The sequence below is a fragment of the Ranitomeya imitator genome, chromosome 2 (assembly GCF_032444005.1).
Source record: "Ranitomeya imitator isolate aRanImi1 chromosome 2, aRanImi1.pri, whole genome shotgun sequence".
NCBI classification, from domain to species: Eukaryota; Metazoa; Chordata; class Amphibia; order Anura; family Dendrobatidae; genus Ranitomeya; species Ranitomeya imitator.
Genome location: NC_091283.1, coordinates 422970084 through 423042172, shown reverse-complemented (window position 1 = coordinate 423042172; position 72089 = coordinate 422970084). Strand labels below are relative to the sequence as shown.

Genomic DNA, 72089 nt, shown 5'->3' with positions numbered 1-72089 from the left:
CCTACCCCTTCATCTCCAGTCGGGGCAGCAGAGATGCTGCCAGAGAGTAGGGGCAAGACACTACCCTCACTACATACTAACCCGGTGTGTCAGAGACCTCTTAGGAGGAGGGGTCAGAGGAGGGTCATGGTTCCCTCTGAGCATAATGGGGGTGTGAGTTTGGTGTCACAGGGAGACGCCTCTGTTGTCAAGTCCTCTAAGAATTCACCATCTTGTGGCAGATGCATGAATGAAAATAAATGTTCAGATCCGGACCTGTGTGTAAATGAGTATGTTTGGGTTTCCACCAAAAACATCAGGTGGCAGTGTGCAACTGGGTCCTGGAGTTCCAGGGTGATTGGGCCATATCGGGTGTCGGCTATTCTCAGCTCGGGGATTTATCAGTTGGAGTTACCCCCAGTTATGCATGTACACAACTCATTCCCCAGGTCGGCCCTCTGGAGGTTTGTGGCGCCTCCGGAGCCTTCGTTGGTGGCATTTTCATCAGGCCACGTTTGCCATAAACCAGAGTCAGGTGACTGCCGAGGTGAACTTTGGTAGATCAAGGCGTCCTCACCATAGGTTATGTGGTGAGGTCCGGTGTTGAGTGTCCAGAGGCCCCTCATTGAAAGGGGGGTACTGTCACGATCAATGTTTGGATCTGTGGCAGATCTGGTTTCCTTCAGATTAAAACCTTTTTTCCTTTCAGGTCATCGGGGGTTAATGCAGTTTTTCCCCGGTGGCCGCTGGTGTAATTGCATTGCAGCTTGTTCTGCTGATGTGAGTGGTGACCACTCCCACTTTCCTTAGGTCACCTGGTGCATCAGCTGACTGTTGGTTATACAGGTCCTTTGGATACCAACCTTGCTGGAATAGAAGCTTGATGAGTGCTGTTGTTCTACAGTTGAATACTTATTCCTGGTGCCTTACTCTGCTTTCTCTGTTGTGAATTCTGTTGTCGGGCTCCCTCCTGTGGTCATGAATGGTACTTCGGCTGGTTCTGTCCATGGACTTCCTCTGGTGGGTGTTTCTGAGTTTCCTTCCACAGGTGACGAGGTTAATTCGTTAGCTGCTGCTCTATTTAACTCCACTTAGATCTTTGCTCCATGCCACCTGTCAATGTTCCAGTATTGGTCTAGTTCACTCCTGGATCGTTCTTGTGACCTGTCTTCCCAGCAGAAGCTAAGTTCCAGCTTGTATTTCTTTGGTTTGCTATTTTTCTGTCCAGCTTGCTATTTTTATTGTGGTCTTGCTTGCTGGAAGCTCTGGGACGCAGAGGGAGCGCCTCCGCACCGTGAGTCGGTGCGGAGGGTCTTTTTTGCACCCTCTGCGTGGTCTTTTTGTAGGTTTTTGTGCTGACCGCAAAGTTCCCTTTCCTATCCTCGGTCTGTTCAGTAAGTCGGGCCTCACTTTGCTAAATCTATTTCATCTCTGTGTTTGTATTTTCATCTTTACTCACAGTCATTATATGTGGGGGGCTGCCTTTTCCTTTGGGGAATTTCTCTGAGGCAAGGTAGGCTTTGTTTTTCTATCTTCAGGGCTAGCTAGTTCCTTAGGCTGTGCCGAGTTGCATAGGGAGCGTTAGGCGCAATCCACGGCTATTTCTAGTGTGTTTGATAGGATTAGGGATTGTGGTCAGCAGAGTTCCCACGTCCCAGAGCTCGTCCTTTATTATCAGTAACTATCAGGTCATTCCGTGTGCTCTTAACCACCAGGTCCATTATTGTCCTGATCACCAGGTCATAACATTTCTCTGCTGCAATGCACCGCTGTTATGATTCGGTGACCTTGGAGCAGCATGAAAATTTTCACTGGAGTAGGTGGTCACTATACTGACCGCAATCCTGATCTTAACACCACAAGGAGAAATAGCCGTGGAGTGTATCTAACAATCCTAGACACCTCGTCACAGCCGGAGGACTAAATACCCCTAAAGATGGAAATAGGAATACTATCTTGCCTCAGAGCAGAACCCCAAAGGATAGACAGCTCCCCACAAATATTGGTGGTGAGCCGGAGAGGAAAAACATACACAGGCAGAAAAACAGGATTTAGCACAAGAGGCCACTCTAGCTAAAATAGGACAGGATAGGACAGAGTTCTGTGCGGTCAGTATTAAAACCCTTCAAAAATATCCACAGCAGAATATACAAAAACTTCCTCCATCTAACTAAAGACGTAGGAGCGTATATCTGCAACTCCAGCGAATCCTACATTCAGAGCAGGAATACAATCAAAAACAAGCACACAGCCTGTGTGCCACAGAAAAAGAAACAGACACTTATCTTTGCTGAAATGGCAGCCAAGCAGGAGAAGCCAGGCAGAGATCAATCATATCCCAAAAGACATTGACAACTGGCAAGGACCAATGAGTCCTGCAAGCCTAAATACCCCAGTCAGAACTGCAATTAGCAGATACACCTGTCCAAGACTGCAGCCCAGGAACAACTGCATTACCATCTGCTACCACCAGAGGGAGCTCAAAAGCAGAATTCACAACACACCGCACAGCAAAGTGTGGTGTTATTGTTTCTTTGTAGTTTGTGCATTCACCTTTTGGTATCGTGTTGCCCTCATTCTCATATTGTTTATTCCTGTTTATTTGCTTTGTTGCCACCTCCATCAGGGGGTTCCTGTTGGGGTACTTCCCTTGATGCACCCTCTGCCCTTCTCTGGAGTTTCCGCCTTTTTGCATCCGAATTATCGCACCCTTGAGCCGCCCCGAAAGATTGCAGAGACGATGGTTGGCTTTTGGCAAATGCAGCTGAACCCTCTGCGGGGGTCTCCCTTCTGCTGCCTGCTCTCCTTCTGCCGCTCCCTCCTGCGTCTCGCTTTCTCGTTCCTTACTTCTGTAAAGTCATCCTCACCTGTATCCGGTACCTCATTTGACTCATCCATCGACTCCTCATCCTCCATTGGCTCGGGGACAGCAGAACCAGCCGAGGCTTGGCTGGGGGCCGGAGGCTGCTTCTGCTCGGGTTGTGCTCCTTTTGAGCTGTTCCTGTTAGGACAATAGGAGAATGAATGTCCATTTTCAAAACAATTTGTACATAAACTTTCTTTCTGACATTGCTCAGTTTTATGATCCTGGCTCCCACATTTAGCACAGGTAGTGTCACAATTCGAATGCCCATATATCTTATATTTCCTGCAGAAAGGGGGCATGCCATTAAAATAGAGGTCGCCATTCGTTCTTCCATATTTAAAACGAGCTGGTGGTAGCTCCACTCCTCCAGGTTTTGAGGCATTTTTAACACAGGTTACCACGTACCTCCATTTGGAGGTCCAAATGCCACACTCATTCAAAACTTTTCCCAAAGAATGTACTTTTTTGAAGAAACCAAGTAGGTATCTTCCAATTTCAGTCTCTTGCATGTGGGGGGAATAGATTTTTACAATTAAGAGCCTGGTCTCTTCCAAAACATGGATGGCAAATCTAACTCCCTTAAGGTCAGGGTTTGTCAGGAAAACAGCACCAGGGGACATGATTTGGTTACAGACCTGTTGATGAATACCTTCTCCATGAAAGTCATATCGTAAATACCACACCTTGGATAGTTTTGGATGGCCAGGATTTCGTGTTTTTGAACCGAAAAAGCCTTCTCAAGAACATAGAAAACAATAAATTTAAGTTCACGACCATCTTTTTCAAAATAGATCCGAACCATATGCTTAAGAAGGGCATAGGCTGGAACGTCACCAGGATCACAATCCATGGCTAAAAGGAAACAAACGGGGGTGTTCCGCAACAAGGAAAACCACAGAGAAGTCCGAGGACAACTTGGCTAAGGCAATCGCGACCCGTTGCCTTGGGACTAAGCCCACCTCCCAATAGCAACAAGGGATTGGATCCCACTACAAGAATGGGACCCGCACACAAGGCCGAGAGGCGGGGTACCCCAGGCACCTAAAGAACTTCGACCAGATGCAAGAAAACCTACACCTGATCTTAGCCATTTGGCCGAGAAGCGATGCTAGAAATGCTTTGCCACTTCGGCTGCACCAAAGCCTACAACCGACACCCATTGTGGAGACACATTCTCCGTCCCCCTTTTGTTCTAAAGTGTGCAAGTGACTGCTAGAAAGAGAGGGAAATTCAAAAAACAGACAGGCGAGCAGTTGTCTTCCTGGCTCTCCTGAAGCTGGGCACAGACCCCCCCCTACCATGTGGTCTGCTGCTGCTCCAGTAGCAGACTGAAGACGGCGCCATTTTACACTGCCTCATACAGGCCAAGAGCCCATTGTGACACGTGAGAGTTCCAGAGTCAATCGATAAAGGCCCCATTGTGACTGCACATGAAGGTTCCGTGCACAGATTCTATCTACTGCAGGCAGCGCACCTGATTGGTCAATAGCATTAGAATACTCACACAGGTGTAGATGGACAAGACAAGCATATTCAACATCCGCACAGGCACCATTTTTCCTTTTTTTAAAAAAAAAAAAACATATAATGCAACGCATTTAAAAGACAGTGGTCCACAAGAGGGAGACAATGTTTTACAAAAAAATTCATGTGGTCACAAATGTGGTATGTATGATAGAACAGAACATCTCATTGGATACTTTCATTTAAACACCAAGTGCTGACAGCACGGGGCCTAATTTTGTAGATGGCACAGTATATTTGCAACACTGTAACAAAGGCCTAATTCGGGCCTACATCTTAACACACCTGTTGCAACCAGTAAAGACAAATTGATTGACTGATTGCATATTGAATGTAATACTATGCTTGACATGCATAGGTGAAAGCAAGGCCAGGCAAGGCACACAAAATGTTGGAAATGGTCAAGTGAAATCAAGCAAAATGCTACATTTGGCATCTGAAATGTGCTTCGCTGACTCTGAAAAGTATTCACATAAAGGGTTAAAAGACAACTTGTGCTGATTTCAATTCAATCTGTTTTTGGAAACCGGATCAGAGAAGGGGTGCACTGTTCCCGGAGATACTGCAATAATGGGTCAATGCGTGGAGTGGATAAAGCAAGCTCGAATTCCATCTCCCTGTTCTAAAAATCCATTTAATATATGGTCCCCAAATAGGGGACATATCCGATATTAAACTGATATGAAACTGAGTGCAAAAAAAAAAATCTGTTCTTAATAATTAATATTTTGGATCAAAGTTCTTGATCTTAAGTCCTAGAAACTCAATATTAGACCCTAGAATCCATCATCGTGCATCAACGTAATTTTTATCCTGCAATATGCATACCACCCATAACACTATATGCACCCAACCAATTCAGCAGCTTCTCTTCCAAGAAACTACCAGTCCATTTTTTCTTTACTATTTCTGCCAATCATGGCAAAACTTTATATGTCTCCATAAACCTCCTCCCATCACGTGCCAAATGATTCCACACCTTTATACGCAACACTTTTAGATCATCTGTTTTCTTCAGCTCTTCAACCACTTTAATCAATCTCTGCGTACCAATAGCCTCCTCATTTTCTGTTTCTTTCACATAATCCATATAGATAATTTTTCTCAACTCCTCTCTAGTTATTAGATCTCTTGGCAAAGGTTCGGCTTTCCCATATCTAAGCCTATTTTCATACTCCTCCAAGTTCTTCTTCTGCTCTTCTCTTTTTTTTCAAGTTTTTCTTTTTTTGCCATTTCTTCTTTTTCCTTTTCCTGGAACGATACTTCGTCCTCCATTTTCTCAACAGAAACCACAACACTTTCAGTATTGTCCTCCACAACTTTTTTCTGTTTAACCGCAGTCTCTTTTTTTTTTTTAAACCATCTTTTTATTAGGTTTAATGTAAGAAACCATGTGTTAGGTCTCGAGTTCCCGCTTCTGCACAGGGGGAATCTCGAGCCATCTCCGCTGCGGTCTCCCATTCTTATCCAGCCGCAGTGGAGTCTGCTCAGCAGGGACGTCAGTCCCAGCATCTTGCTCAGTCTCACTCTATACAGAGAGTTACTGCTGCTTCTTCAGCTTCTGCCATTAAAGCCAGTGCTGGTCAGCAGCGAGCGGACTTCTCTGGGACTAAGTCCTTGTCTGCACACACTGAGCATGCCCAGGGCAAGATCTCCCGTTGGAGATCGAGGGTCATGTGCTCAGGCCCTGCAGCACATTCCATTGGTCCTCTTGGCAGGTCTTGGAAGGGCAAAGTTTCTGTGGCCACTTCCTGTGCTGCAACTATATAAACTGCGCATGACCGCACGGCCATGCGCTAGTGTACATTTGCTTACGTGTGTTTGTTGTGAGTGCAAGTCGTCCTTGGATACCCCTTCCCTATTGAATGTCTGTTCGCGGAAGGTGTATGGTTGCTATCTAGCTCCCGACTTATCCTACAGCACAAATCACACATTACAGCGTCCAGTTGCTGTGACCGCCAGTACGGCGCCGTGCACTTCCTCTGTGCTTTCCTTACCCAAACCTGGGTGGTTAGTGGCGTTCATCAGTGCGGCACCGCATGCACTCTTGTGCCCTAAATATTGTTATTTTCCTTACACACCCAGTTGCGGTGTTGTTCCAGCAAGGGTCTAATCGGACTTCAATCCTAGTTGGGGTTGAGTTCGCTGACTACTTGCTCGCGCTCTATGTGCGGTACCGCGATCCTGTGACGCAACAGGATCGCTTCCTTCACGCTGGGTGAAGTCTAACCCACGTGTGTATACTTATGAGTACCGCCATATAGTCCGTCATTACTCGGCAGCAGGTTCCATCTCTGCATGGTGGACCCCGGGCTGCGAACGCACCATACTCTATCTGTATCATTATTTGGTGCGTTCCGCTAGCCCTAACACCATGTCATAAATACAGTTTTCAGAAACGGGTGAATTCTTGATGTAATCGGTGACTCATTGTGAGACAAAACCAGTAGAAACTAACATTTAACATGAATATTCCTAAGATATTTGGAATACAGCTCATCCGAAACAGATTAGGATAAATAAATGATTACATTTGGCGCGATAACAGAGCATCAAGGTTGTAACGCCTGTTGCGATTCTGAAAGGTAAAGTAAGGAAGAAGAGAAGGATGGGGAATAGCGTGGTAGGGAATTTTCACCTCAAGTGGGGGTGATGTCCGCCGAATTGTGAAGAAAATACGGAAAATACGAGGAGTCCGATCAGAATATTTGTGGTTAGGTCTTTAAATATTTGAAATCTTAAAAATTTCATTGGTAATTTGTGATTGGCAGGTATTCATCACTCACTCTAAAAGCTTTCCACGGGGCCCAGGTTTTGAAGAATTTATCTTGTGAGAAATAAGTATATGCAATGATTTCCTTTATATAGTAGAGTTGGTCTACCTTATGTACCCAATCTGATAGGCTTGGACAGTCCTTGCATAGCCAGTGGGAGGGGATAAGCAGTTTGGCTGCTGCAAGCAAAAATGTAAGTAAAGATTTATTTCTATATTTGGCATTATCCCCTGACCAGTTCAGGAAGATAAGTGACATAGACGGAGGGCCTAGTAATTTGCAAATCTTAAGGCACCTTCACACTGAACAACATTATAATGGTAACGATAGCGATCCGTGACGTTGCAGCGTCCTGGATAGCGATATCGTTGTTTGACACGCAGCAGCGATCTGGATCCTGCTGTGACATCGCTGGTCGGAGCTAGAAGGCCAGAACTTTATTTAGTCGCTGGATCACCTGCTGACATCGCTGGATCGGCGTGTGTGACGCCGATCCAGCAATGTGTTCACTGGTAACCAGGGTAAATATCGGGTTACTAAGCGCAGGGCCGCACTTAGTAACCCAATGTTTACCCTGGTTACCATTGTAAATGTAAAAAAAAAACAAAAAAAAACACATACTCCCATTCCGGTGCCTGTCACATCCCCCGGCATCCGCTTCCCCGCACTCCTCCTGCATCCTGTGTCAGCGCCGGCCGGCCGTAAAGCAGAGCACAGGGGTGACGTCACTGCTCTGCTTTACGGCCGACGCTTACACAGGATGCAGGAGGGGTGCAGAGAAGCGGACGCCGGGGGATGTGACAGGCACCGGAATGTAAGTATGTAGTGGTTTTTTTTTTTTTTGTTTTTTTTTTTACATTTACAATGGTAACCAGGGTAAACATCGGGTTACTAAGCGCGGCCCTGCGCTTAGTAACCCGATGTTTACCCTGGTTACCCGGGGACTTCGGCATCATTGGTCGCTGGAGAGCTGTCTGTGTGGCAGCTCTCCAGCGACCACACAAGGACTTTCCAACGATCACGGCCAGGTCGTATCGCTGGTCGTGATCATTGGAAAGTTGCTGAGTGTGACGGTACCTTTAGTTATGTATGTCAAAATTATCTTCCAGAAGACTTGTATGTTATCGCATGACCACCACATGTGTAAAAAAAAAAGTCCCTATTTCTTTAGAACATCTCCAGCAGGTGGCCGTGGAGTTAGGATACCAAAGGTGGGATAGGATTGGGGTGGTGTACCATCTGGTGACAATTTTGTATGAATTTTCCTGTACTCTGATGCAGCTTGATGGGCCATGTGAGTTTTTATAGATTTGATCTACTTCCCAGTCTTGTAGATCGATACCCAGATCTTTTTCCTAACTAGAAATGAAGGCCCGTTTGACTGGGGTTGAGTTGATTGATTATTTGGTAGATTTTGGTTAGTACACCTTTTGAAGGTTTCTGTTGGGCTAGGAGTTTCTCAAGTTTTTATTTCCCTATTGATAATACCTGCGCTGAGGTAGGATTTTATAGCGATTTTGAGTCTGTTGTGAAGAAAATTTAAATGATATTGAGGGAATTTTGTCTGTAACTCCCTCAGTGGAAGTAGAGTGCCATCTGTCATTATGCATTCTAGGTTATCTCTAATCCTGTATATTGGGTCATAATTCGTGGTTGGAGAGCTGTTCGGATAAAGCCCAGGAAGATCTATTACTCTAATCAATGGGGATGGTAAGGGTATTAACAGTGGAGAGTATTTGGACCAAGTCCGAATCAAATTTTTAGTTATGGCATTTGGGATTTTTAAGTTGTGTATGAATTCTTTAGAGGCATGAAGTATAGTGTGCAGAGGGACTGGGACCGTTGAGTCTGCAATTTGTGTCCAGAGTTTATTGGGGTTATCCCTCCACCAATCTATTAATAAGGATAGTGTTGCCGTAGTGTGGTATTTTTGGGGATCGGGAGCTCCCATTCCTCTCCTAGATCTGGGGAGTGAGAGCGTCATGTAATTGAGTCTGGGTCTAGAGTCTCTCTAAATATATTTCCCAAAGATTGTGCGGACTTTTTGAAAGAACGCGTTGGGGACAGATATTGGTAGCATTCTAGATATGTAACTAAACTTAGGGAGCACAAACCTCTTCAATAGATTCTTCCTCCCTATCCAAGAGACATAAGAGACCCCCCACATCCTTGTTAGTTCTGCTGTGGTTTTGAGCAATGGGGTATAGTTAAGTGAAAAAAGTAAGTGCCAGTATGGGCTTAATTTAATCCCTAAATATTTGATGAATCTCGAGTTCCATTTTATGGGGAATTTGGTTTTAATGTCGCTAATAATCTTGTAATCGATATTTATTGCCTCAGATTTATCTAGATTTATTTTGAAGTTCGAGAGATTTCCAAACCTCTCGAACAATTCTAGTACTACTGTAATTTCTTTATTAGGGTTAGAGTAAGTAGCAGGTCATCAGCAAATGATGCTACTGTGTGTGAAGTCCCGTTAATTTGTACTCCTTCAATGTCTGGATGTTGTGTGATACTCTGAATTAGGATCTCGATTGAAAGAATGAATAATGTGGGTGAAAGGGGACAGCCCTGACATGTACCGTTCCTAATTTCAAAGGGAGAGGTAAGGTCTCCATTCACTCTCACCCTAGCAGTGGGGGAATCATACATTTGAAAGATAGCCTTTATTAGGGCAGAGGGGAATCCAAAGTGACCGAGGCTCTCCCGCATGAAAGTCCAGTCCACCCTGTTGAACGCCTTCTCGGCATCTGTACTCAATAAGACCAACGGTTTGTTGTGGGTGAGAGCATGTTGCATTAAGTATAACACTTTTAGAGAATTGTCTCTGCCCTCTCTAGCTCTCACGAAACCCGTCTGTTCTGGCGAAATCAGAGAGTCTAATACTGCGTTGACCCGGTTGGCAACCATTTTTACAAACAATTTTAGGTCCTTATTTAACCCCTTCATGACCCAGCCTATTTTGACCTTAAAGACCTTGCCGTTTTTTGCAATTCTGACCAGTGTCCCTTTATGAGGTAATAACTCAGGAATGCTTCAACGGATCCTAGCGGTTCTGAGAGTTTTTTCGTGACATATTGGGCTTCATGTTAGTGGTAAATTTAGGTCAATAAATTCTGCGTTTATTTGTGATAAAAACGGAAATTTGGCGAAAATGTTGAAAATTTCGCAATTTTCACATTTTGAATTTTTATTCTGTTAAACCAGAGAGTTATGTGACACAAAATAGTTAATAAATAACATTTCCCACATGTTTACTTTACATCAGCACAATTTTGGAAACAAAATTTTTTTTTGCTAGGAAGTTATAAGGGTTAAAATTTGACCAGCGATTTCTCATTTTTACAACGAAATTTACAAAACCATTTTTTTTAGGGACCACCTCACATTTGAAGTCAGTTTGAGTGGTCTATATGGCTGAAAATACCCAAAAGTGACACCATTCTAAAAACTGCACCCCTCAAGGTACTCAAAACCACATTCAAGAAGTTTATTAACCCTTCAGGTGCTTCACAGCAGCAGAAGCAACATGGAAGGAAAAAATGAACATTTAACTTTAGTCACAAAAATTATCTTTTAGCAACAATTTTTTTATTTTCCCAATGGTAAAAGGAGAAACTGAACCACGAAAGTTGTTGTCCAATTTGTCCTGAGTACGCTGATACCTCATATGTGGGGGTAAACCACTGTTTGGGCGCACGGCAGGGCTTGGAAGGGAAGGAGCGCCATTTGACTTTTTGAATCAAAAATTGGCTCCACTCTTTAGCGGACACCATGTCACGTTTGGAAAGCCCCCGTGTGCCTAAAAATTGGAGCTCCCCCACAAGTGACCCCATTTTGGAAACTAGACATCCCAAGGAACTTATCTAGATGCATAGTGAGCACTTTGAACCCCCAGGTGCTTCACAAATTGATCCGTAAAAATGAAAAAGTACTTTTTTTTCACAAAAAAATTCTTTTAGCCTCAATTTTTTCATTTTCACATGGGCAACAGGATAAAATGGATCCTAAAATGTGTTGGGCAATTTCTAATGAGTACACCAATACCTCACATGTGGGGGTAAACCACTGTTTGGGCACATGGTAAGGCTCGGAAGGGAAGGAGCGCCATTTGACTTTTTGAATGAAAAATTATTTCCATCGTTAGCGGACACCATGTCGCGTTTGGATAGCTCCTGTGTGCCTAAACATTGGCGCTCCCCCACAAGTGACCCCATTTTGGAAACTAGACCCCCCAAGGAACTTATTTAGATGCCTAGTGAGCACTTTAAACCCTCAGGTGCTTCACAAATTGATCTGTAAAAATGAAAAAGTACTTTTTTTTCACAAAAAAATTATTTTCGCCTCAATTTTTTCATTTTCACATGGGCAGTAGGATAAAATGGATCATAAAATTTGTTGGGCAATTTCTCCCGAGTACGCCGATACCTCATATGTGGGGGTAAACCACTGTTTGGGCACTCGGCAGGGCTCGGAAGGGAAGGCGCGCCATTTGACTTTTTGAATGGAAAATTAGCTCCAATTGTTAGCGGACACCATGTCGCGTTTGGAGAGCCCCTGTGTGCCTAAACATTGGAGCTCCCCCACAAGTGACCCCATTTTGGAAACTAGACCCCCCAAGGAACTTATTTAGATGCATATTGAGCACTTTAAACCCCCAGGTGCTTCACAGAAGTTTATAACGCAGAGCCATGAAAATAAAAAATAATTTTTCTTTCCTCAAAAATGATTTTTTAGCCTGGAATTTCCTATTTTGCCAAGGATAATAGGAGAAATTGGACCCCAAATATTGTTGTCCATTTTGTCCTGAGTATGCTGATACCCCATATGTGGGGGTAAATCACTGTTTGGGCACATGCCGGGGCTCGGAAGTGAAGTAGTGACGTTTTGAAATGCAGACTTTGATGGAATGCTCTGTGGGCGTCACGTTGCGTTTGCAGAGCCCCTGATGTGGCTTAACAGTAGAAACCCCCCACAAGTGACCCCATTTTGGAAACTAGACCCCCAAAGGAACTTATCTAGATGTGTGGTGAGCACTTTGAACCCCCAAGTGCTTCATAGAAGTTTATAATGCAGAGCCGTGAAAATAATAAATACGTTTTCTTTCCTCAAAAATAATTATTTAGCCCAGAATTTTTTATTTTCCCAAGGGTTACAGAAGAAATTGGACCCCAAAAGTTGTTGTCCAGTTTCTCCGGAGTACGCTGATACCCCATATGTGGGGGTAAACCACTGTTTGGGCACATGCCGAGGCTCGGAAGTGAAGTAGTGACGTTTTGAAATGCAGACTTTGATGGAATGTTCTGTGGGCGTCACGTTGCGTTTGCAGAGCCCCTGATGTGGCTTAACAGTAGAAACCCCCCACAAGTGACCCCATTTTGGAAACTAGACCCCGAAAGGAACTTATCTAGATGTGTGGTGAGCACTTTGAACCCCCAAGCGCTTCATAGAAGTTTATAATGCAGAGCCGTGAAAATAATAAATACGTTTTCTTTCCTCAAAAATAATTATTTAGCCCAGAATTTTTTATTTTCCCAAGGGTTACAGGAGAAATTGGACCCCAAAAGTTGTTGTCCAGTTTCTCCTGAATACGCCGATACCCCATGAGTGGGGGTAAACCACTGTTTGGGCACACGTCGGGGCTCAGAAGGGAAGTAGTGACTTTTGAAATGCAGACTTTGATGGAATGGTCTACGGGTGTCACGTTGCGTTTGCAGAGCCCCTGGTGTGCCTAAACAGTAGAAACCCCCACAAGTGACCCCATTTTAGAAACTAGACCCCCCAGGGAACTTATCTAGATATGTGGTGAGCACTTTGAACCCCCAAGTGCTTCACAGACGTTTACAACGCAGAGCCGTGAAAATAAAAAATCATTTTTCTTTCCTCAAAAATTATGTTTTAGCAAGCATTTTTTTAGATTCACAAGGGTAACAGGAGAAATTGGACCCCAGTAATTGTTGCGCAGTTTGTCCTGAGTATGCTGGTACCCCATATGTGGGGGTAAACCACTGTTTGGGCACACTTCAGGGCTCGGAAGTTAGGGAGCACCATTTGACTTTTTGAATACGAGATTGGCTGGAATCAATGGTGGCGCCATGTTGCGTTTGGAGACCCCTGATGTGCCTAAACAGTGGTAACCCCTCAATTCTACCTCCAACACTAACCCCAACACACCCCTAACTCTAATCCCAACTGTAGCCATAACCCTAATCACAACCCTAACCGCAACACACCCCTAACCACAACCCTAACCCCAACACACCCCTAACCCTAACCACAACCCTAATTCCAACCCTAACCCGAAGGCTATGTGCCCACGTTGCGGATTCGTGTGAGATATTTCCGCACCATTTTTGAAAAATCCGCGGGTAAAAGGCACTGCGTTTTACCTGCGGATTTACCGTGGATTTCCAGTGTTTTTTGTGCGGATTTCACCTGCGGATTCCTATTGAGGAACAGGTGTAAAACGCTGCGGAATCCGCACAAAGAATTGACATGCTGCGGAAAATACAACGCTGCATTTCCGCGCGGTATTTTCCGCACCATGGGCACAGCGGATTTGGTTTTTCATATGTTTACATGGTACTGTAAACCTGATGGAACACTGCTGCGAATCCGCAGCCAAATCCGCACCGTGTGCACATAGCCTAATTCTAAAGGTATGTGCACACGCTGCGGAAAACGCTGCGGATCCGCAGCAGTTTCCCATGAGTTTACAGTTCAATGTAAACCTACGGGAAACAAAAATCGCTGTACACATGCTGCGGAAAAACTGCACGGAAACGCAGCGGTTTACATTCCGCAGCATGTCACTTCTTTTGTGCGGATTCCGCAGCGGTTTTACAACTGCTCCAATAGAAAATCGCAGTTGTAAAACCGCAGTGAAATGTGCAGAAAAAAACGCGGTAAATCTGCCATAAATCCGCAGCGGTTTAGCACTGCGGATTTATCAAATCCGCAGCGGAAAAATCCGCAGAGGACCAGAATACGTGTGCACATACCGAAACCCTAACCCTAGCCCTAACCCTACCCCTAGCCCTACCCCTAGCCCTACCCCTAACCCTAACCCTACCCCTAACCCTACCCCTAACCCTATTCTAACATTAGTGGAAAAAAAAAATTTCTTTATTTTTTTATTGTCCCTACCTATGGGGGTGACAAAGGGGGGGGGGTCATTTATTATTTTTTTTTATTTTGATCACTGAGATAGATTATATCTCAGTGATCAAAATGCACTTTGGAACGAATCTGCCGGCCGGCAGATTCGGCGGGCGCACTGCACATGCGCCCGCCATTTTGGAAGATGGCGGCGCCCCGGGAGAAGACGGACGGGACCCCGGCTGGATCGGTAAGTATGATGGGGTGGGGGGGGGACCACGGGGGGGGATCGGAGCACGGGGGGGATCGGAGCACGGGGGGGGGAATCGGAGCGCGGGAGGGGTGGAATGGAGCACGGGGGGGCTGGAAGGGAGCACGGGGGGCTGGAATGGAGCACGGGGGGGCTGGAATGGAGCACGGGGGGGCTGGAATGGAGCACGGGGGGGTTGGAACGGAGCACCGGGGGGTGTGGATCGGAGTGCAGGGGGGGTGATTGGAGCACGGGGGGGTGATTGGAGCACGGGGGGAGCGGACAAGAGCACGGGGGGGAGCGGAGCACTGGACGGAGGGGAGCCGGAGCAGTGTACCGGCCAGATCGGGGGGCTGCGGGGGCGATGGGTGGGGTGGGGGCACATTAGTATTTCCAGCCATGGCCGATGATATTTCAGCATCGGCCATGGCTGGATTGTAATATTTCACCCGTTATAATAGGTGAAATATTACAAATCGCTCTGATTGGCAGTTTCACTTTCAACAGCCAATCAGAGCGATCGTAGCCACGAGGGGGTGAAGCCACCCCCCCTGGGCTAAACTACCACTCCCCCTGTCCCTGCAGATCGGGTGAAATGGGAGTTAACCCTTTCACCCGGCCTGAAGGGACGCGATCTTTCCATGACGCCGCATAGGCGTCATGGGTCGGATTGGCACCGACTTTCATGACGCCTACGTGGCGTCATGGGTCGGGAAGGGGTTAATAGAGAAATCGTCCTATAGTTACTGCATAGTTCAGGATCCTTACCCTCTTTGTGGATAAGAGAGATATGGGCTTCTAATGTTTGTTTTGCCAAGGGTGAACCCCCCAGTGTCTCACTAAAGTTTCAAGAGCAAGGGAGTCAGGGTTTCCTGGAAGGTCTTGTAGTAAGAGGTTGGAAAGCCATCTGGTCCTGGACTTTTACCCATTGGGCTGCCCGACAGGGTGGACCGGAGTTCATTTATTGTAAAGGGGGCCACCAATGTAGACTGTTGGGCCTCGTCGAGGGATGGGAGCTTTAATGAGTTAAGGAAAGCTTTGATTCCAATCTTTCGATCGTTTAATTGGTCGTTCCTCTCGCCAGGACGTATATTGTATAGTGAAGCGTAGTAGTCTCTGAATGCGGAAGCAATCGCCTCCGGATTTTTAGACACGGCTCCATTTGGGGTTTTTAAGGAGTATATTAAAGACTTTGCCTTCCATTTTTTGATCATTGTTACCATGAATTTAGACATTTTGTCACCGTGTGCAAACATTTTATTTTTCCATTTGGAATAGATTTTCAGTGAGTCTTGGTTTAGAAGATCTCTTACAGCCTGTCTTTTTTTTGTGACAGCAAAGTCAGAACTTGAGGGTTTAGCGTTGTTTTGTGACTAAGTTTGAGTCTGAATTTCCTTATAAAGGGAGTTAACTTCTGTTCATCTCATTCTGTTTTTATATGAGGCCATGGAAATCATTTCCCCCCTTATGACTACCTTATGTGCTTCCCACACCGTTGAGAAAGGAATGTCTTCTTGTACGTTAATCTCAAAGAATTCTCTAAGTTTTATTATTTTTTCCTTAGACAACTTGTCAGTCAGTAGGGTCTCGTTAAGCCTCCATACCATGTTTTAAAGCCTGTGGCCTATCAGTATCTCACTGATTAAAATCGAGTGGTCTGAATGAACATTTGGGATGATTCGGATGTCCCTCACAAGTGGGAACATTTGGAATGGGATAAAGAGGTAATCTATACGGCCGTAAGACAATTGTGCCTGAGAAAAATGAGTGACGTTTTTGGTAGTGGGGTGGAAGTACCTCCATGTGTCAATTAGTTGATTCAAATTTAGGATTGTGCGGATCCATTTAAGCGCTTTCTTGGGGATGATGAATCGATATCGAGGTCTAAGGGCACATTTAAGTCTCCTCCTATTATTAGTGTACCTTCGACAAAACCATCTACTTATTTCATTACTCTAGAAAAAAAATGTCTTGTTTGATATTGGGTGCGTAGATATTACCTATTGTTACTAGTGTGTGTGCAATTTTACCCTTAATAAAAATAAACCTGCCCTCCTTGTCACTGAAGGTGTCTAACATCTGGAAGGGAGTGTTTTTGGATATAGCTATCGCTACTCCTCTGGCCTTCCTAGAAGTCGAAAAGGAGTGAAACCACGTGTTGTAGTAATGTTTGTCAAAATTATGAAGCTTGTCCTGGATGAAGTGGGTTTCTTGTAGTAATATAATATCTACCCTTAATTTTTTGATGTGTGCGAGTACCTGAGCTCTCTTGATTGGCGCGTTTAGACCTCTTACGTTGTACGACGCAATGGATGTCGCTTGAGAGGGATCAGCCATTTCAGATCTGAGTAGTGTCGGGACTCCGAGGATGGCGTGGAATCATTTGTCGGCAGGGATAGGTCAGGTGGGGGGAGAGTAAAGAATAGAAAAGAAGGATGAGAAAACATTAACTTTAAAACAAAAACAGGGGCATGTTGCCCAATCACATGTATTAGAGCCATTTAGTTCAACAGGTAGTACCCAACTGGTAGTAACTAGTAGAGAATAACAAGAACATGGCATCCAAACTATCCATCTAAACACGAGAAATTCTAAGTATAGTTATTAATAGAACCGTCATATGAAGGAAATTAATAAGCAACCAAATAATTATCTGAAATTATCTAGGGTTCCCTTTTTTCTTTTTTTTTTTCTTTTTCATTTTAAAAACCTATAAAACATTAAGTCAGAAAAGGACCCTTCTTCAGAACGTGATAACAAACCATCTCGTTTTTTTCTTTCAATGTCACTGTTCCTATAGGTCAGGCAATCAGAAGATCGTCTGTATGTTACTTAAGTTCCGCACTAGGCTTTCGTTTGGCATTTTCTAGATCTTTGCTCTCTAGGATTTTCTGCAGTTTTCCAGGGTTCGTGATCTGGGAGATCCGGGAACTGAAAATTAGTGTGAACTGTCCCCAGATCTGGAAGTTTTTCTAATTGAATGTTGAGTTCTTCGCAAACTTGACTGATATCTGAAGACGACTTAATTGTGTACCGCCTACCGTTAGCGGTGATGAGTAGGACAAATGGAAAGAGCCAACGAAATAGGAAGCGTCTCTCTTTTAGGATGTCTGTTAGTGGTCTTAACATATATCTTTTGGCAAGGGTTGTAGGGGTGAGGTCTTGAAAAATCTGGATTGTCGAGGTTTTATATTTCAGAGTTTCAAGTGATCTAGCTTTCCTTACAATATGTTCTTTCATCCGGAAGTCCATAATCCTGCAGATGATGTCTCTCGGACGTTCTGAAGGTTTACGTTTGGGTTTTAATGCTCGATGAGCTCTTTCTAGGGTAATGACTTCACCTTCCTTTAGTTCTAGCAACAGGAGAAAGTTTTCTTGTAGTATAGCCGATACATCCTCTTGATCAGGGGCCTGTGGTACACCTCGTATTCTCAAATTGTTCCTTCTGTTTCTATTCTCCATGTCTTCCAATGCGATGTACATGGTATTGAGGTGATCTTCATGATATTGAAGTCCAGAAGAAAGGGAAGCAGCATAGGTCGTGAGTTTCGCTTGGGTCTCTGTTGTGAATTCTGCTCTTGGGCTCCCTCCGGTGGTTGTAAGTGGCACTTTTGTGAGTTCTGCTCTTGGGCTCCCTCTCGTGGTTTCAAGTGGTATGGCTGCTCCTTGGATTTAGCTGTCATCAGCTGCTTCCACTGATCGTCTTTTCTGCTCGGCTATTTATGCCTGGCTTTTCCTTCAGCCAGTGCCACTTGTAAATGGTTTCTGGTTGGATTCACATCTCTTTGGATTTCCCTGTTATCCTGACCAGTTCAGCAAAGCTAAGTTCTTGCTTGCTCTTTTCTGTCCACAGATTGTGGACTTATCCGTTCTGTGTTTTCTATGTTTGTCCAGCTTATCAGTATGAATTAATTCTGTCTTGCTGGAAGCTCTGGGAAGCAGATTTACCCTCCACACCTTTAGTCAGGTGTGGAGTTTTTAGTAAACTCTGCGTGGATTTTTGTAGTGTTTTATACTGACCGCACAGTATTCCATCCTGTCCTATCTATCTAGCTAGACTGGCCTCCTGTGCTCATTCTGGTTTCATTCTGTGTATGTCTTTTCCCTCTCCACTCACAGTCATTATTTGTGGGGGGGCTAATCTATCCTTTGGGGATTTTCTCTGAGGCAAGATAGTTTTCCTGCTTCTATCTTTAGGGGTAGTTAGCTCTTAGGCTGTGACGAGGTGCCTAGGGAGAGTTAGGAGCATCCCACGGCTACTTCTAGTGTTGTGTTGAGCTTAGGTACTGCGGTCAGTACAGATACCACTTCCTTCAGAGCTCGTTCCATGTTGCTCCTAAACCACCGCATCATAACAGGTCCCCTGTAGCTCTTCCACTCTGTTGCCAATATGTTGAATGTCCTTCTTATTTTCAGAAAGGTCTTTCGAAATTGGTGCTAAGGCGGCAGATAGGATACTTTTGATAAACTTTCTTGATATGGGTTTATCCGCATCCTCGGATGTAGAGAAGTCCTCCTCCCAATCCCTGGACTCCAGATCCCCCGGGTTGTCTCTATTACGTGGTAAATGTTGTTTTGAGCCCCCCGGTTTTGTGATAAATTTTTCCATGTTTTTATTTAGTGGTTGACCACTGCGATTCGGGCAATCCGTATTCCGACCAATTTTGACCATAGTCTTTTTTTTTTTTTTTTTTTTACGGATGTATCAGGTATTTTGAGATATATATATATATATATATATATATATCTCTATCTTTATTTATATAGCGCCAACATGTTCCGCAGCGCTTTACAGTTTAACAGTTTCAAACACAAAAGTCATAAGTGACAACGTTAACAATACAATAATTAAAGCAAAATAAGACGACCCTGCTCGTGAGAGCTTACAATCTACAATGAGGTGGGGGAGATGCAAAGTACAGGTGTGTATTTACAATGATGTATTTACAATCATGGTCCAGCCATCTTCAGGGGTTGGGGAATAGATGGGGATAGTGAATGGGCTACACACACACAAACATAAAATGACTTTGATTAGTGAACATGATAGGCCGCTCTGAACAAATGTATTTTGAGCGAGCGCCTAAAACTATGCAAATTATGGATGGTCCTAATATCTTGGGGTAGAGCATTCCAGAGGATTGGCGCAGCACGGGAGAAGTCTTGGAGTGGGAGGTACGGATTAGTGCAGAGGTTAATCGAAAGTCATTTGCAGAGCGCAGTGGTCTGTTAGGCTGATAGACAGAAATGAGGGAGGAGATGTAAGGGGGTGCCGCACTGTGGAAAGCTTTGTGGGTGAGAACAAGTACTTTGAATTGTATCCTGTAATGAATGGGTAGCCAGTGTAACGACTGGCGAAGAGCGGATGCGTCCGAGTAACGATTAGCCAGATGGACGACCCTGGCTGCTGCATTAAGGATGGACTGGAGAGGGGAAAGTCGAGTGAGGGGGAGGCCAATTAATAGAGCATTACAGTAGTCCAGGCGGGAGTGGATCAGGGCGACAGTGAGGGTTTTGGCTGTCTCCATGGTGAGAAAAGGGCGGATTCTAGAGATGTTTTTTAGGTGTAAGCGGCACGAGCGGGCAAGAGATTGTATATGGGAGGAGAAGGAGAGATTGGAGTCAAACATAACACCCAGACAGCGCGCCTGCTGCCGGGGTGTTATTATGGTGCCACCCACGGAGAGGGAAATGTCAGATTTAGGGAGGTTAGTAGATGGTGGGAGCAGAAGAAGTTCAGTTTTGGAGAGGTTGAGTTTCAGATAGAGAGCGGACATGATGTTGGAGACTGCGGACAGACAGTGGCGTTCTGTAGTACAGCGGGGGTAAGGTCAGGGGATGACGTATATAGTTGTGTGTCGTCGGCATAAAGATGGTACTGAAAGCCAAATCTGCTGATGGTCTGTCCAATTGGGGCCGTGTAGAGAGAGAACAGAAGGGGGCCAAGGACTGAGCCCTGAGGTACCCCGACAGCGAGAGGAAGAGGAGATGAAGTTGAACCAGAGAACAGAACACTGAAGGAGCGGTCAGAAAGGTTGGAGGAGAACCAGGAGAGAGCAGTGTCCTTAATGCCTAGTGACTGGAGCCTAGAGAGAAGGAGAGGGTGGTCAACAGTGTCAAAAGCTGCAGAAAGATCGAGAAGAATGAGCAGAGAGTGGTCACCATTACGTTTTACTGTCAGAAGGTCATTGGTCACTTTGAGTTTCTGTCGAATGTAGGGGGCGGAAACCGGACTGTGAAGGGTCTAGGAGGGAGTGAGTGGAGAGTTTAGAGATGAAGGGGAGATTGGACACCGGTCTGTAGTTGTTTGTGCAGGATGGGTCGAGGGTGGGTTTCTTTAGTAATGGAGTAATGATAGTGTTTGAAGGAGGAGGGGAAAATGCCAGAGGAGAGGGAGAGATTAAAGATTGTAGTTAGGTGACTTGTGACAACTGGAGAGAGAGAGAGACTGGAGGAGATGTGAGGGAATGGGGTCGGTAGTGCATGTAGTCGGACGAGAAGAGGAGCTTGGAGACCACTTCTTCTGTGATGGGATCGAATGTGGAGAGTGAGCCAGGGGCAATGAGGGGAGGGATGGGAGTCACTGAACTTAGTTGTTGGGAGCGGATTTCCTGACGGATATTGTCTATTTTCTCTATAAAGTGGGAGGCCAGGTCACCAGCACAAATATCTGTGATAGGGGCTTGTGCTTTAGGCCTGAGGAGGGAGTGAAAGGTGTCAAAAGTTTCTTGGGGTTGTTGGATAGTGAGGAGATCAGAGTGGTAAAGTAGGTCTGTTTAGCAAAGTGAAAGGCAAAGTTATAGGTCCTTAACATAAATTTGAAGTGTATGAAGTCTTCTGGTGTGCGTGTTTTCCTCCATAAGCGTTCAGCACACCTAGAGCATCGCTGGAGAAATCGGGTTTGCGATGTGAGCCAGGGCTGTTTTATTCTGTGTTTGGAGGTTCTGAGGGTGAGGGGAGCTACTTGGTCAAGGGTACTTCTAAGAGTGTCATTGAAGTGATGTACAGCCAGATCAGGACAGGAAAAGGAAGAGATTGGGGACAATGATGAGCGTAGGAAGTCTGAAAGTGTAAGAGGGTTAATGGCTTGTAGATTTCTGACTGAATGGTATGTAGGAGGATGCGTATGTGGTATGTAGGAGGATATGTGTGTGAAGGAGAGAATGTTGTGGTTAGAGAGGGGAAGCAGTGAGTTATCTAGGTAGGAGATTGAGCAGAGCCGGGCAAAAACCAGGTCCAGGGTGTTACCGTCTTTGTGTGTTTCAGAGGTTGAGAGCTGTGAGAGGCCGAGAGAAGTGGTTAGTGACAGAAGCTGGGATGCAGATGTGGAAGTGGGGCTGTTAATGGGGATGTTGAAGTCTCCCAGGATAAGGGTTGGTAGTTCTGAGGACATGAAGTACGGCAGCCAGGCAGAGAAATGGTCCAGGAAGTGGGTGGGTGAGCCTGGGGGCCGGTATATGGCCGCTACTCTGAGGGAGAGTGGACGAAAGAGCCTGATTGTGTGGACCTCAAAAGAAGGGAATGAGAGTGATGGAACTGAGGGGATGACCTGGAAAGTGCATTGTGGGGACAGGAGTATGCCAACTCCACCACCAGGTCTGTTTGTTGGTCTCGGGGAATGGGAGAATTGTAAGCCACCATGGGTAATGGCAGCAGGAGAGACAGTGTCAGAATCCTGAATCCAGGTTTCCGTGAGGGCCAGCAGATTCAGAGAGTTTTTCAGAAAGTAATTGTGTAGGAAAGGAAGCTTGTTACATACAGACCGTGGATTCCAAAGGGCAAAATTCAAAGAAGGAGGAGATGAAGGAGTGCAATTAATATTAGTAAGATTATTAAGGTTTCGATGTGAGGTAGGGTAGGGGTTGAGGTTGGTGGATGGTGGACCAGGGTTTGGGGAGATGTCCCCTGATATCAGCAGGAGTAGGAAGATAAAAAGCAAGTAGCTTTTGGGATTGTATGAAGTTTTTTTTATGCAGTCTGTTTGGGTAAGATGGACTGAGGTTTTTCAGGAAGGTGAGAAGTGCATGGGAGCTGTACATGGGAGAGGGAAGGAGAGAGGAGCTGATGTATATGAGTCGTGATGGAGGGGGGATTGGGCGGTGAATGTGGATTGCAAGGGAACATAGGAGGATAGGAATAAAGCACATGGATAGACGGGAGAGCAGAGTGTGGGTTACCTGACTCCTACCCTGACTAACTGCCATGGAATAACTGCGGTATCACGACGCTTATCTTCTGTGACGCTTTGCTTATGGGACGCTAGCGTTCACCCCCACTTACGTGCACCCCTAAGGAAGGTTCTAAATTTATAGCCCAGAAGAGATGGATTGTGGGAACTGGTTGAGGATAATTTGGCAGCTGGCTTGCACACCAGGGGCTTTTTTTTTTTCTTTTAAAAGATGATCAAAGACACTCAGCCTGGTAAAATCTACTTTCACACCTTCAACCAGATAAGATCTACACTGATCCCAGTCATGGATAGTAAGTGGACAGTAAAGCCCCCGTCACACACAGCGAGATCGCTAGCGAGATCGCTGCTGAGTCACAAGTTTTGTGACGCAACAGCGATCTCAGTAACGATCTCGCTATGTGTGACACGTAGCAGCGACCAGGCCCCTGCTGTGAGATTGCTGGTCGTGTCGGAATGGCCTGGGCCATTTTTTGATCGTTGAGGTTCCGCTGGGTAGCACACATCGCTGTGTTTGACACCTTACCAACGACCTCGCTGACAGGACGTCCCATTGAATCATCATGAAATAGCATCGTTCTACAGGTCGCTACAGGTCGCCGCATCACTAGAGTTGAGCGACCTTGACCTTTTTAGAGTCGAGCCGGGTTTTGCGAAACCCGACTATGTCCAAAGTCGGGTCGAGTGAAATCGGCCGATTATGACGTAAAGTCGGGATCGACCGAAACACGAAACCCAATGCAAGTCAATGGGGCAGCATAGTCGGCAGTGAGTGGGGGCCAGGAAAACACCTAGAGTGGCCATTTTAATGTCAAAACCATCCATTCTTCTTAATGAAGCTTGTCAAGCGTAATTTACCTTATAATAATTGGAAGGCATTTGAAATTGGGGGTCATTTGGCTAAAGTTGTGGGGGGTAGGGCTGGTTCAAGTAATTAGTGGGCCCAGGAAATCTGGACCACGTCACGGCAGTGGAGCAGGGAGAGGTAAGTATTTCAACTTTGCAAGTGCTGTGAACCTGAGCAAGCAGGGGGGGCCCACTCGTTGGCATTGGCACTGGCACAGGGCCCCTCAAAGTACAGCGGTGTGTTTGCACGGCGGGGGCGCCTCCCACCGGCAGCAACACTTTTGCGTACTATGAGAGGCCCTGTGCCAGTGACGTCGCCAACTAGTATTCCTCCCCCCACCTGATGAAGGAACCTGCACTTTCATCTGCACCTTCCTCTTTGTCCCCGTGTAAGGTGGTATGGTATGCGGGAAGAGCAACCTGACTTTCAGCAGGGTCACAATGTTGTTGTGTAGCGTGCACGGGGAATGTTGCGTTATGGGTCAATGTACCAGCAGACTCATCTATCACTGGCTGGGCAATGGGCACGATGAAGTGGAAACACAGATATAGGCCCAAAGAAGAAAGTGGGCTAAATGCAGTTCAAAATTGGTAACACAGGAATAACCAGGGGGCATTGCAGTGGAGGACAACTGGAATGAGAGGCTGACACAGAGAGTAGGGCCAAATCAGTAAGTAGTCGAAATGCAGTTCAAAATTGGCAACCGTAGTAAACAGGCGGCACAGCTTTGTTCAGTGGAGGAGAACAGCAAGGAGTGGCAGACACCGATAGTAGGCCCCAAACCAACTAGTACGCCAAATGCAGTTGTTCCATTTAACCACAATTTAATGAGAGCCTGAAGATAGAAGCTCAGGAAAGGCAACCTGGGGAACACCTTGGAGTGTAACACACCATCTCTCTCCACCCCATACCCATTTTGTATGGCCTAATGCAGTGTACTTTTCTACAACTACTAAACGAGAGTCGGAAGACCGAAGCAATGGCAAGGAAACCTGGGGAACACCTTAGAGTGTAACACACCCTCTCTCTACACCCCATACCCAATTTGAAGGCCTAATGCAGTGTAGTTTCCAAGAACTACTAAACGAGAGCCGGAAGATCGAAGCTCAGGAAAGGCAACCTGGGGAACACCTTGGAGTGTAACACACCCTCTCGCTACACCCCATACCCAATTTGAAGGCCTAATGCAGCGTAGTTTCCAACAACTACTAAACGAGAGCCGGAAGATCGAAGCTCAGGAAAGGCAACCTGGGGAACACCTTGGAGTGTAACAAACCCTCTCTCTACACCCCATACCCAATTTGTAGGCCTAATGCAGCGTAGTTTCCGACAACTACTAAACGAGAGCATGAAGATCGAAGCTCAGGAAAGGCAACCTGGGGAACACCTTGGAGTGTAACACACCCTCTCTCTACACCCCATACCCAATTTGTAGGCCTAATGCAGCGTAGTTTCCGACAACTACTAAACGAGAGCCGGAATATCGAAGCTCAGGAAAGGCAACCTGGGGAACACCTTGGAGTGTAACACACCCTCTCTCTACGCCCCATACCCAATTTGTAGGCCTAATGCAGCGTAGTTTCCGACAACTACTAAACGAGAGCCGGAATATCGAAGCTCAGGAAAGGCAACCTGGGGAACACCTTGGAGTGTAACACACCCTCTCTCTACACCCCATACCCAATTTGAAGGCCTAATGCAGTGTAGTTTCCAAGAACTACTAAACGAGAGCCGGAAGATCGAAGCTCAGGAAAGGCAACCTGGGGAACACCTTGGAGTGTAACACACCCTCTCGCTACACCCCATACCCAATTTGAAGGCCTAATGCAGCGTAGTTTCCAACAACTACTAAACGAGAGCCGGAAGATCGAAGCTCAGGAAAGGCAACCTGGGGAACACCTTGGAGTGGAACACACCATCTCTCTACACCCCATACCCAATTTGAAGGCCTAATGCAGAGTAGTTTCCAAGAACTACTAAACGAGAGCCGGAAGATCGAAGCTCAGGAAAGGCAACCTGGGGAACACCTTGGAGTGTAACACAACGTCTCTCTACACGACGGAAGGGCTGATTCTTAGGAAGGAAGGCTGTTGGAAATAAGCATTGCGCGTCCGAGGGTGATTATATTCTTATTAGGTATATACTCACCCTCGGACGCGCCCTGCTTCTTTATTTGGAATGAATGTTTATTTGCAATGTGGTGTTGACTTTCTCTATTATTTTGGTAATTAATGATTTTATTATTTTCATTATTTTGCATCTTCTCGGCAATAATATAAAGAAGACGCGACAGGACAACACTCGGTGGATGCCATATGTGTGTTTTCAATTTAAAAAAACTTTCAGTTAACTACTTGCAGGAGAAAGTAATTGTAGCTGGTGGCCATTTTTAGTACTGTACCAGATTAGAGTTGTGTGTTTGTTTTTAATGTTAAAATGTCTGCATTTGATATCTCACCAGTATTTTCTTTTTTATAAGCAAAATACTTATTTTTATATTTTCTGATGTTGGTTCCAGGGGTACACGGCCAGCAGTGCCCTGGTCAGTGTAGTAGTAGTTGAAAGAATGGACCGCAGACAGGCATCGAAGGCCTAAAATAATAACACATGGCTGTAGGCAATTTTAAATTGGTTCCAGGGGTACACGGACAGCAGTGGTGTGGTCAGTGGAGGCCTAGTGGAAGGAGTGACCGCAGACAGGCATCGAAGGCCTAAAATAATAACACATGGCTGTAGGCAATTTTAAATTGGTTCCAGGGGTACACGGGCAGCAGTGACCTGGTCAGTGTAGTAGTAGTTGAAAGAATGGACCGCAGACAGGCATCGAAGGCCTAAAATAAAAAAATTGGGCTGGCTGTAGGCAATTTTAAATTGGTTCCAGGGGTACACGGACAGCAGTGGTGTGGTCAGTGGAGGCCTAGTGGAAGGAGTGACCGCAGACAGGCATCGAAGGCCTAAAATAATAACACATGGCTGTAGGCAATTTTAAATTGGTTCCAGGGGTACACGGACAGCAGTGGTGTGGTCAGTGGAGGCCTAGTGGAAGGAGTGACCGCAGACAGGCATCGAAGGCCTAAAATAATAACACATGGCTGTAGGCAATTTTAAATTGGTTCCAGGGGTACACGGACAGCAGTGACCTGGTCAGTGTAGTAGTAGTTGAAAGAATGGACCGCAGACAGGCATCGAAGGCCTAAAATAAAAAAATTGGGCTGGCTGTAGGCAATTTTAAATTGGTTCCAGGGGTACACGGGCAGCAGTGGTGTGGTCAGTGGAGGCCTAGTGGAAGGAGTGACCGCAGACAGGCATCGAAGGCCTAAAATAATAACACATGGCTGTAGGCAATTTTAAATTGGTTCCAGGGGTACACGGACAGCAGTGGTGTGGTCAGTGGAGGCCTAGTGGAAGGAGTGACCGCAGACAGGCATCGAAGGCCTAAAATAATAACACATGGCTGTAGGCAATTTTAAATTGGTTCCAGGGGTACACGGACAGCAGTGACCTGGTCAGTGTAGTAGTAGTTGAAAGAATGGACCGCAGACAGGCATCGAAGGCCTAAAATAAAAAAATTGGGCTGGCTGTAGGCAATTTTAAATTGGTTCCAGGGGTACACGGACAGCAGTGGTGTGGTCAGTGGAGGCCTAGTGGAAGGAGTGACCGCAGACAGGCATCGAAGGCCTAAAATAATAACACATGGCTGTAGGCAATTTTAAATTGGTTCCAGGGGTACACGGACAGCAGTGGTGTGGTCAGTGGAGGCCTAGTGGAAGGAGTGACCGCAGACAGGCATCGAAGGCCTAAAATAATAACACATGGCTGTAGGCAATTTTAAATTGGTTCCAGGGGTACACGGGCAGCAGTGACCTGGTCAGTGTAGTAGTAGTTGAAAGAATGGACCGCAGACAGGCATCGAAGGCCTAAAATAAAAAAATTGGGCTGGCTGTAGGCAATTTTAAATTGGTTCCAGGGGTACACGGGCAGCAGTGGTGTGGTCAGTGGAGGCCTAGTGGAAGGAGTGACCGCAGACAGGCATCGAAGGCCTAAAATAATAACACATGGCTGTAGGCAATTTTAAATTGGTTCCAGGGGTACACGGGCAGCAGTGACCTGGTCAGTGTAGTAGTAGTTGAAAAAATGGACCGCAGACAGGCATCGAATGCCTAAAATAATAACACATGGCTGTAGGCAATTTTAAATTGGTTACAGGGGTACACGGACAGCAGTGACCTGGTCAGTGTAGTAGTAGTTGAAAGAATGGACCGCAGACAGGCATCGAAGGCCTAAAATAAAAAAATTGGGCTGGCTGTAGGCAATTTTAAATTGGTTCCAGGGGTACACGGACAGCAGTGGTGTGGTCAGTGGAGGCCTAGTGGAAGGAGTGACCGCAGACAGGCATCGAAGGCCTAAAATAATAACACATGGCTGTAGGCAATTTTAAATTGGTTCCAGGGGTACACGGACAGCAGTGACCTGGTCAGTGTAGTAGTAGTTGAAAGAATGGACCGCAGACAGGCATCGAAGGCCTAAAATAAAAAAATTGGGCTGGCTGTAGGCAATTTTAAATTGGTTCCAGGGGTACACGGGCAGCAGTGACCTGGTCAGTGTAGTAGTAGTTGAAAGAATGGACCGCAGACAGGCTTAGAAGGCCTAACATAACAAACTTGGGCTGGCTGTAGGCACTTTTAAATTGGTTCCAGGGGTACACGGGCAGCAGTGGTCTGGTCAGTGGAAGTCTAGTGGAAGGAGTGACCGCAGACAGGCTTCCAAGGCCTAACATAACAAACTTGGGCTGGCTGTAGGCACTTTTAAATTGGTTCCAGGGGTACACGGGCAGCAGTGGTCTGGTCAGTGGAAGTCTAGTGGAAGGAGTGACCGCAGACAGGCTTCCAAGGCCTAACATAACAAACTTGGGCTGGCTGTAGGCACTTTTAAATTGGTTCCAGGGGTACACGGGCAGCAGTGGTCTGGTCAGTGGAAGTCTAGTGGAAGGAGTGACCGCAGACAGGCTTCCAAGGCCTAACATAACAAACTTGGGCTGGCTGTAGGCACTTTTAAATTGGTTCCAGGGGTACACGGGCAGCAGTGGTCTGGTCAGTGGAAGTCTAGTGGAAGGAGTGACCGCAGACAGGCTTCCAAGGCCTAACATAACAAACTTGGGCTGGCTGTAGGCACTTTTAAATTGGTTCCAGGGGTACACGGGCAGCAGTGGTCTGGTCAGTGGAAGTCTAGTGGAAGGAGTGACCGCAGACAGGCTTCGAAGGCCTAACATAACAAAATTGGGCTGGCTGTAGGCACTTTAAATTGGTTCCAGGGGTACATGGGCAGCAGTGTATGGTCAGTGGAAGTCTAGTGGAAGGAGTGACGGCAGACAGTCTTCGAAGGCCTAACATAACAAAATTGGGCTGACTGTAGGCACTTTTAAATTGGTTCCAGGGTAACACGGCCAGCAGTGGCCTGGTCAGTGTAGTAGTTGTAGAAAGAAGGGACCGCAGACAGGCTTCGAAGGCCTAACATAACAAAAATGTCAAAACAATGGTATTGTCAGTGCCAGGCATTGAAGGATGTCAGCGGCTAGACTACACATTGGTGAAGCTGTGAGAGATAATTTTGCTAGTGGTAGAGCACTGTTTGAGCTGGGGGGGGGAACTGTCTTGTGGCCGGCGGTACAGGCACAGGGCCCCTCATATTACAACGGTGTGTCTGACGTTGGGTGCGCACCACCACCGCCAGAGACACTTTATTGTACTATGAGGGACCCAGTGGCAGTGCCGTCGACCAAAAGCGGCCACACCCACCTCTTCAGACAAACAGCACTCTCAAGGGTCCAAGCGCAAAGTGGCGATAGCACGGCCCCGTGTGGGGAGTTTGGCCATTTCGTGAGGTGGAAACATGTCGTATGCTGGACAATCAGGTGAAGAAAATTACGAGATTGGAAAAGTCATTCAGAATAGTCCACAGGCAAGACCTTTTCATAGGAAAGCTAGGTGTCAGCCGGGCAGGGTGGGGCAAAAGATTTTGAAATCCAGTTGTGGTTCATTTTAATGAAGGTTAGATCATCTACATTTTGGGTAGCCAGACGAGTCCTTTTTTCTGTTAGTATTGAACCTGCAGCACTGAATACTCTTTCTGATAGGACACTAGCTGCCGGGCAAGCAAGCTCCTGCAATACATATTCTGCCAATTCTGGCCAGGTGTCTAATTTGGATGCCCAGTAATCAAATGGGAATGACGGTTGAGGGAGAACGTCGATAAGGGATGAAAAATAGTTTGTAACCATACTGGACAAATGTTGTCTCCTGTCACTTTGAATTGATGCTGCAGTACCTGTCCTGTCTGCGGTCATAGAAAAATCACTCCACAACCTGGTCAGAAAACCCCTCTGTCCAACGCCACTTCTGATTTCTGCCCCTCTAACACCTCTGGTCTGCTGGCCCCTGGAGCTCGTGTGAGAACGATCACGGGCGCTGTGTGCAGGGAATGCCAGAAGCAAACGGTCAACAAGAGTTGATTGTTTTGTTGCTAATATTAGTTCCAAGTTCTCATGTGGCATAATATTTTGCAATTTGCCTTTATAGCGAGGATCAAGGAGGCAGGCCAACCAGTAATCGTCATCGTTCATCATTTTTGTAATGCGTGTGTCCCTTTTGAGGATACGCAAGGCATAATCCGCCATGTGGGCCAAAGTTCCCGTTGTCAAATCTGCGGTTGTGCTTGGTTGAGGGGCAGTTGCAGGCAAATCTACGTCACTTGTGTCCCTCAAAAAACCAGAACCCGGCCTTGCCACGCCACCAATTTCCCGTGCCCCCGGGAAAGCTTCCTCATTAAAAATATACTCATCCCCATCATCCTCCTCATCCTCCACCTCCTCTTCGCCCGGTACCTCGTCATGTACACTGCCCTGACCAGACAATCGCTGACTGTCATCAAGGCTTTCCTCTTCCTCTGGTGCAGACGCCTGATCCTTTATGTGCGTCAAACTTTGCATCAGCAGACGCATTAGGGGGATGCTCATGCTTATTATGGCGTTGTCTGCACTAACCAGCCGTGTGCATTCCTCAAAACACTGAAGGACTTGACACATGTCTTGAATCTTCGACCACTGCACACCTGACAACTCCATGTCTGCCATCCTACTGCCTGCCCGTGTATGTGTATCCTCCCACAAAAACATAACAGCCCGCCTCTGTTCGCACAGTCTCTGAAGCATGTGCAGTGTTGAGTTCCACCTTGTTGCAACGTCTATGATTAGGCGATGCTGGGGAAGGTTCAAAGAACGCTGATAGGTCTGCATACGGCTGGAGTGTACAGGCGAACGGCGGATATGTGCGCAAAGTCCACGCACTTTGAGGAGCAGGTCGGATAACCCCGGATAACTTTTCAGGAAGCACTGCACCACCAGGTTTAAGGTGTGAGCCAGGCAAGGAATGTGTTTCAGTTGGGAAAGGGAGATGGCAGCCATGAAATTCCTTCCGTTATCACTCACTACCTTGCCTGCCTCAAGATCTACAGTGCCCAGCCACGACTGCGTTTCTTGCTGCAAGAACTCGGACAGAACTTCCGCGGTGTGTCTATTGTCGCCCAAACACTTCATAGCCAATACAGCCTGCTGACGTATGCCAGTAGCTGCCCCATAATGGGAGACCTGGTGTGCAACAGTGGCAGGTGCGGATGGAGTGTTTGTGCGACTGCGGTCTGTGGACGAGCTCTTGCTTCTGCAGGAGGACGAGGAGGAGGAGGAGGAGGGGGTGCGAACGGCTACAGACAACTGTTTACTAGACCGTGGGCTAGGCAGAACTGTCCCAAACTTGCTGTCCCCTGTGGACCCTGAATCCACCACATTTACCCAGTGTGCCGTGATGGACACGTAACGTCCCTGGCCATGCCTACTGGTCCATGCATCTGTTGTCAGGTGCACCTTTGTGCTCACAGATTGCCTGAGTGCATGGACGATGCGCTCTTTAACATGCTGGTGGAGGGCTGGGATGGCTTTTCTGGAAAAAAAGTGTCGACTGGGTAGCTCGTAGCGTGGTACAGCGTAGTCCATCAGGTCTTTGAAAGCTTCGCTTTCAACTAACCGGTAGGGCATCATCTCTAACGAGATTAGTCTAGCTATGTGGGCGTTCAAACCCTGTGTACGCGGATGCGAGGCTAAGTATTTCCTTTTTCTAACCATAGTCTCATGTAGGGTGAGCTGGACTGGAGAGCTGGAGATCGTGGAACTAGCGGGGGTGCCGGTGGACATGGCAGACTGAGAGACGGTGGGAGATGGTATTGTTGCCGCCGGTGCCCTAGATGCAGTGTTTCCTACTACGAAACTGGTGATTCCCTGACCCTGACTGCTTTGGCCTGGCAAAGATACCTGCACAGATACAGCAGGTGGTGCGCTAAATGGTGGTCCTACACTGCCGGAAGGGATGTTGCGTTGATGACTAGCTTCATTGGCCGAGGGTGCAACAACCTTAAGGGACGTTTGGTAGTTAGTCCAAGCTTTCAAATGCATGGTGGTTAAATGTCTATGCATGCAACTAGTATTGAGACTTTTCAGATTCTGACCTCTGCTTAAGGAAGTAGAACATTTTTGACAGATGACTTTGCGCTGATCAATTGGATGTTGTTTAAAAAAATGCCAGACTGCACTCTTTCTAGCATCGGATACCTTTTCAGGCATTGCAGACTGAGCTTTAACCGGATGGCCACGCTGTCCTCCACCAGGTTTTGGCTTTGCCACGCGTTTTGGGCAAGATACGGGCCCGGCAGATGGAACCTGTGGCGATGTTGATGCCTGCTGCGGCCCCTCCTCCTCCTCTGCTTCAGAACTGCTGCCGCCTGCACCCTGTTCCCCCAATGGCTGCCAATCGGGGTCAAGAACTGGGTCATCTAATAACTCTTCTTGTACCTCCTGCGCAACTTCGTCTGTGTCACCGTGTCGTTCGGTGGTATAGCGTTCGTGATGGGGCAACATAGTCTCATCAGGGTCTGATTCTTGATCAGCACCCTGCGAGGGCAATGTTGTGGTCTGAGTCAAAGGACCAGCATAGTAGTCTGGCTGTGGCTGTGCGTCAGTGCACTCCATGTCAGATTCAATTTGTAATGGGCATGGACTGTTAACTGCTTCACTTTCTAAGCCAGGGACGGTATGTGTAAAGAGCTCCATGGAGTAACCCGTTGTGTCGCCTGCTGCATTCTTCTCTGTTGTTGTTTTTGCTGAAGAGGACAAGGAAGTGACTTGTCCCTGACCGTGAACATCCACTAACGACGCGCTGCTTTTACTTTTACCAGTTTCACGAGATGAGGCAAAAGAGCTAGAGGCTGAGTCAGCAAGATAAGCCAAAACTTGCTCTTGCTGCTCCGGCTTTAAAAGCGGTTTTCCTAATCCCAGAAAAGGGAGCGTTCGAGGCCTTGTGTAGCCGGACGACGAACCTGGCTCCACAGCTCCAGACTTAGGTGCAATATTTTTTCCCCCACGACCACCTGATGCTCCACCACTACCACTACCCTCATTACCAGCTGACAATGAACGCCCCCGGCCACGACCTCTTCCACTAGACTTCCTCATTGTTTTAAAAACGTAACCAAACTAACGTTATTTGTTGCAGTCACACAACTTACACGGTGAGCTATAACTTCAGTATGATTTAGCTACCCCTTTACAGGTTGGTGAGACCACAGCGAAAATCAGGCCCAATGTTACACACTCTTTTTTTGGTGGCTGCAAATTAGAGAGATGCCCCACACGCAGGACTGTCACTGAAGCACAAATGTTAATATTAATGTCACACTATTATTTTTTTTTTATTTTTATTTTTTTCAGGAACACTTTAGAAACCCCCCCAAAAAAAAAAAATAGATTTTTGCAGGGAGAATTTAGAAAACAAATGTAACAAACTATATGCTTTCTATGGGCCACTGAGTGAGAGATGACGCACACAGGAATCAGGAGTGGCACACAAGCCCAGAGGCCAATATTTTTCTACCAATGATTGATGGAGTTATTTTCTCTGGTAGATTTTGGAACCCAAATCAAGGAAAAAAAATGTAGGCTTTCTATGGACCACAATTGGAGAGAGAGAGAGAGAGAGATGGCACACCCAGGAGTCAAGACTGGCACACAAGCAGAAAGGCCAATATTAATCTCCCACTGTTTTTTTTTTTTTTTTTTTTTTCAGGGAGACTTTAGAAAAAAAAATAATAAAAAAAATATGATTTTATCAGGAAGAATTTAGAAACCAAATAAAATAAAATGATTTTTTCAGGGAGAATTTATAAAACAAATAAAAACAAAAATAGGCGTTCTATGGCCCACTGACTGAGAGATGACGCACACAGGAGTCAGGAGTGGCACACAAACCCAGAGGCCAATATTTTTCTACCAATGATTGATGTAGTTATTTTCTCTGGTAGATTTTAGAACCCAAATCAAGGAAAAAAAATATAGGCTTTCTATGGACCACAATTGGAGAGAGAGAGAGAGAGAGAGAGAGAGAGAGAGAGAGATGGCACACCCAGGAGTCAAGACTGGCACACAAGCAGAAAGGCCAATATTAATCTCCCACTGTTTTTTTTGGTTGTTTTTTTTTTTTTTTTTTTCAGGGAGACTTTAGAAAAAAAAATAATAAAAAAAATATGATTTTATCAGGAAGAATTTAGAAACCAAATAAAATAAAATGATTTTTTCAGGGAGAATTTATAAAACAAATAAAACCAAAAATAGGCGTTCTATGGCCCACTGACTGAGAGATGACGCACCCAGGAGTCAAGACTGGCACACAAGCAGAAAGGCCAATATTAATCTCCCACTGTTTTTTTTGGTTGTTTTTTTTTTTTTTTTTTCAGGGAGACTTTAGAAAAAAAAATAATAAAAAAAATATGATTTTATCAGGAAGAATTTAGAAACCAAATAAAATAAAATGATTTTTTCAGGGAGAATTTATAAAACAAATAAAAACAAAAATAGGCGTTCTATGGCCCACTGACTGAGAGATGACGCACACAGGAGTCAGGAGTGGCACACAAACCCAGAGGCCAATATTTTTCTACCAATGATTGATGTAGTTATTTTCTCTGGTAGATTTTAGAACCCAAATCAAGGAAAAAAAATATAGGCTTTCTATGGACCACAATTGGAGAGAGAGAGAGAGAGAGAGAGAGAGAGAGAGAGAGAGATGGCACACCCAGGAGTCAAGACTGGCACACAAGCAGAAAGGCCAATATTAATCTCCCACTGTTTTTTTTGGTTGTTTTTTTTTTTTTTTTTTTCAGGGAGACTTTAGAAAAAAAAATAATAAAAAAAATATGATTTTATCAGGAAGAATTTAGAAACCAAATAAAATAAAATGATTTTTTCAGGGAGAATTTATAAAACAAATAAAACCAAAAATAGGCGTTCTATGGCCCACTGACTGAGAGATGACGCACCCAGGAGTCAAGACTGGCACACAAGCAGAAAGGCCAATATTAATCTCCCACTGTTTTTTTTTTTTTTTTTCAGGGAGACTTTAGAAAAAAAAATAATAAAAAAAATATGATTTTATCAGGAAGAATTTAGAAACCAAATAAAATAAAATGATTTTTTCAGGGAGAATTTAGAAAACAAATAAAACCAAAAATAGGCGTTCTATGGCCCACTGACTGAGAGATGACGCACACAGGAGTCAGGAGTGGCACACAAACCCAGAGGCCAATATTTTTCTACCAATGATTGATGTAGTTATTTTCTCTGGTAGATTTTAGAACCCAAATCAAGGAAAAAAAATATAGGCTTTCTATGGACCACAATTGGAGAGAGAGAGAGAGAGAGAGAGAGAGATGGCACACCCAGGAGTCAAGACTGGCACACAAGCAGAAAGGCCAATATTAATCTCCCACTGTTTTTTTGGTTGTTTTTTTTTTTTTTTTTTCAGGGAGACTTTAGAAATAAAAATAATAAAAAAAATATGATTTTATCAGGAAGAATTTAGAAACCAAATAAAATAAAATGATTTTTTCAGGGAGAATTTAGAAAACAAATAAAACCAAAAATATGCGTTCTATGGCCCACTGACTGAGAGAGAGAGAGAGATGGAACGCTTAGTACTGGCACACAAGCCCAAAGGGCAATATTAATCTCCCTTTTTTTTTCCAGGGAGAATTTCTGAAACCCAAAAAAAAAATAAAATAGGCTTTCTATGGCCCACTATTTGTGAGAGAGATGGGACGCTCAGGACTGGCACAGATGGCACGCTCAGGACTGGCACAGAAGCCCAGAGGCCAATATTAATCTCCCTTTTTTTCTGGGAGAATTTATAAAACCAAAAAAATATTTAAATAGGCTTTCTATGGCCCACTATTTGTGAGAGAGATGGCACGCTCAGGACTGGCACAGATGGCACGCTCACAACTGGCACACAAGCCCAGAGGCCAATATTAATCTCCCTTTTTTCAGGGAGAATTTCTAAAACCCAAAAAAAAAATAAAATAGGCTTTCTATGGCCCACTATTTGTGAGAGAGATGGGACGCTCAGGACTGGCACAGATGGCACGCTCAGGACTGGCACAGAAGCCCAGAGGCCAATATTAATCTCCCTTTTTTTCTGGGAGAATTTATAAAACCAAAAAAATATTTAAATAGGCTTTCTATGGCCCACTATTTGTGAGAGAGATGGCACGCTCAGGACTGGCACAGATGGCACGCTCACAACTGGCACACAAGCCCAGAGGCCAATATTAATCTCCCTTTTTTCAGGGAAAATTGATAAAACAAAAAAAAAAATTAAATAGGCTTTCTATGGCCCACTATTTGTGAGAGAGATGGCACGCTCAGGGCTGGCTGGCACAGATGGCACGCTCAGGACTGGCACACAAGCCCAGAGGCCAATATTAATCTCCCTTTTTTTCTGGGAGAATTTATAAAACCAAAAAAATATTTAAATAGGCTTTCTATGGCCCACTATTTGTGAGAGAGATGGCACGCTCAGGACTGGCACAGATGGCACGCTCACAACTGGCACACAAGCCCAGAGGCCAATATTAATCTCCCTTTTTTCAGGGAAAATTTATAAACCAAAAAAAAAAATAAATAGGCTTTCTATGGCCCACTATTTGTGAGAGAGATGGCACACTCAGGACTGGCACACAAGCCCAAAGGCCAATATTAATCTCCCACTGTATTTTTATCAGGGAGAATTTATACACCCCACAAAAAAAATACAGAAAAATGAAAAGGCTTTCTATGGCCCACTATGTGAGAGAGATGGCACACACAGGGATGGCACTCTAGCAGAAATGCCAAATTGCCAATCTTAATCTCCCACCAAAAAAAAAAAAAAAAAAAAAACAGGGAATGTCCTACAATTACTATCTCCCTGCCTGCAGTAATCTCAGCCAGGTATGGCAGGCAGCTACTATCTCCCTGCCTGCAGTAATCTCAGCCAGGTATGGCAGGCAGCAATAAGGAGTGGACTGATGCACAAATGAAATAAAAAGTGTGGACAAACAAAAAAGATAGCTGTGCAGAAAGGAAGGAACAAGAGGATTTGTGCTTTGAAAAAAGCAGTTGGTTTGCACAGCGGCGTACACACAGCAATGCAGCTATCAGGGAGCCTTCTAGGGCAGCCCAATGAGCTACAGCGCTGAGGGGAAAAAAAAAAAAAAAAAAACTTCCACTGTCCCTGCACACCGAGGGTGGTGTTGGACAGTGCAAATCGCTGCAGCACAAGCGGTTTTGTGGTTAATGGACCCTGCCTAACGCTATCCCTGCTTCTGACAAAGCGGCAGCAACCTCTCCCTAAGCTCAGATCAGCAGCAGTAAGATGGCGGTCGGCGGGAACGCCTCTTTATAGCCCCTGTGACGTCGCAGACAGCAAGCCAATCACTGCAATGCCCTTCTCTAAGATGGTGGGGACCAGGACCTATGTCATCACGCTGCCCACACTCTGCGTTTACCTTCATTGGCTGAGAAATGGCGCTTTTCGCGTCATTGAAACGCGACTTTGGCGCGAAAGTCGCGTACCGCATGGCCGACCCCGCACAGGGGTCGGATCGGGTTTCATGAAACCCCGACTTAGCCAAAAGTCGGCGACTTTTGAAAATGTTCGACCCGTTTCGCTCAACCCTACGCATCACTGCTGCGTCGTTGGGGAGATCTCACTGTTTTACATCTCACCAGCGACCACATAGCGACGCTTGAGCGATCCCTGACAGGTCGTATCGTTGTCAGAATCGCTCAAGCGTCGCTATGTGTGACGGGGCCTTAAGTTTTAAGTGCAATGCAACAAATGAATTATACCAATGAATTAGCAAACACATTAAATTATGTTTCTAGATGGGAAAGCAGCAGATGACAGACAGCAAGCAGAGGAGGGAGTTAATATCATTAGTCTATTGCAGCAGATGGGACAGCTATCAGAGGTAGGAACTTGCACCATTTGATTGTAAAGCAGGAGACAGCAAGCAGAGGGAGTTAATACCATTAGAGTCTATTGCAGCAGATGGGACTATATATATATATATATATATATATATATATATATATATATATATATATATATATATATATATATATATATATATATATATATATATATATATATATATATATATATATATTCTCCTGAAATCAGCGGGTCTCCGAGCAAGCTTCTCTGAGGATTTTCAGAGTAGAGAGAGGGTATGTGGGTAGCCAAAAGAAGTTTTACACCATTGTGCCTCTGTCTCCACTAGGTGGTGCTCTTGCTTAAATTTTGTTTCATCTATGGAGGGTCTGTGGAATAAGGAGGGTTTTCAGAAGTTAATAAAAGTCTCGTGTCTGTTAATAAAGGCTTAAATAATCCTTAAATAGATGGCATTTGCAGTTCAGAATTTTAGATTCCCCATGATAAAATGTCATGGAAAGTTATAGGATGTGCATGCTGATGCAACTAAAAGCAGTGTTATCCAGCTGGGCACAATTGCAGTCCCCTCAAAACATAGCGTGTGCCATTAGTATACAGTTATTTCGATGGTATATGGCTGGGCTAAAGAAGGGACCGCAAGCCCTCAGCCTTATTGGAGATTGTAAAGTGAGGTTTAATTCACTGAGCTTTTCCTGAGAGGGAATTCCTCCCCACTGTTATAGGGGATTGCTGAGGGGCTACTAGAGATAACGCCGGTGCGTCTTACCTTTCAGTCCTGAAGTGTTTAGCCTTAACCGCTCTGGAGAGGGTCTGCTCTGTGTGCCGAGGTCCGCGGTGTGCAGCTCCCGCTCAGCCCCTCCACACATCCTGCACAAATATCTCTCGGTCTACTTTCCAGGCTAGAGGGCCTGAGGACACAGAGCCCGGTTCCCGCTTCTCCCCAAATAGCGCTCGCAGCCTCCAGATAGAGGAGGGGGAGGGGGGCAGACGGCAGAGTGCACCCCTTCCCCTGGTGACAGCCGGATCTCGGGTCAGTGCGACTCCCTCTGCAGGGGGACTTTCGGGCCAGGGAAAGGCTGCTCACCTCCTCCTTTTGGTATTCAGCCGTCTCTGCTGCTGCAGCGTCTGGCTGTGGATTCCTCCAGGTACGACTGTGGTGTTCAGCAGATATCACTGCCTGCGTCTCCTTCCCCACTCCTCTCCCGTCTCGGCTCGTTAACTCCGCCTTAACCGCAGTCTCTTTTTTACCCGAAGACCCATACCAGGACTCCCAGCTTTACTATTCTTTCTCTTGCCCTTTTTCCTCTCTGGACAAAGCTCATATATATGATCATCTTTTCCACACAGGTTACATAATTTCTTATTCTTACAACCTTCTTGTGTATGACCTCTCTTCTCACATCTTGAACACCATAATAAAGAACATTCATCTTTACAGTGACCATACTGTTTGCAGTTCCTGCAAAAATCAGGCATTCCTGAAAAAAATATATCACCGTTCACAAAACCAATCTTAAAACGACTAGGTGGAAGGATCATCTCTCTATCTGGCCTTACTCTGATCTTCACCACAAACTTCCATTTCGTTGTCCAAAATCCATAATCATTAAAAATCTTCCCCACTGCAGCTACTTCATCAAAACAACGAGACAAAAAATAATCTCTTCCTCTGGTACAATGGGACTGTACATCATTATAATTACCAGTCTTTCCCTTCTGGGAAAGTGTGGCACAATCCTCACACCCTCCAAAATAGGCTCACCTTTCACCAGGTCCATTCTTCTCCAAAAATCAGAATATTTTTCTTCAGAACAAAAAAAAAACATCAAAAAAACCTCGCTTTAAAAACTCCAACATAGACAGGACATCCTCCTTCTGTACACCTAGAAGGCCAAAAAAATTTTCTCCACCAAGAAAGATAATCCAATTCCTCTTTCCTGGATCTTCAAACAAAAAACGAACACCATTCTTCACCCTTGCATGGGGCGGCACTTCATACGACCTCTGTTCTTCCATCTTCTCCTCCAATAACCCAGCAAAACCTCACCCACAGGGAAAAAATGCAGGTAGGTTTATCACTCCTCGTTGCCCAGGGACTAAGCCGACTCCCCAATAGCAGCAGGGGGGTGAAGCCACACTGTTAAATGCAGCAATCCCCCCCAGGCCAACGAGCCAGGTACCCTGAGCACATTAGGCCAGACCAAGCACAGCAACTATAAGGTTTTTTTTTGTTTGTTTTTTCCAACCATTCAGGTTAGTTTTAAAGCAATCAGTAAGATATTCCAAAACTTACTTGCTAAAAACTTCTCATCATCATCGCCCATATTTTTTAATCATAAAGCAGCCTTATTTAGCAGAAGAAAATAATCTTATTACACTCATAAGATACAAGACTCCAAAGAAATCACTGATATTTCACAATATAACGCCACTTTTTGAACTTCCATATTCCCTCGGCATCTGTTCCACCACCACCTCTTCAATCTAAAGAACAACCTAAAAAGAATAATCCTAACACATTCATATACAGTAATGACTTTCCTTTTAAACACCTAAAGATTCCTCACATCCCAAAAACTCTCCAACACACAAGCCATGATTAACCATAGCGCTCTGTTTCACCCGTCCACATGCACCAATCCCAAACATAGCCACAAGCCAATCAACAAAAGTCACACCAGCCAAACTCTTACGCAATCCTCCCACACACTACCACACACTATACACGAAACCACAGTTCCACATCACATGCATAACCGGTCTCGCATCCACCACATCCATCTCTTGGACACACATCTGATCTGATCAAATCTCTCTTCTTTTGTACCTCTCTCACTGGAAGGATATTATGAAGCGCCATCCATACTACATCCTTCTGTTTGTTTGACATCCCAAACGTGTCCACCATCCTCCATGCATCTGCAACCTCATTCCCTCTTAAACCAACTATATCACACTCTACCTCACTTGCATAGATTTTCCTATACACCCTCCTAACCATTCTAAACTCCTTCATCGGCACACTCAACAAATCATGCTTCCTAACAAACTTCTCAATCACTTCATACCACACTGGACACTTAAAAGAAACAGGCACTCTTGCATCCCTCTTCCTCCAACATAAACCATACAACATCCAACCAGCAGAATAACTTGCCATACACGCACCCTTATTACCTTTACTCAACAGAACCACAACTGCCTTAATGTAATGGAGTCCTAAAAAAATCTCAATATTAGGAAAAGCCAGCCCACCATGCTGGCAGGCCTTATAAAGGCTATCCCTCTTCAGCTTCTCCATCTTGCTACACCAGAAAAAAGTAAAAATATGTTTCTCTACTCTTAACTTTCCTATAAGGAGATGGAAAAATTGTAGCTACAAAAAGCAGAATAGGCAAAACCACTGCTTTGATAATTAAAACTTTGCCATGCAAAGAAAGCTCTCTCATCCTCCAAAAATTCAGCATTCGCTCAACACGCATGCCACACTCATCCCAACTCTCATTCCCTTTCAGATCATCATTGAAGAATACCCCTAAAATCTTAATTGCACCCTCTTCATACTTGACTCCATCCATGCGAATACTATCATCTCCAAAACATTTGAAACTACACTTATTCCAGTTGACCCTAAACCCAGACGCACCACAGAAAAAATCCAGAAGCAGCCTCACCCTACTCATTGATGCCATACTTTCACTCACAATCACCACATCATCCATATAGCCTAACACCTTCACATGCTTACCACCACTCCCTGGCACTAACAATCCTCTCATCATTTTCTCACGTCTCACTAAACACAACAAAGGCTCAATCACACATACAAACAAGACAGGGGACATAGGACACCCCTGTCTAACTCCTGACTTAATCAACACCTTCTCACTTAGCCAGCCATTCACTAAGAACTCACTTGACACACAATCATACAAAGACCTAACAGCATTCAGAAAGACCATAGGAAACCCAAAATTCTCCAATACTTTACACAGGAACACATGTGAAACTCTATCGAAAGCCTTTTAAAAATCAATTGCTAGAACCATGCAATTCTGCTTTCTTACTTTACAGTCACCAAGCATATCCCTTAACAACAGTAAATTATCACTCATACTCCTACCAGGCACGGCACACACTTGGTCATCATCCACCACACACCCAATCACCTCACGCATACGATTTGCTAACAACTTACTATAGACCTTATAATCAGAATTAAGCAATGTTATAGGTCTCCAAGATGCTTTCTCTCACCCTTCTTAAACACAAGTACCACTACACCTTCTTTCATAGATTTAAATAAAACACCATTCATCCACATATACCTACAAACCTCAGTCAAATGACCACCCAAAAACTCCCAAGCTTTCACATACAGTTCCACAGGCAGCCCATCATTCCCAGGCGTCTTATTCTTTTTAGCACTCATAACTACTTTCTTCACCTCATCCAGGATAACATCATCACATAAAATATCACACTCATCTGAGCCAAGTCTCTTATACACACCATTCAATACATGTGACACGAGCCCAGAATCAATCCATTTTTCATCATACAACTTACTATAAAACTCATTCACACCTTTCAAAACATTCTTCCCAGTTACACAAAATCCATCTTCACCAACTATTTCACTCAAATCCAACTTCCTTCCATTCATTTTTTTGAAAAAATACCTCGTGCACTTTTCGTTTTTTTTCTAAATGCTCTATTTTGGTTCGGTAAATAATTTCCTTTCCTTTTTCATCTATAAGACATTTTAACTGATTCCTTGCAACCACAAGCTGATCAGACATATCCATCCCACTTGCAACACACCCACGCAACCAGTCAATCTTTCTGCTTAAATAATTAAATCTATTACGATATCTGGCAGCTTTCCTGTAGCCCCATTTTTTTTACAGAAATTTTTAATCTGCAACTTCACCCAATCCTACCCTTCAAGCACACTATCAAAATCACGCTTACGCCACCTCCAACTTGCATACCTTCTCTCCAACTCATTCATCACCTCTTCATCCTCCAACAACCTCAAATTCAACTTCCACTCCCCTCCCCCATACACTATGTCCCCATTCGCACTCAACATTCCACGCAGGCATTCATGATCAGAAAAAGGTACCCTATGTTGAGCAAAACTTGAACAAAACATATTTTTGGAAAATAACATCCTATCTATTCTAGATGTAATATTACCTCGGTCAGCATAATATGTTGGCGGTGGTGGAATGCCATACCCAAAAATTGCAGCATCTGAGAAAGAAAAATCAAGGATTAGTTGGGACAACTTTTTCCCTCTAATGTCCACATTCCCTTCTGTGGCACAATTGAAATCACCAACAAAAACAGTAGGTATTTTCCCTGGAAGAAAAAAACTCAATTTCTCAAGAAGAGGAAGTCGCTCTGCTTTTTTTGTAGAACAGTATAAATTAATAATTCTAACCTTCCACCCCCTATAACATAAAAAAAAAATACACCAACCCACCTCCACAACCGTATAACTGTCAATAGTAATATTTTTGTTACCAACCAAAATTCCCACCCCATCATTTTTATTTGAACTTGATCCCGACCAGACATGCTTGCCATGTGGCCAGTCTTTATCCCCTGGAGATTCAAAAATCCCGCATTCTTGTAGGCAGTAGACATCTGCACTCAGACTCTTAAGATAGTCCAGAACAGTAGTTATACGGGTGACAGATCAAATTTGCCTAACATTAAGGGACACAATGTCCCAACCAGAATGATGTGGCATAAAAGGGGAATCCCTCAAAACCTACAAAAAGAAAAAAAAAAACAATGTTCAGCCCATATCAAGCACATCAAAGTTATTGGCACTTGACGGGATGCCAAATGTCACCTCTTCAGGAGAAAAGACATCTGGCGAGTAAACACGAAAACCCACCGGACTATCACACACAGGAGCAACAGTCAAGTCCTTGGCTTCTTCCTGGAAACACTAGGTTCATCCTCATCAGAGGACCTGGCAGCAGACAAGTCTCCTTGGCCACCACCTTCAGGTTCCTTTGAGGCAGTTTCACTCCAAGATATGGCTGGGGATTTAGACCAATCCATTTCCCCCTCTCCACGGACACCAGACTGGAGAGGGAGAGGTGACTCCACTTCCGAAATTTCCATGCCAAAACCCGCTGACCCACGAGGCTGAACCTGGGCGTCCTCAAGTATGTCCTCAATCTCCGAGTCATCCTCTTCCTCACTGGAAGCGACTGCCTCCCCGATATCTGCTAGGAGGCTCAATGGAGTTTCAGTAACAATAGTCGGAGCAGCAGGCCTGACCGCGGTCACTTGTGCAAAGGACCTAGGTGTGATTCTAGCCCGACACTCCCGAAAGACATGTCCATCCTCACCACAAGCATCACACTTTACCTGGTTATTGCAGTCTCTCACATGTGACCGGTCTCGTTACACCTCCTGCAGGTTGGCTGATTACTGTAGGACTCTTGGGTGTGGCCATACGTACTACACCTTCTACAGAAGAAAGGAGCATCAGGAAAATACAGAAAGCCAGTATCTCTTCCAAGTGAAAAGTTCATAGGCGGATAGTGAATACCCCCTGGTCCCTGGAGGTCCACCTCAAACCTGAAAAAGTACTTGTATTTACCCGTCCACAAGCCCTCCTCGTTATTGATCCTGTGGAAAAACTGTATAAAGATACGATGCCTCCTCAGGAAAGCAGTAATACTATCCTGGGAGCAAAAAGGATTGTGCATGAACACAACCTCTGGGACATCCCCCTTAGAGTAAAGAACAGTGAAAGTAAGTCCATCTAAAAGGGTGCTCTTTAAAGCCAGTCAAGGTTCTGAAGAGGTTTTGGCAAGCAGCCATAGTAGAAAGAACCAGCATGTACCTTCCATCTTTCCTAAATTCTTGCAGGCAAACGATATCCGTCTTTTTTACCTTCAGGGCTTCATAGAAGATGGCATTCACCAGGTAGGACAGGGAGAAGTGTCCCTTCTTTTCTTCAGCGACCTCAATTCTGAATCCATTCTTGACCTGGGGGTACCCGGTCCCAGCAAATTTCAGCTTGACTCCCATAGTCACGCCTCAAGGATCGCCTTCCCGTTTCTTCCTCACTATCCCCCTATAGCAGCATCTGGCTTAAGCCATAGAAGTGGCGATGCCAGAAGGCCGAGGGACAGCACTCAAAGAACCTCCTGGACAGACTTTTTTTTTTTTTCCCTCAGATGGGAAGTTCCACAGTCAGATATCCAAAACTATATGGAACTCAACTCCCAAAACAGCGTGCCACATACTCAATGTAACCGCCATTCCCATCATCATTGGAAAACGCAACAAAAAGTATTGTTAACAACCAAAAAAAACCTCAAGATACATTAACAAAATGTTTCCACTTTTTAGTTTTCCAAATTCCCTCTGCATCCACCTCCCCTCTCCTCCTCTGATCACACACAAAGCAAAAATACAATTTTCCCAAAATGATTCTTATACAATTTTTAACCTCAATATCCTTCCTTTTAAACACATACATATTCCTCACATCCCACAATACCTCTTTTATACATGCCATCATCAACCACAATACTCTCTCCTTTTCCCCACACATACCCAATCCAAACATAAAAAGCTCAAAAGACAACAGATTCACCTCACACAGCTCCTTACACAAACGACCCAGACCTGCAATCACACTTCTAGCATACTGACAATTCCAAAACAAATGCACCACACTCTCACTCCCACCACAGCCATTCCTCGGACACTTCTCACTCCTCACTAAACCCCGATTTTTCAGAAACTCCCTCACCGGTAACAGCCCATGCAATGACTGCCATACAATCTCACTCTGCCTATTTGTCATACCATTCATACGTACCTTCTTCCATACTTTCTGCACATCATCCCCTCTTACCAATTTAAGATCTGGCAAGGACAGCCTGTGAGCTCGTCCAACAAAAATGTCACATTCCATCTCTCTACACTCAATCATCTTATATACAGCTTTCTTCTTTTCTAACAATCTCACATCCACATCACACAGTTCATACTTCACTAAAAATTTGTAAACCCACACATACCACACAGGAACCTCAAAAGCCACTGGGCTCCTAAGATCGCTTTCACGCCATTTCAAACGAAACAAGAAATTTCCAAACAAAAACCTGCACATACATGCATACTTCCCATCCATCCTAATCACACCTAGTACATACACCATAATATTCACGCCAAAAAATACATTCAAATTTGGGAAACCCAGTCCCCCCTTATCCAAACTCTTCATAACAATTTCTCTCCTTGCACGCTCCATACATGAACCCCAAAAAAAGACAAACAAAACCCTATTTAATCTTCTAATACACATGTAGCTTGGTGGAAAAACCATCGCAACATACAAAAAAATAGGTAACACAACACTCTTAATAACTAAAATTTTACCAAAAAACATAAGATCCCTCAAATTCCAAAAATTTAACTTAGGCTCCATTCTCTCTCTCACATCCACCCAGCTTTCCTCTCCATCCAATTTCTCTGAAAATTTCACACCCAAAACCTTTATTGGTCCACTCACCACATTCACTCCAGCATCATCGCTCAGACTCCTCCCCCCAAAATTCTTACACTCACTCTTCTCCCAATTCACTTTAAAAGCAGATGCTCCACAAAAAATAGAAACCAACAACTTCACACGCCGTACCGAACATTCTGAATCACACAGCACACACACATCATCCATATAGCCACTCATCTTCCACTCTCTCCCCCCACCCCCCGGTACTTGCACACCCCGAATCACCTTATCTTTTCTTAACAGACATAACAAAGGCTCAATTGCGCATATAAATACGATAGGGGACAAAGGACACCCCTGCCGAACACCCGAAAATACATTTACTCTCCTCCCCACATTTCCATTCAACAACACACAACTATAAATATTCTTATACAAACTTCTCACTCTCTCAACAAACTCAGAAGGAAAACCCATCTTCACCAACACACTAAACAAAAAACCATGCGCCAATCTATCATACACCTTCTCAAAATCCAAACTCAACACATACACCCCCTTCTTACGATTCATGCAGTCCCACAAACAATCTCTCAACCTACACAAACTTCCATGTATTCGTCTTCCAGGCACCGCACAACATTGCTCCTCACCCACCACACTCCCAACCACGCCACGCATCCTGTTAGCCAAAAGTTTCGCATAAATCTTATAATCACAATTTAGCAATGTGATCGGCCTCCAATTTTTTAGATTTTTCAAATCACCTTTTTTTGGCAATAACACAACCACCCCTGCACGCGTACCATTTGCCACCTCTGCATTCGCCCACATATACTTACATACATCCACAAAATCCTTCCCAATCACATCCCACATCACACGATAAAATTCCACCGGTAGACCATCCTTTCCCGGTGTTTTATTCAACGCCATACTACACACCACCTTCCATACTTCTTCACCCGTCACATCACCCATCAAACTTTCCCTTTCTATATTATTCAAACTATTTTCCAAAACACTCAGCACCTCACTCTCCAAACCTTCATCCCTCCATACAAATCATCATAAAATTTTGCCACTTCCTCACACAAGTCCACACCACTCACTTCATTTCCATCCATCCCATTCAAAACACTCATACTCTGTCTTTTCCCAAAAACTTTTTTAAAGAAAAAACGCGAACACTTCTCATTCTTCTCCAAATTCTCTATCTTGGCACTGTACACAATACTCCTCCCTCTTTCTAACAAAAAATCATTCACTTCTTTTTTCACTTTCACTAAATCTTCACTCACATCCATCCCTCCGGCCCTCAACTTATACAACACACTCAGTCTTGCATTTAAAAAAACAAACCTTTCTCTCTTTGCAGCCGCACACTTGTACCCGAGTTTTTAAAAAAAACTCTTGGTTTTCCATTTAACCCAATCCCACCATTCACACACATTTCTGAAATCACTCCTGCACCCACACCATTCTGCATAATGTCTTTCATACTCCTCTCTCACACCCTGTCCTTCCAGCAAGCTCACATTCAACTTCCACACACCTTTCCCAGCCACCTCATTAACATGCAAATCCAATTCACACTTCATACACACATGATCCGAAAATACCACACTCTCCTGTGCATAACTAACAGGAATCAGATTTTTTGAAACAAAACAATAATCCAATCTAGACGCCACCCTCCCACTGTCAGAAAAAAACGTATTTAACAACGGAGTTATCTTGCATGCACGCTGCATATTCTTTAAACCAAAATCACTCACCATATCCATTAACACTTTCCCTGACACATCCACATTCACACTTCCCACATCACAGTTCATATCACCCACTATCACAACAGGTACTCTTCCTGGAATGAAAAGCTTAATTTTTTCAAATAAAACTTTACGCTCCTGTTTTTCCACAGGAGCATATACATTAATAACACAAAAACGAACATTTCTAAATTCAAAATTTGTCAACACACACCTCCCAACCTCAATCACCATATAGTCACACAAACTCACATCATTTCCCTTCACCAAAAAACCCACACCATCATTTTTATTACAGGCACTCCCTGACCACACAGACGCACCATGAGGCCATTCACTCCCCTTCACATCATCCACAATCCCACACTCCTGCAGACAAAAAATTCCTGCATTTTGGGTTGCAAAAAAATCCAAAATGGCCGCCCGCCGCAACCTGTTTTTAAAAACCCTCACATTTTGTGATATGATTGCAAAACCCATAACATACACAGGAACAAAAATACTAAAAAAAACAACCTACAAAACAGGACATTACACAACTTACATGGAAGGAAAAAAAAAACAAAACACAATTTTTAAAGGCAACTGCTATATACATAAAAAAAACACCTAGCTACTGAAACAATAGCACATAACTATGCAGGATCGCCACTGTCCTCCTCCACCATCTGCGCTGAGCAGCTTTCAGAGCCGCTGACCTCCATACACTCCTCCACACGTGTCTTCCGCCCAACCTTCCTCTGGGGCGCTCCTCCTTCAGGAACCTCAAAATCATGGATTTCCCCACCACCCTCCCTGGGACACTTTCGACGTCCAGGCTCCTCTTCTGAGGAGAAAACACCAATGTTTCTTGGGTCAGACTCGGGAATCAAAGACTCAGCCATCTCCTCCACCTCAGAAATATCAAAGTCCATCAATGATCCCATCTCCTCAGCTTTGGTAACTGGGACCTCCTTTTTTTTCTTATTTTTATTAGCCATAGCACGCTCTTCCTGCTTTGCAGCTCTCCAAAATAATTTGTCCTCCTGCTCTTACTTCCTTCTTTCAGCCTCCTTGTCCTCCTGCCGCCTCTCCCGCCGTCTCTCAATCATAGAGGGCGGAATTACCTCAGCGCTTTGCTGCGCAGAAGCCTTGCTTTCCTCCCGCTTCCTCTCCTCCTCCCGTTTCTTGACCTCCTCTCTTTTTTTCCTCCTCCTGCCTCCGCTCCTCCTCACGTTTCTTTTCTTCCTCCTCCCGCCTCTCCTCCTCTCTAGTCGACCTCCACGGCCCACCATATGGACAGTCCTTATACAGGTGCCCTGTATTACAACACCGGTCACACTCACGTGGCATTGGACACTGAGCTGCCGCATGGCCTTCTCTTTTGCAATTATGGCAAACCAAGCTCTTATCACACATGCTCTGCAAGTGCCCAAATTGGAAACACTTCCTGCAGTATAGAGGCTGCCCTGCATATGTCAGAAAGCCCCTATGACCCGCCACTGAAAAATTCGCCGGGGGGTGGGTGAAACCTCCCAAACAACTTGGGTCTTTCCTCAGTTTCACACGAAACACATACTTGCAGTTGAAAATGCCTAAGCAATTTTTCTGTTTCTCTCCACCCTTCACATATTCACAGTACCGAGCCAGGAACTGCTCCAGCAGAATTACTTCTGTATAAGGGTTATATACAGTAACCGTCACCACTTTTTCCATGAGCCCAAACAGAGGCTCCACCCGCACTCCCTCCAGGCATGGGTCACCATCATGACTTCGGAGCCACTCAAACACAGTTAAACAGCAAGGCTCACTCACAAAGGTAACATCATATGTACCTTGGTTATGAAATTCGTTGACGCTGAAAATATCAGTCCGATGAGCTCCAGCCTTTCCCTCCAGCAGGTCACGAACCACGTACACCACGTTGTTTTTGGCACCATCTTCCACGACCACACGAATCGTATTCTTGATGAACATCTTCAATCTTCTCTGCCGATACGAATATCGCAGTAGCAAATTAGCAGCACGCTGCCAGGAAACACTCGCACCCCCTGACCGCGACACAAGATCGCAGCCAGAAGGCCGAGGGACAGCACTCAAAGAAGCTCCTGGACAGACACTTGATCTGAGCCAAAAGGCCGAGAAGCGATGGCCTGAAATGGTTTGCCACTTCGGCCTCACCAAGGCCTACAACCGACACCCATTGTGGAGACATAGCTAAACATTGCCACAGGGAAGACATTTCCAGAAACTGTGTGTGTGTTCAATACACTGTGCACAACACGTTTTGAATCTGCATAACTCCGCCTAATCTGCATAACTCCACCTATTTTAACACACCCTCCATCCCCCTTTTGTTCTAAAGTGTGCAAGTGACTGCAAGAAAGAGATGGAAATTCAAAAAACAGACAGGCGTGCAGTTGTCTTCCCGACTCTACTGAAGCTGGGCACAGACCCCCCCACCATGTGGTCTGCTGCTGCTCCAGCAGCAGACTGAAGACGACGCCATGTTACACTGCCTGAGATAGGCCAAGAGCCCATTGTGACACGTGAGAGTTCCGTAGTCAATGGATAAAGGCCCCATTGTGACTGCACGTGAAGGTTCCGTGCACAGATTCTATCTACTGCAGGCAGCGCACCTGTTTGCTCAAAAGCATTAGAATACTCACACAGGTGTAGATTGACAAGACAAGCATATTCAACATCAGCACAGGCACCATTTTTCATTAAAAAAAAAAAAAAATACATATAATACAACGCATTTAAAAGTCTGTAGTCCACAAGAGGGAGACAATGTTTTACAAAAGAATTCATGTGGCCACAAATGTGGTATGTATGGTAGAACAGAACAACTCATTGGATACTTCCATTTAAACACCAAGTGCTGACAGCACGGGGCCTAATTTTGTAGATGGCACAGTGTATTTGCAACACTGTAACAAAGGCCTAATACAGGCCTACATCTTAACACACCTGTTGCAACCAGTGAAGACAAATTGATTGATTTGCATATTGAATGCAATACAAAGTTTGACATACATAGGTGAAAGCAAGGCAAGGCACCCAAAATGTTGCAAATGGTCAAGTGAAATCGAGCAAAATGCTACATTTGGCATGTGAAATGTGCTTCTTTGACCCTGAAATAAAACCACATAAAGGGTTAAAAGACAACTTGCGCTGATTTCAATTCATTCTGTTTTTAGAAACCAGATCAGAGAAGGAGTGCACTGTTCCCGGAGATACTGCAATAACGGGTTTATGGGTGGAGTGGACAGAACAAGCTCTTTTTCCATCTCCCTGTTCTAAAAATCCATTTAATATATGGTCCCCAAATAGGGGACGTATCAGATATTAAACTGATAAGAACAGATCACTTTTCAAATAAGCTTTATTAAAATCAGACATGCATCATAAATTTCAAACAAATCAAAGACTTGAATAAAATCTGACATAAAAACAAATACAAATCTGATTTTAAAACGGGGTAAAAAAAAAATATAAAAACAGTACAATACATATGCATATAAAACTGTGTTCTTTTCTTTTGCTGAGACACATTTACAATTCTTTCAGATTTTAAAACCATTATTGTTAAAAATAATCCAAGTACAATAAAATTCACACTTGAATAAAACATGGCTTAAAGCAAAATCTGATTAAAAGTACAATTAAGAACACAAATAAAAACAACTAATATGCACATAATTTACATATGTAAATACATGTTCCAAATTTGTAAACACCATAACTGTTTTGCTTCTTTAACTCCCATTTTTTTTACAATCTCGCAGGTAGTATGTATACATCTCACATAGTGCCAACCCAATGCAGTCATTTACAGAAATAAAATCACGCTTAAACAGAAATATATTTCGCACTTTCCATAAGGATTCTTTAAAACAATTGATCATTAGCCATGCCACTCGTGCTTGTTTCATGGTAGAGCAGTTAATAATACCATAAATAATTGTGTCACAGGTTAGGGTTTGTATCCCACATATCCACTTTAATAGGGTACCCACTGTTTGCCAGAGCTCCTGAGCATAGGAGCAATCCCAAAATAAGTGAAAGACTGACTCGTCTGGCGCACATCTGTCTCTAGGGCATCTGGCACTGGCAACCAAACCCCTATGGTGCTGGAAGGCTCTTGTTGGGAGGCATTGATGGACTACCTGCCAAGCCAGATCCTTTTGGGAATTACTAAGGGCTGGACAGGCAACATTATTCCATACTATCCTGCTTTTGGAAATGGAAAAATTGGACACGTCCTGCATCACTTCATAACCCTTACAAATAATTGTCAGTTTCCGCTGGTCAAGAAGAAACTGACGGTCAACCTGAGCTAAATCATACTCAGAAATGGTGCTTTCCAGGACTCTGTATTGTTCGGGAGGTGATAGAAGAAAAGGAGAGTTAGCGTTCATGCTGAAATCCAGCTTCCTGAAAGTGAAACCTGTTGCATACCTCAGGAATCACGAGAAAGCCCCAACATTGTACAGATTTTTATAACAAAATACAAAAAACTTTATAAAAATGAACAGTTTTAGGTTGGGAAACGCCTTACCACCATTCTTTTTACTTTTACAAACCACCTCCCTCCTTAATTTCTCCATATTGGAACCCCAAAGAAAGTAAAACATGGGTTTCATTAGCTTTTTTAGGTAAAGGGAATTTGGAGGGAAGACCATGGCGGCGTACAAAATGATGGGAAGCAATACCATCTTGATCACCAGGATCTTGCCCTCCATAGATAATATGCGGATTTGCCACAGGGAAATTTTTTGGTGCAATTTATTGAGTACCAGGTCCCAGTTTTCCTTACCATCATTTGCCTGATTGAACAAGATGCCCAGAATCTTAATTCCAACTGATTGTGTTGGGACCCGGGGGAGGTCTGATTCCCATTGGCCCATTATAAAACAGTCACATTTATTTATGTTTAGCTTAAAACCAGAACCCGCACTAAAAATTCCCGTGATTAAAATTGCTCTATTAATGGATGCAGAGCTGGTGCCATACACTGATACATCATCCATATAACCCAGAGCCTTAACTTGCTGCCCACCCCCACCTGGAATAAAAATCCCTCTGATCACTTTGTCCTGACGCAGCAGGCACAACAGTGGCTCAATAGAACAGACGAATAAAAGTGGGGACATGGGACAGCCTTGTTTTACTCCAGAATGGAGTACCACCTCTTTAGTTAAAAACCCATTAATTAAAATCTGTGCAAATGACTGTTTGTATAAAAGCGATATTTTCTGGATAAAAGACATAGGGAACCCAATCCTTTCTAAAACTTTAAAAAGATAAAAGTGGGAGACCCTATCAAAGGCCTTCATAAAATCCAAGGATAAAATCGCTAATGGTTGTTTTCTCTCCTTCTGATACCAGATCAGATCCCGAATTAAATTAAGGTGCTCCCAGATTGATCTCCCGGGGACCCCACATACCTGATCAGGGTGGATCATATTTTTAATAACAACCTTTAGACGACCAGAAATAATTTTTGCAAGGATTTTATAATCAGTATTTAATAGTGAAATGGGCCTCCAATTTTCCAGTTTTGTTCTATCGCCTTTTTTTAAAAATGAGGGTGATCATGCTTTTACGCCATGAGTACGGTAAAGAGTTGGCTATAAAGGCTTCACTAACCACTTGTAAAAAATCAGTTTTAATAGTATCCCAAAAACAATTATAAAATTCAATAGGGAGGCCGTCTGATCCAGGAGCCTTGCCATTAGCAAAACTCTTTAGGGCAGCTTCAACTTCAGATGTTAAAGCATTGTTTTCTAAAAACTCCTGGTCCTCCTTATTTAAAAACTGGGATAAAACATTAAGATTTCCTAAAAGCATGGTCTCATCAATTTTTTTAATACTAAAAAGATCATTATAAAAATTAAATGTTTTCTCTAAAATGCCCCCAGTGGAGGTCTCTCCTTCCAATTCCACAATCATTTGTTTTTTGTTATTCCCTTTTTTAAAGAAAAACCTCGAGCATGACTCACCCTCTTCCAAGTATTTTACACGGGCACTAAAAATGACCTCTTTACCTTTTTGGTCCAGGAATTTGTGGATTTCAGTTTGGATTTTGGCCATCTCGCCATCCACACCAGGCACTCCCCATTCCTTAAGCCTATGGAGAGTTTGCAACCTGACATTAAAATCTCTAAAACATTTTCTTTTTTCCCATGCCTTTCTTTTGCCAACTTTGATAAAAAAAAACTCTTTAATGCGGGTTTTAACACACTCCCACCACCCCAGCATACTCTGTTTTGGGTGTTTCCACCCCCTCCAGTATTCATATTTGGCTATAAAGTCTGCCCTTACCAACTCGTCTTCTAAAAGGAGAGTATTAAGTTTCCACATACCTTTCCCTACATTTGCATCCCCAGGAACCTGCAGGTTGGTATGTAGCAATGCATGATCAGAAAAGATGTTTTCCATCAGCCCTGCGTTACTGGATTTAAAAACATCATTAGAACAGAAAATAAAATCAATGCGAGAAGACAGCCCTCTACCCTTCCACGTATATCCTGGGTCAGAAGGGTAGGACTTCCTCCATGCATCTAGTAATTTAAGATCTGTCACTAGGTGTTTTAACAGACTAGATGTTTTGTCTGTTCTTCCAGCACCATCACCACCACTCCGCCCCTCTCCCAACATGACACAATTAAAATCCCCTCCCACTATTATTGGAGATGGACCTGTTAAAAACAAAGATATGTAATTAAAAAGGGAGGCACGTTCATTTTTCTCGGGGGATGCATAAATATTCATAAAACGACAGGTAAAACCATTTAAAACAACGTCGGCTAATAAGGCACGGCCTGGAACAATCTCGGTGACAGATAAAAAATATTTACATTTTGACCTTTGAATAAAATCCCAACCCCAGCAGCTTTATTTTCATTTGACCCTGACCAGACAGAGGGCCCTGCTGTCCAGTCTTTAATTAGGTTGAGATATGAAAGTCCATGATCAATACCGCACTCCTGCAGGAAAAAGACCTCAAAACTCAAAGTCATTAGCCATGTAAACAAAGCAGCCCTCCTAGTGGGGCTCTTTTAGCTTCTCACATTCAGTGAGGCAATGTGGATGTCTGCCATGTTAAGTCTTTTTTAATGATTCTTGGCACTCAGCATCAAACTCAATAATCTGTGATGCGGCAGGTGATAAAGACGACAGTCAGTAAACTGGCAGTATCCTCGGAGTCCGTGTATTCCTCTATTACGTTAGTCCCTTCTGGGCTGAGGAGAGGTGGAGCAACAGCCAGAAAGATTTTACGGGATGACTCAGGTGGGCCTCTGGACAGGATTGGCATCTGGTTGGGCCTCTGGACAGGTTTCAGGGCAGACATCCGATCCACTGTTTGCATGGTCATCAGCAGGGACCTCTGGATGGACATCAGGAATGGCACCAACTGCTCTGGATACACGCCTCTTTTTTTTTGATCTTTCTCAGATCTCCTCTGAGGAAGTGCCCCCCCCCTCCGCCAGGCGGAACCTGGACACCTGCAGGAGTAGGCACGGGTACCACTACGGCTGTGGGAGCCGAGTCATTAGACTTGGGTACCGTCCGAGCTTCAACTGAGTCAGACCGCATTAGACCCGCAGTGATGTCCGCAAAGCTCACACCGGTGACCACTGAGCTTGCCCTGCTTGCATCATCTGGGACCCCTGTGGAACTAGCCACAGACGCCCCATAGCCACCTCGAGACCTTGTCCGCATTGGACAATTGCTGAACAGGTGATCAGCCCGTCCGCAACTACTGCAGGTCTTTTCGTTTTTGCAGTCCTTTGAGGCATGACCCCATTTACCACAGTTGTGGCACTGACTCATCCGCTCATTTTTACAGTCACTTTGCAAGTGACCAAGGTCGCCACACTTTCGGCATCTGAGCGGCTGTCCGTTGTAAAACAGATAGCCATGGTCTCTCCCCAGCACCACTGTGGAGGGGGGTGCATAAGGCCTTCTACACCCCCAGGGTCAGCTCCTAAGTGTACCATAAAGCGCCGTTTCCCGTTCCAGAAAGCGCTTCTCCCTTAGACATTCCCCGTGTACCTTACAGACGTGCAGTATCTGTTCAGGTACAACTCAATATCCTCTCGGGACACATGAGGGTTGAACATATGCACTACGAGGGGTACGTCAAGTTCGCCATACAGAGCCGTGAAGACCACTCCATCCAACAGCTTGCTGAAACGCTCGTCCTTGACTCGCTCATAGAAGTTTTGGCAAACAATCTTGGTTGCCAGCATTAGGACATACGAGTTCTGCCCCTTCTCCTGCAGGCAGTAGACGTCACTCTCCTTAACGCCCAGTAGATTCCTTAGAACCTGTACGTAGAACTCTCAAGGGTTGTCGTACCCGACATGGTTTTCTGGAACCTCGATCTTAATCGAGTTCCTGATCTGGCCGGCGCCAGACAAGAATTGCCATTCGCATGGCATCGCAGCAGTTTTGGCTAAGGCTTGCCGTGAAGACGGGCTCGGCCTTTCGACGGGGGATCGCAACTCGTTGCCTGGGGACTAATCCAGCTCCCTAATAGCAGCAGGGGGGTGAAGTCCCACCATAAGTGAGACAATCCCCCCAGGCCAAGGAGCCAGGTACCCAGGCACCTTCCAGTCAAGACCAAGGCAGCAACTATATGGTCACTACACCTGATCTCAGCCAAAAGGCCGAGAAGCGATGGCCTGAAATGGTTTGCCACTCCGGACGCACCATGGCCTACAACCAAGACCCACTGTGGAGAGAGCCCAAAAGATTGCCCAGGGGAAGACATTTTTTTTTCTAAACTCTGGATGCCTTCTCAAATGGCAGTTCTGGTGTGTGGGGGTGTGTTCAAGCTGGGCCCAACGCGTTTTTTTAAATCTGCATAACTCCGCCTAATCTGCATAACTCCGCCTATTTGAACACACCCTCCATCCTTTTTGCGCTATAGAGTGCAACTATTAGTGCAAATATGCAAATTGCCTCTTGTGAGAAAAAGAGGACTTCAACTCTATAGCAGCACCTGTTGTAAGTAGCGATCCTACAAGTCACAATCAACTCATTAACGAGTCGTGCAATATGACTTAGGATTAAAGCCAAATCAGTATCTCAGTTCGCAGACACGGTGTTTGGGGCTCTTGGCCCTCGTCAGTGCGAAGCAAGAGGACTGATTTGGCTAGGTGAGAGGCACTGGACTGGGGTCTAAGAGGTAACGTTTCTCCTGATGGAGAGTGACATACCAGCTGACTTGTCAAGGTAAGGAGGCCTATTCAAGAAACAGGCAGAGTGAGAGTATAATTCAAAAACCAGACAGGCTAGCAGTTGTCTTCCCAGCTCCCCTGAAGCTGGGCACAGACCCCCCCCCTACCATGTGGTCTGCTGCTGCTACAGCAGCAGACTGAAGACAGCGCCATTTTACTCTGCCTTAGATAGGCCCAGAGCCCATTGTGACATGTGAGAGTTCCGGAGTCAATGGCTAAAGGCTCCATTGTGACAGCCGGTGAAGGTTCCGTGCACAGATTCTATCTACTGCAGGCAGCGCACCTGATTGGTCAAAAGCATTAGAATACTAGTCACACAGTACAAGACAAGATAGACAAGACTAGCACATTCAAGATCATCACAGACCCCATTTTTCCTTTTTCATTTAAACACATATCATACACCACATAATTAAAAGTCAGTGGTCCACAAGAGGGAGCCAATGTTTTACAAAGGAATTTGTGCATGCGGTCACAAATGTAGTATGTATGGCCGAACTACTCGTAGGATACTTCAATTTAAACACTTCATACTGACAGACAGCAGGGGCCTAATTTTGTAGATGGCACAATATATTAGCAACACTGTTACAAAGGTCTCATTCGGACCTACATCTTAACACACCTGTTGCAACCAGCAAAGAGTGATTGATTGATTAATTGCATATTGGATGCAATCCAATGCTGAACATGCATAGGTGAAAGCAAGGCACAGGAAATGTTGCAAATGGTCCAGTGAAATTGAGCAAATTGCTACATTTGCCATCTGAAACGTGCTTCTTTGACCCTGAAAAGAAGTCTCATAAAGGGTTAAATGACAGCTTGCTGTGCTGATTTCAATTCAATTCAATCTGTTTTTGGAAACCGGATCAGAGAAGGAGTGCACTGTTCCCGGAGATACTGCAATAACGGGTCAATGCGTGGAGTGGACAGAGCAAGCTCCATTTCCAGCTCCCTGTTCTAAAAATCCATTTAATATATGGTCCCCAAATAGTGGACGTATCAGACTGATAAGAACAGATTTTTTTTTTTGTTTTTTTTTCTCCCTCAGATGGGGAATTTCACGGTCTAGAAAACCATAACCGAAGAAAACTTCCCAAACAGCTGTGTCAAAACTAAAACACAAAAAGCCGTTCCCATCATCATCGGAAAATTTTTCTTTCTTTTTTCAAAATTCATATTTACATAACAAGAAAACAATCAAGAAATATTAACAAAAAATCTCCACTTCTTTACCTTCCAAATGCCCTCTGCATCAAACTCCCCTCTCCTCTTCACCTCCCACACATAACAGACATACAATTTCTCATTAAAAAACAATTAACAAAAAACAAAATATAACATCTTTTCCCATCAAACCATTTTTAACAAAATATAATTCCCTAATACAACATAATATACCCAAAATCAATATTACCCCCAGTTCTTCGACGTACTAATGTACCATTCCTCGTCTAACTGCAAAAAGTGTTAGTTTATCCAAAGACTCCTCTGACAATCCAGAAGGGGAAACTATCTTTCTTTACCTGTTCCTTAACCTTTTTTCCCACTTTATACGTAGAGAAAAATCTTCCTGGATCGCTGGCAATACTACTCTTAATCTTTACATGAAATTCTTTAAAAACAATTCCCATTTCCTTCATATTTGCCATCTCTTCACTCACGGTACGAGCTATAGGAAGCTCCCTTGCTCTTTCCCATACACTTTTCTCTGTTTTATCCCCAGATACTAATGTTGACAACCCAGTCTCCATGGTTTCCACACCATCTTCAACCTTCTTTTCCACCACAATTTTCTTTACCTTTATAGTCTCTTGAGCACGTACCATGGACCCTTCACCCTCTTTCCTCTGTTCCCTATGCCTCCCTGTACAATCCTTAAACAGATGAGTGTCCGCCAGGCATAAGTTACACTTCTTCGTCTCTTTACAGTCTTTTGCTGCATGACCTTCCTTCTTACACAACTGACATACCTCTTTAACACAGTCTTCTCTATCATGTCCATACTGCCCACAATTCCGGAAAAATCTGGGCATCCCACTGAAGAAAAAAATCACCATTAGTTTTACCAATTTTAAACCGCGCAGGGGGAACATACATCTTCCCCTTACCATCCACCTTGAACTGCACCAGAAACTTCCTTTTAGATGTCCAAAAACCATATTCATTAAGTATTTTCCCTTTCGGGATGACAGACTTGCAATATAACTTCAAAAAAGTCACAATATCACCTTCGTCGATCAACGGAGAAAACATCTTCACAATCACCAGGATGACTTCCTGCATGATGAACCAAAAATCCTTAGCAGCTCTGAAGTCCTCATGAACAAAAAGCCAAATAGCATCTTTGACTCTCACAAACTCCAGTACAGACACCATCTCCTCCTTCCGGGTCTCTGAAATAGACACCATCCTCTATAGAAACAATCTTCACTCCTACAAGAAGAGCAAGACGATCGCCTCCCGTTGCCCAGGGACTAAGCCGACTCCCCAATAGCAGCAGGGGGGTGAAGCCACACTGATAAGTGAAGCAATCCCCCCAGGCCAAGGAGCCAGGTACCCTGAGCACCTTAGGCCAGACCAAGCACAGCAACTATAAAGCCACTGCACTTGATCTTAGCCAAAATGCCGAGAAGCGATGGCCTGAAATGGTTTGCCACTTTGGCCGCACCAAGGCCTACAACCGACACCCATTGTGGAGACATAGCTAAACATTGCCGCAGGGAAGACCTTTCCAGAAACTGTGTGTGTGTTCAATACACTGTGCACAACGCGTTTTAAATCTGCATAACTCCGCCTAATCTGCATAAATCCGCCTATTTTAACACACCCTCCATCCCCCTTTTGTTCTAAAGTGTGCAAGTGACTGCGAGAAAGAGAGGGAAATTCAAAAAACAGACAGGCGAGCAGTTGTGTTCCTGGCTCTCCTGAAGCTGGGCACAGACATCCCCTCCCCCCCTACCATGTGGTCTGCTGCTGATCCAGCAGCAGACTGAAGACGGCGCCATGTTACACTGCCTGAGATAGGCCAAAAGCCCATTGTGACACGTGAGAGTTCCGGAGTCAATGGATAAAGGCCCCATTGTGACAGCAGGTGAAGGTTCCATGCACAGATTCTATCTACTGCAGGCAGCGCACCTGATTGCTCAAAAGCATTAGAATACTCACACAGGTGTAGATGGACAAGACGAGCATATTCAACATCAGCACAGGCACCATTTTTCCTTTTTTTTTAAAAAATACATATAATACAACGCACTTAAGTCTGTAGTCCACAAGAGGGAGACAATGTTTTACAAAGGAATTTGTGTGGTCACAAATGTGGTATGTATGGTAGTACAGAACAACTCATTGGATACTTCAATGTAAACACCAAGTGCTGACAGCACGGGGCCTAATTTTGTAGATGGCACAGTGTATTTGCAACACTGTAACAAAGGCCTAATACAGGCCTACATCTTAACACACCTGTTGCAACAACCAGTAAAGACAAATTGATTGCATATTGAAGGCAATGCAATGCTTGAAATACATAGGTAAAAGCAAGGCCCACAAAATGTTGCAAATGGTCAAGTGAAATCGAGCAAAATGATACATTTGGCATCAGAAATGTGCTTTTTCGACTCTGAAATGAATTCACATGAAGGGTTAAAAGACAATTGGCGCTGATTTCAATTCAATCTGTTTTTGGAAACCGGATCAGAGCAGTGCACTGTTCCCGGAGATACTGCAATAACGGGTCAATGCGTGGAGTGGACAGAGCAAGCTCCATTTCCAGCTCCCTGTTCTAAAAATCCATTTAATATATGGTCCCCAAATAGGGGACGTATCAGATATTAAACTGATAAGAACAGATACTACCTTTTTTTTTTTCCTCAGATGGGAAGTTCCACAGTCCGGTAACCAAAACTATAAGGAACCCAACTCTCAAACAGCATGTTCACATATTCAGTGCAACAGCTATTCCCATCATCATCGGAAAGCACAACATTTTAACAAATAAAAACACCTCAAGATACATCACTCATCTTACATTTACATCAAATGACGAACCCTCCCAAAATTGCAAAATAGATTATTACATCCCAAAAATCTGCATCAAAGGTCTGTTTCATCGAAGAGTTCCCAAGCTCTTATTATATCCGGATGTACTCTAAGTTTCAAAAAACCTCCTCTCATCTGCAAAAAAACTCTTCTTTACTGGTTCTTTATATGAACTGAACCTATAACCTTTTCTATGCATTGCATTAATACCATAACCAATTCTCACATAAAAATCCTTATCTTACACATTCCTCAACATTTTCAACATCTTCACAAACAAACTTTCCAAGGTCCTTTTTCCTCCTTTCACCTCAGACGTCTCAGGTAAATTCCCAACTTCGTTTACTACTTGCATATCTTCACATGTACCACTGCCAACTGCAGTAGCACCAACAAGACCATCATTACTAGCCGCACCCACCAGGTTTCTGCATTTGCTCTTGAAAACCCTTTTTCCTGCTTGTCTTCTCTGGACACTCTTTAAAAATGTGGCCAGATTTTTTATATAGATTACAAATCTTTTCTTTAACACATTCCCTGTATGTATGACCCTCCATAAGACATTTAGTACATATTATCTTACTACATTCCTCTTTACTATTGTTGGGAGTCGAGCTTCCTCTGCTGCACAGGGGGAATCTCGATCCGTGTCTGCTGCGGTCTCCCATTCGGTATCGGCCGCAGTGGGCTCTGCTCAGCGGAGACGTCGCTCCCAGCGTCTCGCTGGGGCTGATTCGGTGCATAGGGTCACTACTGCCTTTTCTGGCTTTCCTATGGTACCCTGCACTGATCTGCGGTGAGCGAGCCTCTCTGGGACTAAGTCCTTGTTTACTCACACTGAGCATGTCCAGGGCAGGGTCTCCCATTGGAGGTCGAGGGCCACATGTTCGGTCACATGCTCAGGTGCTGCAGTACATTCCATTGGTCCTTCTGGAAGGTCCTGAAAGGGCAAAACATGCTCAGGTACTGCAGCACTTTCCATTGGTCCTTCTGGAAGGTCCTGAAAGGGCAAAAACTTCAGTAGCAGCTTCCTGTGCTGCAACTATATAAACTGCGCATGACCGCACGGCCATGCGCTAGTATCGTCTTTTGCTATATGCTTTGCGCCAATGTGGTCATGTGTTTGTATGTGTTCAGGGACCCGGCTGAAATAAGCCCCTAGAATGCTGGCACCTCCGGCGAGGAGATTGTGTATAAGAGTGTTCAGGGACCCGGCTGAAATAAGCCCCTAGAATGCTGGCATCTCCGGCGAGGAGTTTTGTATGCATGCATGACCACTCACTGCTCACATCTGGGTAGTTGGCCTGTGCCTCTGTGAAAGTCTAACAGGGCACAGAGCTTTCCTCTCGCGGTTACTCTGTGAAGCTAATAGAGTTGGTATATACCGCCATATAGAGCCGCCATTATTTAGCAGCAGGTGCTTTCCTGCACGGTGGATCCTGGGTTGCGAACGCACCAGTTCCATTTAATAAATTATATATTTGGTGCGTTCCGCCAACCCTAACAGTATACTAGCGCCAGGATCTGGTTAAGTAATGGCGGATGAACAGCGATTGCAGGGGTACATCCAGCTGCTGGAGGGCCGGTTGGCGTCTCTTGAGCGTGCAACCTCGGCGGTGGATGTTACCGCAATAGCTGTTCAGGCTGCTAGCGTGGCTGCAGCAGCTTTACCCACTGCCACCTCTGTTCCGACCCTATCTCACCTTCCTTTGCCTGAGAGATACTCTGGGGAGTGGGACAGTAAGTCCTGTAGGGGTTTCGTGAGCCAATGTGGTATACACCTCGAGCTTCTGGCTGCACGTTTCCCTACTGAGCGGGCAAAGGTGGGATTCATAATCTCTCTCCTGTCGGACAGAGCGTTGGAGTGGGCTACGCCGCTGTGGGAGCGCAACGATCATGTGGTGCGGAGTGTTCCTAGGTTTCTGGACACTCTGAAACAGGTCTTTTTAGGACCTCAAGTCACCCATGATACAGCGCTCCAACTGCTGGCTTTGACTCAGGGTTCAACCATGGTCAGCTATTTTGCTGTTCACTTCCGGACATTAGCGTCTGAGTTGGAATGGCCAGATAAAACCCTCATTCCCGTATTTTGGAGGGGGCTGGCTGACCATGTGAAGGACACTTTGGCCACTAGGGAGATTCCCGCCACACTGGAGGAGCTCATAGCCGTATCTACTCGTATTGACCTCCGTTTTAACGAGCGGAGGTTGGAGCGAGCCCAGTGTAGGCAGAGGTTTCGGCTGGCTCCCACCTTTGCCAAACCTTTGGAATCTCCAGTCCAGGCATCCGAGTCACATGAGGCCTTAGAGGTGACACGAGCGGGATCCAAGTCTCAGTCTGCCCGTGCACATAAGGTCCGTCATGTTTGCCAGCAGTCAGGACACCTTGCCTCCAAGGGTCCTCAGCGGTCGGGGAAACGTCAGCGTCTAGTGGCAGTTGGAGGAGGTACACTAGACACGGCGACGTTTGCCTCAAAGTTGTCCTTCAAGGGGACAATTACCATAGGCCCATCCACTCTTATGGTCGAGCTATGCGTGGATTCTGGGGCAGAGGGTAACTTTATGTCTTCCGCTTTTGCCCAGCGTCACGCAATACCCTTGGTGATGCTCGCCAAGCCGGTAACCGTTCGAGTGGTAAATGGGTCAACACTACCTTCACAGATTACCCACCAAACCATTCCTTTCACGCTATCTGTGTCTCCATCACATCAGGAGATAATCTCCCTATTAGTTATTCCTGAGGGAATTGATGAGGTCCTGTTGGGGATACCATGGCTTCGCTACCATTCTCCTCATATTGAGTGGTCCTCTGGGAGAATTTTGGGTTGGAGTAAATCTTGCGAGGGTAGATGTCTGAGGGAGTGCGTTCAAGTTGCTACTACACAGGTACCCGCAGATCTTTCCTCTCTCCCCAAGCACTATTGGCCCTATGCAGACGTGTTCTCCAAAAGAGCTGCAGAGACCCTTCCGCCTCACCGCCCCTATGACTGTCCTATTGACCTCTTGCCTGGTGCTGAGCCTCCCCGGGGTCGAGTCTATCCGTTATCTCTCCCGGAGACGGAGGCAATGTCCCAGTACATCCAGGAGAATCTGGCAAGAGGATTCATTAGGAAGTCAGTGTCACCGGCAGGGGCAGGGTTCTTCTTCGTACAGAAGAAGACTGGAGACTTACGTCCATGCATAGACTACAGGGGTCTTAACGCCATCACCGTTAAGAACAAGTACCCTTTACCCCTGATATCTGAGCTGTTTGATAGGCTACGGGGAGCGAGGGTATTTACAAAGTTAGATCTGCGGGGTGCTTACAACCTGATTCGCATCCGTGAGGGGGATGAATGGAAGACGGCTTTTAACACCAGGGATGGGCACTATGAATATCTGGTGATGCCCTTCGGGCTCTGTAATGCCCCAGCCGTTTTCCAAGACTTTGTGAACGACATCTTCCGGGATATGCTCACCACCTCGGTCGTAGTCTATCTGGATGATATTCTCATCTTCTCTCCAGATATTGACTCCCATCGGAGAGATGTTCGCAAAGTCTTCGACCTCTTACGGGCAAACTCCCTCTACGCCAAGTTGGAGAAGTGTGTGTTTGAGCAGGAGTCCTTGCCTTTCCTTGGTTATATCATCTCTGCCCAGGGTTTGGCTATGGATCCTGCCAAGCTACAGGCTGTAATGGACTGGCAGGAACCCCATTCTCTTAAAGCGGTGCAGCGCTTTATGGGGTTCATTAATTACTATCGCCAGTTCATTCCACACTTCTCAACTTTGGTAGCTCCCTTGGTTGCCCTCACCAAGAAGGGAGCAAATCCCAAGTTGTGGTCAGAGGAGGTCTCCAAAGCCTTTCTCTCGATCAAGTCACACTTCGCTAGCGCTCCCATCCTACATCGTCCCGATGTTGATAAGCCATTTATCTTGGAGGTGGATGCCTCATCCGTTGGTACTGGAGCAGTCCTTTTCCAAAAGGATGCTCAAGGTCGGAAGGATCCTTGCTTCTTCTTCTCCAAGACCTTCACACCAGCGGAGAGGAATTATTCCATCGGGGACAGGGAGTTGCTGGCCATGAAGTTGGCTTTTTCGGAGTGGAGACATCTCTTGGAGGGAGCTCGCTTTCCCTTCCAAGTCTTCACTGACCACAAGAACTTGGTGTATCTGCAAACGGCCCAGCGGCTGAATTCTCGCCAGGCTAGATGGTCCCTGTTCTTCTCCCGGTTCCATTTTACTCTCCATTTCCTCTCCGGGGAGAAGAACGTTCGTGCTGACGCTCTCTCCCGCTCCGTGGTGTCATCGGAGGAGGAGGAGCCTCGGCTTATTGTCCCTTCTGAGAGCCTGAGAACTGTAGCTCTGGTTTCGCTAGAGTCTGTGCCCCCGGGCAAGACTTTCGTACCAGCTAACTTGCGACCGGAGGTTCTCTCTTGGGCTCACTCCTCCAGAGTGGGTGGGCATTTTGGGACCAAGAGGACATCTGAGCTTCTGGCGAGAACATACTGGTGGCCGCATATGGCCCGAGATGTCAAGGACTATAATCAGGCGTGCGTTTCTTGCGCCCAGAATCGGTCTCCTCGGCAACGGACTGCTGGGTTGCTTTACCCTCTACCGGTGGCAGACAAGCCCTGGGAGATGGTCGGGATGGACTTTGTGGTGGGTCTACACAAGTCGCGTGGCTGCTCCATTATTTGGGTTGTCACCGACCATTTCTCCAAGATGGTGCATTTGGTGCCGCTTCCTCGGTTACCCTCAGCACGGGCCTTGGCGGTGTTGTTCATTAAACACATTTTCCGTTTGCTTATGCCTGATAAGATTGTCAGAGATCGGGGTCCCCAGTTCGCATCTCGGTTTTGGAGAGAGCTCTGCCGTTTACTCAGCATAGAGTTAAACCTCTCCTCTGCATACCATCCCGAGACGAATGGGTTGGTGGAGAGAACCAACCAGACTCTGGTGACATATTTGCGACATTTCATCTCTGTTAGGCAGGATGACTGGGCATCTTTGCTACCTTGGGCGGAATTTGCCCTGAACAACGCCGTAGCCGATTCCACTGGTCAAACTCCTTTTCTCCTTAATTACGGCCAGCATCCGCGTGTCCCTGTGCCCATGCCCGTGTCATCCACTGATTCTAGGGTGGCAGACTGGGCGGTGGAGGCACGTGATAGCTGGGACCGCACACCGGATGCCATCCGGGCCTCCAAGGAGAGAATGAGGGTTTCGGCTGATACACACCGGCGCCCCGCTCCGGTCTTTGCTCCTGGCGACTTAGTGTGGCTTTCCGCCCGTAACATCAGGCTGCGAGTTGAGTCCACTAAGTTTGCTCCTCGCTACATTGGCCCGTTTAAGGTTCTGGAACAGGTCAACCCTGTGGTCTACCGTTTGGCTATTCCTCCACGCCTTGGTATCACCGATACTTTCCACGTTTCCCTCTTAAAGCCCGTTCATTTGTCCCGGTTTTCCGAGTCATCTGCTGGGACATCGGGTTCATCCACGAATGAGTTTGAGGTGAATGCTATTGTGGGGTGCAAGGTGGTACGTGGCAAGAAATTTTATCTGGTGGACTGGAAGGGTCACGGCCCAGAGGATTGAACCTGGGAGCCTGTGGAGCACATTCGGGCTCCGCTGCTTATCTCAGCTTTTGAGCGTAGTGAGGCTCAAGGAGGGGGGGCCCTAGGAGGGGGGGGTAATGTTAGGAGTCGAGTTTCCTCTGCTGCACAGGGGGAATCTCGATCCGTGTCTGCTGCGGTCTCCCATTCGGTATCGGCCGCAGTGGGCTCTGCTCAACGGAGACGTCACTCCCAGCGTCTCGCTGGGGCTGATTCGGTGCATAGGGTCACTACTGCCTTTTCTGGCTTTCCTATGGTACCCTGCACTGATCTGCGGCGAGCGAGCCTCTCTGGGACTAAGTCCTTGTTTACTCACACTGAGCATACCCAGGGCAGGGTCTCCCATTGGAGGTCGAGGGCCACATGTTCGGTCACATGCTCAGGTGCTGCAGTACATTCCATTGGTCCTTCTGGAAGGTCCTGAAAGGGCAAAACATGCTCAGGTACTGCAGCACTTTCCATTGGTCCTTCTGGAAGGTCCTGAAAGGGCAAAAACTTCAGTAGCAGCTTCCTGTGCTGCAACTATATAAACTGCGCATGACCGCACGGCCATGCGCTAGTATCGTCTTATGCTATATGCTTTGCGCCAATGTGGTCATGTGTTTGAATGTGTTCAGGGACCCGGCTGAAATAAGCCCCTAGAATGCTGGCACCTCCGGCGAGGAGTTTTGTATGCATGCATGACCACTCACTGCTCACATCTGGGTAGTTGGCCTGTGCCTCTGTGAAAGTCTAACAGGGCACAGAGCTTTCCTCTCGCGGTTACTCTGTGAAGCTAACAGAGTTGGTATATACCGTCATATAGAGCCGCCATTATTTAGCAGCAGGTGCTTTCCTGCACGGTGGATCCCGGGTTGCGAACGCACCAATTCCATTTAATAAATTATATATTTGGTGCGTTCCGCCAACCCTAACAACTATGACCATAAAATTTGCAATTCTGACAAAAAATCCCCATTCCAGAAAATAATATATCACCTCTGGCTCCGCCCAATTTAAATCTATCAGGCTTCCATTTCCCAGTCCAAACTCCCACTTGGTTGTAAAGATGTATTCACCTTATGTGAAAGAAGAAGATATAGAGACCTTTTTATGTAACTTTTGTTCTAAAGTGAGTAATGAAGGCAAGATTATGAACCAAGAGTTTTCTGCCCAAGGCATAATGTGGCACCACACTGATCCCAGACAACCTCTGGTTATTGTTCACATACCTTAGAGTATCCATGAATTTCAGAAAAACTACTAAACTGCAAAAAGTGACATCATAGTATCCTCGACGAGGGTAATCCATGATGGTAAGTATTTCCTCCTTCTCCAAACAAAAAATACCAAACAAAAGATCTTTTGCCAAAAAAATCCAGGTTTTTCTCCTCCCGCTTTGGCTCTTCCACTAGGAACCGAACAGCATTCCTAATACGCATATAATAGGGTATCTTCTCCATCTTCAATAACAGAATTCCCTCCTGTTATAAAAAAAAAAACCTTCAACATCCAAAGGATGCCAGGTGGATGATCGCCTCCCGTTGTCCGGGGACTAATCCAACTCGCCAATAGCTACAAGGGGGTGAAGCTCCCTTCGTGAAAAGAGAACGATCCCCCAAGGCCGACGAGCCAGGTACCCTAGACACCCCAAGCCAAGACCAAGGCAACAATCGCTAGATTTTTTTTTTTTATACCAAATCAGATAGGCAGAGCACAATGCTCAATCAAATCCGCTTAAAGAAAAGCTTCAAATGACACTCAGCCTTCATCATACATGGTATATATTCAAAATAAAATCACAACTACTCCAACAAGACACTAATTAAACTTTCCAAGAAATCTCCACTTCTTGAATTTCCAAACTCCTTCAGCATCAATAACTAGTGTTGAGCGATACCGTCCGATACTTGAAAGTATCGGTATCGGATAGTATCGGCCGATACCCGAAAAATATCGGATATCGCCGATACCGATATCCGATACCAATACAAGTCAATGGGACATCAAGTATCGGAAGGTATTCTCATGGTTCCCAGGGTCTGAAGGAGAGGAAACTCTCCTTCAGGCCCTGGGATCCATAGGGATGTGTAAAATAAAGAATTAAAATAAAAAATATTGATATATTTACCTCTCCGGCGGCCCCTGAACTCAGCGCGGGTAACCGGCAGGCTTCTTTGTTCAAAATCAGCGCTTTTAGGACCTGAGAAACACGTCCCGGCTTCTGATTGGTCGCGGGCCGCCCATGTGACCGGCACGCGACCAATCACAAGCCGCGACGTCACCGCAAGCTATTAGCGCGCTCTTTTTTGAAAAATGAGCGCGTTAATGACTTTCAAAGACGTAGCGGCTTGTGATTGGTCGCGGCCACGCGACCAATCACAAGCCGCGACGCCACCGCAAGCTATTAACGCGCTCATTTTTAAAAATGAGCGCGTTAATGGCTTTCAAATACGTAGCGGCTTGTGATTGGTCGCGTAGCCGCGACCAATCACAAGCCGCGACGTCACCGCAAGCTATTAACGCGCTCATTTTTAAAAATGAGCGCGTTAATAGCTTGCGGTGACGTCGCGGCTTGTGATTGGTCTTTGAAAGCCATTAACGCGCTCATTTTTAAAAATGAGCGCGTTAATAGCTTGCGGTGACGTCGCGGCTTGTGATTGGTCGCGGCTACGCGACCAATCACAAGCCGCTACGTCTTTGAAAGCCATTAACGCGCTCATTTTTAAAAATGAGCGCGTTAATAGCTTGCGGTGACGTCGCGGCTTGTGATTGGTCGCGTGCCGGTCACATGGGCGGCCCGCGACCAATCAGAAGCCGGGACGTGATTCTCAGGTCCTAAAAGCGCTGATTTTGAACAAAGAAGCCTGCCGGTTACCCGCGCTGAGTTCAGGGGCCGCCGGAGAGGTAAATATATCAATATTTTTTATTTTAATTCTTTATTTTACACATCTCTATGTATCCGATACCGATACCCGATACCACAAAAGTATCGGATCTCGGTATCGGAATTCCGATACCGCAAGTATCGGCCGATACCCGATACTTGCGGTATCGGAATGCTCAACACTATCAATAACACTTACTCGTTTCTGGTCCCACAGATAAATCACATACATACGTGACAGAATCAAACTCAAACATTTATTAACTGACATCTTCTTCCTCCTGAAAACTAACAAATACCTCGCATCCCATATACTTTCAATTACACATATAACCAACAGCCATAAAATCCTATCCTTCACGCTACTACATGCACCCATTCCAAACATAGCAAACTTCCAATTAAGATACGATACACCAGCCAATTCCTTACAAAGACCACCTATACCTTTCCATACAGCATATGCAAAATCACAATCCCAAACCAAATGTCTAACATGCTCTCTCACACCACATCCATCCCTCGGACATACCTCGGATTTAATTTTCCACATCCCTAACAGGCAAAATATGCCACATCATCCAAACAATATCTGTCTATTCGTCACACCTTCTATACTTAATTTCTTCCACATTTCAGGTGCCTCTTCACCTCTCAATCCATTAATATCACATGCAATCTCACGCTCACGCACCATCCTAACAACTTTTCTCTTTTGTCTAAAATCGTTCATACTAACAGACAACATATCATACTTTCTAACAAATTTCTCAACACAAGCATACCACATCGGACACTTAAAAGCAACTGGCGCACTTGCATCCCTTTTCACCCACTTCAAACCATACAACATCCATCCGGCTGAATACTTCATCATATAAGCGCACTTATTACCTTTCCCCAAACATACTACAAACATTTTCACATGACTAATCCCCAAAAAGAACTCAACACTCAAAAAATTCAAGCCACCATTCACACACAACTTATACACAGACTCCAGCTTCAATTTCTCCATGCGACTTCCCCAGAGAAAATTAAAAATCAATTTCTCAGTTTTCCTGATTTTCATAAACGCAGTAGGATTCACATTCCCAACAAATAACAAAATAGGTAAAATAACTGCCTTAATAATTAAGACCTTCCCAGTTAGTCAATTCCCTTAACCTCCAAAAATTCAATTTACGCACCACTCTCTCCCCACACTCATCCCAACTTTCATGTCCCTTCAAGTCCTCATTGAACTTAATCCTAAGCACCTTCATTGGACCATCCTCACATTTCACACCATCCATCCTAACATTCCTATCACCAAAACATTTAAAAGAACTCTTAGCCCAATTAACCCTAAAAGCTGACACACTACAGAACAGACTTAATATCAACCTTGCCCTACTCATTGCAGCCATACTTTCATTCACTATCACCACATGATCCATATAACCCAAAATTCTAACATCCTTCCCACCACTCCCAGGAATCAACACACCTCTCATAACCTTATCCTTCCTAACCATACACATCAACACCTCAATCACACTAATAAACAAAATAGGGGACATAGGGCACCCCTGACATACACCAGACTTAATTCTCATTTTATCACTCAAACACCCATTCACCAAAAATTCACTTGTCACATTACTATACAAACTTCTAACACCGCTCACAAAATTCCTCGAATAACCCATCTTGGCCAAAACATGAAACATAAAACTATGCGACACAAGGTCAAAGGCTTTTTCAAAATCAACTGAAAGAACCAGACATTTCTGTTTACGACTCATACAATCTCCAATCACATCACGCAGCAAAACCAAATTCTCAGTCATACTTCTCACTGGCACCGAACACACTTGATCTTCATCTACCACACCACCAATCACTTCCCTCATCCGATTAGCCAACAACTTACTAAAAACCTTATAATCAGCGTTTAGAAGTGTGATAGGCCTCCAATTGCCCAAATCCTTCCTATCACCTTTCTTATACACCAGAACCACCACTCCTTCTCTCATTGAATCACTCAACATATTCTCCCTAGACCTATACTGACACACTTCCACCAAGTCAAGCCCAATCATATCCCATTCCTTCACATACAATTCCACAGGCAAACCATCTTTCCCAGGAGTTTTATTCTTACTAGCAGACATAACCACTTTTTTAACTTCATCCAACACAATTTC

General features: G+C 45.1%; 1 non-coding gene and 3 pseudogenes across 1 annotated transcript; all 4 read right to left on the bottom strand.

Annotated features, from left to right (window-relative positions):
* Positions 1 to 4906: 4906 nt before the first annotated feature.
* Positions 4907 to 5076, bottom strand: LOC138668264 (U2 spliceosomal RNA; annotated as a pseudogene).
* A 46284-nt stretch (positions 5077 to 51360) lies between these two features.
* Positions 51361 to 51533, bottom strand: LOC138668180 (U2 spliceosomal RNA; annotated as a pseudogene).
* A 6739-nt stretch (positions 51534 to 58272) lies between these two features.
* On the bottom strand, positions 58273 to 58477 carry LOC138668238 (U2 spliceosomal RNA; annotated as a pseudogene).
* Positions 58478 to 61099: 2622 nt separating this feature from the next.
* LOC138668015 (U2 spliceosomal RNA) lies at positions 61100 to 61283 on the bottom strand. The gene has a single exon (XR_011319045.1). It is a non-coding gene; the product is annotated as a U2 spliceosomal RNA (small nuclear RNA).
* Positions 61284 to 72089: the final 10806 nt, after the last annotated feature.